Source organism: Pseudophryne corroboree, chromosome 7 (assembly GCF_028390025.1).
Source record: "Pseudophryne corroboree isolate aPseCor3 chromosome 7, aPseCor3.hap2, whole genome shotgun sequence".
Lineage (NCBI taxonomy): Eukaryota > Metazoa > Chordata > Amphibia > Anura > Myobatrachidae > Pseudophryne > Pseudophryne corroboree.
Genome location: NC_086450.1, coordinates 393,614,480 through 393,686,568, shown reverse-complemented (window position 1 = coordinate 393,686,568; position 72,089 = coordinate 393,614,480). Strand labels below are relative to the sequence as shown.

At 47.5% G+C, this 72,089-nt stretch overlaps 1 long non-coding RNA gene across 3 annotated transcripts; it reads left to right on the top strand.

Moving 5' to 3' along the window:
* Positions 1-41,583: 41,583 nt before the first annotated feature.
* On the top strand, positions 41,584-70,428 carry LOC134943767 (uncharacterized). Of its 3 annotated transcripts, none has more exons than XR_010181739.1 (3): positions 41,584-41,598; positions 69,386-69,599; positions 70,214-70,428. It is a non-coding gene; the product is annotated as an uncharacterized LOC134943767 (long non-coding RNA). The 3 variants fall into 3 exon arrangements; XR_010181738.1 differs by lacking the exon at positions 41,584-41,598 and adding an exon at positions 68,411-68,425; XR_010181737.1 differs by lacking the exon at positions 41,584-41,598 and adding an exon at positions 68,441-68,455.
* The last annotated feature ends 1,661 nt before the right edge of the window (positions 70,429-72,089 follow it).

Genomic DNA, 72,089 nt, shown 5'->3' with positions numbered 1-72,089 from the left:
AACCTTTGGCAGAAATTGTGGGCGGGTCCGCAATTCTGCTCTATCCGCATGGAAAACCAGATAAGGGCTTTGATGTGACAAAGCCGCCAATTCTGACACACGCTTAGCCGAAGCCAAGGCTAGTAGCATGACCACCTTCCAGGTGAGATATTTCAATTCCACCATCTTGAGTGGTTCAAACCAGTGTGATTTCAGGAAACTCAACACCACGTTAAGATCCCAAGGTGCCACTGGAGGCACAAAAGGGGTCTTAATATGCAGCACTCCCTTTACAAACGTCTGAAGTTCAGGCAGAGAAGCCAGTTCTTTTTGAAAGAAAATGGATAGGGCCGAAACCTGGACCTTAATGGAGCCTAATTTAAGGCCACTCCCGACTGTAGGAAGTGAAGGAAACGGCCCAGCTGGAATTCCTCCGTAGGGGCATTCCTGGCCTCACACCAAGCAACATATTTTCGCCATATACGGTGATAATGTTGAGCCGTCACGTCCTTCCTAGCCTTTATCAGCGTAGGAATGACCTCATCAGGAATGCCTTTTTCTGCTAGGATCCGGTGTTCAACCGCCATGCCGTCAAACGCAGCCGCGGTAAGTCTTGGAACAGACAGGGCCCCTGTTGCAACAAGTCCTGTCTTAGAGGCAGAGGCCACGGGTCTTCTGTGAGTATTTCTTGCAGATCTGGATACCAAGTCCTTCTTGGCCAGTCCGGAAAAATGAGTATTGTTCTCACTCCTCTTTTTCTTATGATTCTCAGCACCTTTGGTATGAGAGGAAGAGGAGGAAATACATAGACCGACTGGAACACCCACGGCGTCACCAGTAAGTCCACAGCTATCGCCTGAGGGTCTCTTGACCTGGCGCAATACTTCTGTAGCTTTTTGTTGAGGCGGGATGCCATCATGTCCACCTGTGGCAGCTCCCACCGACTTGCAACCTTCTTGATAAAGTCCCCATTCTCCCGGGTGGAGGTCGTGCCTGCTGAGTCTGCTTCCCAGTTGTCCACTCCCGGAATGAACACTGCTGACAGTGCGCTTATGTGATTCTCCGCCCAGCGAAGAATTCTGGTGGCTTCTGCCATCGCCACCCTGCTCCTTTTGCCGCTTTGGCGGTTTACATGAGCCACTGCGGTGATGTTGTCTGACTGAATCAGAACCGGGTGGTCGCGAAGTAGGGACTCCGCTTGGCGTAGGGCGTTGTAGATGGCCCTTAGTTCCAGGATGTTGATGTGGAGGCAAGTCTCCTGACTTGACCACAGACCCTGGAAATTTCTTCCCTGTGTGACTGCCCCCCACCCTCGGAGGCTTGCATCCGTGGTCACCAGGACCCAGTCCTGAATGCTGAATCTGCGGCCCTCGAGGAGGTGAGCACTCTGCAGCCACCACAGGAGAGACACCCTGGCCCTGGGGGATAGGGTGATTAACCGATGCATCTGAAGATGTGATCCGGACCATTTGTCCAGTAGATCCCATTGAAAGGTCCTCGCATGGAACCTGACGAAGGGAATGGCCTCGTATGATGCCACCATCTTTCCCAGGACTCGAGTGCAGTGATGCACCGACACCTGTTTTGGTTTCAATAGGTTTCTGACCAGTGTCATGAGCTCTTGAGCCTTCTCCATCGGGAGGTAAACCCTCTTCTGGTCTGTGTCTAGAATCATGCCCAGGAAGGGCAGACGAGTCGTAGGAATCAACTGCGACTTCGGGATATTGAGAATCCAGCCGTGTTGCTGTAACACTTTCAGTGACGCTGTTCAGCAACTGCTCTCTTGATCTCGCTTTTATGAGGAGATCGTCCAAGTACGGGATAATTGTGACACCCTGCTTGCGCAGGAGCACCATCATTTCCGCCATTACCTTGGTGAAAATTCTCGGGGCCGGGGAGAGACCAAACAGCAACGTCTGAAATTGGTAATGACAGTCCTGTACCGCAAATCTGAGATACGCTTGATGAGGTGGATAAATGGGGACATGAAGGTATGCATCCTTAATGTCCAGAGACACCATAAAATCTTCCCCTTCCAGGCTTGCGATGACCGCTCTGAGCGATTCCATCTTGAACTTGAACCTTTTCAGGTGTATGTTCAGGGATTTTAAATTCAATATGGGTCTGACCGAACCGTCCGGTTTCGGTACCACAAACATGGACGAATAATAACCCTTTCCTCGTTGAAGGAGGGGAACCTTGACCACCACCTGTTGAAGATACAATTTGTGAATTGCAGCTAACACTATTTCCCTCTCTAAGGGGGAAACTGGCAGGGCCGATTTGAGGTATCGGTGAGGGGGCATCTCTTCGAATTCCAGCTTGTATCCCTGAGACACAATATCTATTGCCCAGGGATCCACCTGTGAGTGAACCCACTTGTGGCTGAAATTTCGGAGACGCGCCCCCACCGGGCCTGGCTCCGCCTGTGGAGCCCCAGCGTCATGCGGTGGATTTTGTAGAGGCCGTGGAGGACTTCTGTTCCTGGGAACTAGCTGTGTTGTGCAGCTTCTTTCCCCTGCCTCTGGCAAGAAAGGACGCACCTCGGACTTTCTTGCCTTTTTGTGATCGAAAGGACTGCATTTGGTAATACGGTGCTTTCTTAGGCTGTGAGGAAACATATGGCAAAAAATTTGACTTTCCAGCAGTAGCTGTGGAGACCAGGTCTGAGAGACCCTCCCCAAACAATTCCTCACCCTTGTAAGGTACAACCTCCATGTGCCTTTTTGAGTCGGCATCACCTGTCCATTGCCGAGTCCACAGGACCCTTCTGGCAGAAATCGACATTGCATTTATTCTAGAGCCCAGTAGGCTAATGTCTCATTGAGCATCTCTCATATATAGGACAGCGTCTTTTATATGCCCCAGGGTCATTAATATAGTATCCTTGTCTAAGGTATCAAGTTCCTCAGATAAGGTATCCGTCCATGCTGCTACAGCACTACACACCCACGCCGACGTAATTGCCGGCCTTAGTAAGGTACCTGAATGTGTATAAATGGACTTCAGGGTACCCTCTTGCTTTCTATCCGCAGCATCTTTTAGGGTGGCCGTATCCTGTGACGGCAGGGCTACCCTCTTGGATAAGCGTGTTAAAGCTTTGTCCACCCTAGGGGAGGATTCCCAGCGTAACCTGTCCGTTGGCGGGAAGGGATACGCCATAAGCATCCGTTTGGAAATCTGCAGTTTTTTATCTGGAGATTCCCAAGCCTTTTCACATAACTCATTTAGCTCGTGTGAAGGGGGGAAGGTCACCACCTGCCTTTTTTCCCCATACATATGAACCCTCGTCAGGGACTGGGATTTCCTCTGTGATGTGCAACACATCCTTAATTGCTATAATCATATAACGGATGGATTTAGGCAATTTAGGCTGTAACTTTGCATCATCGTAATCGACACTGGAGTGAGAATCCAGGTCGGTATCTGTGTCAACAATCTGGGATAGTGGGCGCTTCTGAGACCCTGACGGCCTCTGCGACATAGGATCAGGCACGGGCTGAGACCCTGACTGTCCTAAGGTTTCAGCTTTATCCAACGTTTTATGCAAGGAATTAACATTATCATTTAAAACCTTCCACATATCCATCCAATCAGGTGTCGGCGCCGTCGGCGGAGACACCACATTCATTTGCTCCCGCTCTGTTTCCACATAGCCTTCCTCGTCAAACATGTCGACACAAGCGTACCGACACACCACACACACAGGGGATGCTCTTTTTGAAGACAGTTCCCCCACAAGGCCCTTTGGAGAGACAGAGAGAGAGTATGCCAGCACACACCCCAGCGCTATATAACCCAGGAATCACACAGTAACTTAGTGTTAACCCAGTAGCCGCTGTAATAATGATTTTTGCGCCTAATTATGTGGCCCCCCTCTCTTTTTTACCCTCTTCTACCGTGTATCTGCAGGGGAGAGCCTGGGGAGCTTCCTCTCAGCGGAGCTGTGGAGAAAAAATGGCGCTGGTGAGTGCTGAGGAAGAAGCCCCGCCCCCTCAGCGGCGGGCTTCTCTCCCGCGTTTATGTACAATATTATGGCGGGGGCTCATACATATATACAGTGCCCAACTGTATATATGTCAAACTTTTGCCAAGAGGTCCTAATTGCTGCCCAGAGCGCCCCCCCCCCTGCGTCCTGCACCCTACAGTGACCGGAGTATGTGGGTGTAGTGTGGGAGCAATGGCGCACAGCTGCATTGCTGTGCGCTACCTCAGTGAAGACTGGAGTCTTCTGCCGCCGATTTCGAAGTCTTCTTGCTTCTTTCACTCGGCTTCTGTCTTCCGGCTCTGCGAGGGGGACGGCGGCGCGGCTTCGGGATTGGACGACGAGGGTGAGATCCTGTGTACGATCCCTCTGGAGCTAATGGTGTCCAGTAGCCTAAGAAGCAGGACCTATCTGCAGAGAGTAGGGCTGCTTCTCTCCCCTCAGTCCCACGATGCAGGGAGTCTGTTGCCAGCAGAGCTCCCTGAAAATAAAAAAACCCAACAAAATACTTTCTTACAGCAAGCTCAGGAGAGCTCACTGAACAGCACCCAGCTCGTCCGGACACAGATTCAAACTGAGGTCTGGAGGAGGGACATAGAGGGAGGAGCCAGAGCACACTAGAATCTAAATTCTTTCTTAAAGTGCCCATGTCTCCTGCGGAGCCCGTCTATTCCCCATGGTCCTTACGGAGTCCCCAGCATCCACTAGGACGTTAGAGAAATGTAAGTTTTTCAACTGCTTTTGTATAAATTTAAGTGATGATGAATAGACCTCTTTGACTTAATAAATAAGCCTGAACATATTTACGAGGCTTTATGTTGAAAAGAAGAAAGAAAATATTGGCGCTAGTTTCCATACCTGGCGCAGCCTCAGCTGTAGCGTGTACTTAGAAGCTTTAGGTAGCAGCTGCAGCAGCTCAGACCTCAGGGTGGCACTGGAGTTACAACGTTTACAGGGTACCGCTGTGGGAGTGGGTACCAAACACTTCTGAATAGTTCCAACTTCCAAATCCTTTACTTCATATTAATGTGGGATGGAGGTTGCTGGGAATCGTTTCTCTAGGTTGTCTCCACGCACCACCTAAACGAAGGAACTATGGGGGAGAGGTATCAAACTTTCTAATAAGGACAGGTGGAGATGTTGCCCAATGGGGTATAGAATATTTAATAAGTCGCGAGTTTTGAAATCCACCAATTGTCAGTGGTTTTTCCCACAGGCTCATTTTACATTTAATATCATTGCAGTTTTATATCTCTTTTGGGCAAAACCACTGACAATGGGTGGATTTAAGATCCCACTGCTTAGTGGGGCGAGGGCAAAGAGTTTCCTTGCGGGCTCACTCATGGACACCCACGATGGGGGAATAGTCCTGTTGCATCGGGATTCCGTCTGGTGGCATTGTCGGCTGTCGGGATTCCGGCATTGGTTTTCTGACCGCTGGGATCCCAACAGCCGGCAAATTAAACACATCCCCGTGCAATGTTTTGCTTGCAAAATACAGTACTGGAAGCAAGACCACCTAATAGTGAGATAAATATACAGCAGTGTCTGTGCTGCTAAATCTGTTTTAAAAAAACAAATGATTTGCTATCCGCTATGCTACCTTTGCCCTGTACTGTGTTTCCTACCTCCAGGGTATAACAGCATCATTACTGAGTATAAATAGATGCCCAGGATGTGACCGGCAGTCAGAGGTCAAGCAACAGGAGATGTTCAGGGAGGATGTCATATTGATCTATATAACTATCCAATACATGCATACACTTAGGGGTAAATTTACTAAAGCTTCTAAAACAGAGAATTAGTGATGTTGCCCATAGCAACCAATCAGATGTTGTCTATCATAAGGGCCATATGTACTAAGACTTGGAGAGTGGTAAATTGCAGAGAGATATACTACCAGCCAATCAGCTTCTGTCCTTTTTCAAACACAGCCTGTAACATGACAGTTAGGAGCGGATTGGCTGGTACTTTATCTTTCTCCACTTTCTCACTCTCTAAAGCTTAGTACATCTACCCAGAGAAAGGAATTCACCTACAATAGATACAAAGGGGTAAATTTACTAAAGCTTCTAAAACAGAGATTTAGTGATGTTGCCCATAGCAACCAATCAAATGCTGTCTATCATTTCTCTATTGCCTTTTAGAAAATGATAGACAGAATCTCATTGGTTGCTATGGGCAACATCACTAATTCTCTGTTTTAGAGGCTTAAGTAAATTTACCCCTTTGTATCTATTGCAGCTGAATTACAGTATTATGTATTCCTTTCTCTGGGTAGATGTACTAAGCCAGGGGTGTCAAAGACAAGGCCCGCGGGCCAAATCCGGCCCGCCAGACCTCGTCTGATGGCCCGCGGTGCCGCCGCCATGAAACCCCCTTCTCCCGAGTGCCCAGCTCGGGGGGGGCGGGGTTTCGCGGAATGACGCGATTGCGTCGTGACGTCACGGCGCAAACGCGTCATTCAACGAAACCCCGTCGGAGGAGGGAGAAGGGAGCCGCGCAGACGAGGAGGGAGAGGCGGCTGAAGAGCGGCGAGAACCGCTTCAAATGTAAGTCAGCCCCTCTCCCTTCCTCTCTTTCTCTCTCTCTCCCTCCTTCCACCACCTGCCGCAATGTGTAAAATGGGGACCTGTACCTGCCGCTATGTGTAAAATGGGGACCTGTGCCTGCCACAATGTGTAAAATGGGGACCTGTGCCTGCCACAATGTGTAAAATGGGGACCTGTACCTGCCGCTATGTGTAAAATGGGGACCTGTGCCTGCCACAATGTGTAAAATGGGGACCTGTGCCTGCCACAATGTGTAAAATGGGGACCTGTACCTGCCGCTATGTGTAAAATGGGGACCTGTGCCTGCCACAATGTGTAAAATGGGGACCTGTGCCTGCCACAATGTGTAAAATGGGGACCTGTACCTGCCGCTATGTGTAAAATGGGGACCTGTGCCTGCCACAATGTGTAAAATGGGGACCTGTGCCTGCCACAATGTGTAAAATGGGGACCTGTACCTGCCGCTATGTGTAAAATGGGGACCTGTGCCTGCCACAATGTGTAAAATGGGGACCTGTGCCTGCCACAATGTGTAAAATGGGGACCTGTGCCTGCCACAATGTGTAAAATGGGGACCTGTGCCTGCCACAATGTGTAAAATGGGGACCTGTGCCTGCCACAATGTGTAAAATGGGGACCTGTGCACTATAAAAGGGGGCACATGGCTGGGCACTATAAAAGGGGGCACATGGCTGGGCACTTTAAAAGGGGGCAGATGGCTGGGCACATATAAGGCAGGTGGAGCGGTAAATTTTGGATAGACCTACAGATACAACCGGCCCTTTGATGGGGACCAAACTGCTGATGCGGCCCCCGATGAATTTGAGTTTGACACCCCTGTACTAAGCCTTAGAGTGTGATAAAGTGGTGAGAGATAAAGTACCAGCCAGTCAGCTCCTAACTGCCTTGGTACAGGCTGTGTTTGAAAAAGGACAGGAGCTGATTGGTTGGTACTTTATCTTTCTGCACTTTATCACTCTCCAAGGCTTAGTACATCTGCCCCTTATGCCCCAGTACAATCCTGGAACCAATATGAATAGACATCATACCCACAGCATAGTTTATGAGTAGCTGCTAGCACACACAGCTGGAGGATACATTAGATTACAGTAGAAATGACATAGTTGGATGTGAGTGCAGTTAGAGGACTGAGCCATGGTTAGACCAATCAGTTCAAATAGGTTTCCCTGACAATGCTTTATCTAAAAAAGAAACAACAAAAACAACACTTTTTTTTATTCTTTGTTGAATTATTTATTTTAAAATAGTATGTAACATAATTAGTATATCTCTGGCTATATCAAAACAAAAGTTATGACAAATAAAACATTAATGCGGAATCTTACTTACCTGAGAGGCAATAACCAAGCAACCTGCACTTCATCCTTATATCAATCACTTATTATTATTATTATTATTATTATTATTATTATTATTATATGTGTTCCTTACCAAAATTTTCATAATTATAGATACTCTTCCATCACAACCCCCCCTTACACACACACACACACACACACACACACACACACACACACACACACACACACACACACACACACACACACAGTCACTCACTCACCCCTCGCACTCTCCCCACTCCTCCACATCCCAACATAAAACCTTCCCTCCTACTGCCTAACCCGTCCATATTCCGTCCCCATCCTCCATCTCAACCTTAGGCAACCACTTACCTCTACTCATTCACTAAACTACAATCGCTTTTTGAAATTCGACATTTCTGCAATGGTACAAATGCGGCATTTCGACAAAAGTATATTCAATTGAAGATTGTAAATTCGACAACATGATTTTTTTTTATTTTTTTTTTGGTAATAGCATATCTATTTATATTAGAAGGGATTAGGTACTTGGCTTGTCTATTTAGGAGGCACAAGTATTATTTATATATTTTTAAAAATATTATTATTATTTTTTTTTTTTAATGGAATGGTGTAAAAATCAGAAAAAAAAATGTGTGGGGTCCCCCCTCCTAAGCATAACCAGCACCGGGCTCTGCGCCTGGTCCTGGTGCAAAAAATACGGGGGACAAAAAGAGTAGGGGTCCCCCGTATTTTTTGGACCAGCAGCGGGCTCCACTAGCTGGACAGATAATGCCACAGCCGGGGGTCACTTTTATACAGCGCCCTGCGGCCGTGGCATTAAATACCCAACTAGTCACCCCTGGCCGGGGTACCCTGGAGGAGTGGGGACCCCTTCAATCAAGGGGTCCCCCCCCAGCTACCCAAGGGCCAGGGGTGAAGCCCGAGGATGTCCCCCCCATCCAAGGGCTGCGGATGGGGGGCTGATAGCCTTGTTGAAAATGGAAGAATATTGGTTTTTGCAGAAGAACTACAAGTCCCAGCAAGCCTCCCCCCGCAAGCCGGTACTTGGAGAACCACAAGTACCAGCATGCGGGGGGAAACGGGCCCGCTGGTACCTGTAGTTCTACTGCAAAAAACAAATAAAAACAGGACACAGACACCGTGAAAGTATAACTTTATTACATACATTTCGACACACATACTTACCTATGTTGACACGCCGACTCTGGGCTCGTCTCCAATGTCGACGTCCGGGGTACCTGAAAATAAAATTATACTCACCTGATCCAGTGTCCGGTTCTTTTATTGTAATCCACGTACTTGGCAAAAAAAACAAAACGCATTAACCCGAACCAGACGGACTGCGCTGTCTGCCAGCTCAGACGCGCAAAGCCAATCAGGAGAGTGCCACGAAGTGGCGCTTCCTGATTGGCTGAAGGGACCTTTCTGTAACAGGAGTCACGGGGGGTCTCTGCATTCAGGAAAAGGGGTCCCATGTGTAAACATGGGACCCCTTTCAGTCCGTCTGGTTCGGGTTAATGGGGGTTTTTTTTTGGCCAAGTACGTGGATTACAATAAAAGAACCGGACACTGGATCAGGTGAGTATAATTTTATTTTCAGGTACCCCGGACGTCGACATTGGAGACGAGCCCAGAGTCGGCGTGTCAACATAGGTAAGTATGTATGTGTCGGCATGTGTGAAATAAAGTTGTATTTTCACGGTGTCTGTGTCCTGTTTTTATTTGGGTATTTTTTTTGCAGTAGAACTACAAGTAACAGCGGGCCCGTTTCCCCCCCCCCCCCGCATGCTGGTACTTGTTGTTCTCCAAGTACCGGCTTGCTGGGACTTGTAGTTCTTCTGCAAAAAACCAATATTCTTCCATTTTCAACAAGGCTATCAGCCCCCCATCCGCAGCCCTTGGATGGGGGGGACAGCCTCGGGCTTCACCCCTGGCCCTTGGGTGGCTGGGGGGGACCCCTTGATTGAAGGGGTCCCCACTCCTCCAGGGTACCCCGGCCAGGGGTGACTAGTTGGGTATTTAATGCCACGGCCGCAGGGCGCTGTATAAAAGTGACCCCCGGCTGTGGCATTATCTGTCCAGCTAGTGGAGCCCGGTGCTGGTCCAAAAAATACGGGGGACCCCTACTCTTTTTGTCCCCCGTATTTTTTGCACCAGGACCAGGCGCAGAGCCCGGTGCTGGTTGTTAAAATACGGGGGATCCCCTGTCATTTTTTCCCCCGTATTTTGGCAACCAGGACCGGCTCAAAGAGCCCGAGGCTGGTTATGCTTAGGAGGGGGGACCCCACGCAATTTTTTTCTGGGTTTTTTACTGTTTTTTCCCGTTTTTTAACATTTTTAAAAATCTAATCAAAATCCGTCAAATCGGCCGTTTTTCGACAGCGGGACTGTCAAATTCGTTTTTTATTGAATATGTCGAATTCCGGCACCCACCTGCCGGAATTCGACGGTCGAATTGTGTCGAATTTAAAAACGGGCAAAAAAGTGCCGCAATTCGCCCGGAATTGCATATACCCCTTAGTCAGACAGAACCCGAGATATCTGGCTGGGAAGAGCAATTAACAGGCTTGGATGGGGACCACTGCTTTCAAGTCAGATATCTCCGGTTCCCCAGGGCCGATTTTCAAAAATCTGGTACCCCTGGAAAGAGTGGACCCTCAGCTATCAGCATAGCGCCCTTATACTCCTGGGGCCCTTGGGCAAGAGCCCATACAAAAAGACGGCCCTGCCTACAGCAAAATGCGGAGAAGGACCCATCAATGCCACTTAAACCTTCAAAGCCCTTTTTCTGCTCTGAGAGCTGCAAACTAGAGGCCTAGTGAAGCTACGTTGGGTGGATAGTGGGACCCTTGATGTTGGAAATGCATTCTCAGGATTCTTCTCCCTCCCAGGCTCTGTAGTAGCCACAAAAGAAAACCGGGTAGCAGCGCTAATAAAGAATTTAAAATAGAAGGATTGAGTACCACTGGTGCTATTTAATAAACCATAAAACACTTGACATAAACATCCACATATACATAAAATCAAATGATGCTAAAAAGGGTCACAATAATAATAGCTGCCTTCTCTGTGTGGTCCGTTCCTATTTCATATAGACCGGATAGTAGATAATTCAAAAGATTGTCACTGGACCGACAGCGCAGTCCTAAAGTTAAAAGTTAATTACCACTTTTAGCCGCTGGAGGTAAAGTCCCTTGAGGTTATCTCATAAGAGAGTTCCTGATTACGGGTCCTCGCTGCATCGCGGTGTCCTCTTTAGAAACGGAGGAATAGTGGTGATCCTGTTGTATAGCAATAGCCACAGCAATTCTGCTAAAACTCCAGTCCTTGTCCGGGCACACTTGGGCAGTAGATTTCAGAAGAATGGTGACCACAATAGCTTCAAATACTGACGCGTTTCACTGCAGGTCCTGCAGCTTTATCAAAGGTGGTTTGTGCAAGTGAGATGTCTGGGTATTTATACCCTTCCTAATAGTCAGATGATTAACAGCTGTTTACTCAATCCTTCTGCACACCATAAATCATAAAAAAACACTTTTTTTTAATGATTTATGGTGTGTAGAAGGATTGAGTAAACAGCTGCTAATCATCTGACTATTAGGAAGTGTATAAATACCCAGACATCTCACTTGCACAAACCACCTTTGATAAAGCTGCAGGACCTGCAGTGAAACGCGTCAGGATTTGAAGCTATTGTGGTCACCATTCTTCTGAAATCTACTGCCCAAGTGTGCCCGGACCAGGACTGGACTTTTAGCAGAATTGCTGTGGCTATTGCTATACAACAGGATCACCACTATTCCTCCGTTTCTAAAGAGGACACCGTGATGCAGCGAGGACCCGTAATCAGGAACTCTCTTATGAGATAACCTCAAGGGACTTTACCTCCAGCGGCTAAAAGTGGTAATTAACTTTCAACTTTAGGACTGCTCTGTCGGTCCAGTGACAATCTTTTGAATTATCTACTATCCGGTCTATATGAAATAGGAACGGACCACAAAGAGAAGGCTGGAATTCTTCCGTAGGAGCATTCCTGACCTCACACCAAGAAACATACTTTCGCCATATACGGTGATAATGTTTAGCTGTCACGTCCTTCCTATACTTTATCAGAGTAGGGATGACCTCAACCGGAATGCCTTTTTCTGCTAGGATCCGGCCTTCAATCGCCATGCCATCAAACGCAGCCGCAGTAAGTCTTGGAACAGACAGGGCCCCTGCTGCAACAAGTCCTGTCTTAGAGGAAGAGGCCACGGATCTTCTGTGAGCATTTCCTGCAGATCCAGATACCAGGTCCTCCTTGGCCAATCTGGAACATTGAGGATTGTTCTCACTCCTCTTTGTCTTATTATCCTCAACACCTTGGGTATGAGAGGAAGAGGAGGAAATACATAGACCGACCGGAACACCCATGGTGTCACTAGGGCATCTCCAGCTACTGCCTGAGGGTCTCTTGACCTTGCGCAATACCTCTGTAGCTTTTTGTTGAGGCGGGACGCCATCATGTCTATTTGTGGCAGTTCCCACCGACTTGTAATCTGTGCGAAGACTTCCTGATGAAGTCCCCACTCTCCCGGATGTAGGTCGTGTCTGCTGAGGAAGTCTGCTTCCCAGTTGTCCACTCCCGGAATGAACACTGCTGACAGTGCGCTTACGTGATTCTCCGCCCAGCGAAGAATTCTGGTGGCTTCTGCCATCGCCACTCTGCTCCTTGTGCCGCCTTGGCAGTTTACATTAGCCACTGCGGTGACGTTGTCTGACTGGATAAGAACCGGTTGGTCGCGAAGTAAGGTCTCCGCTTGACGTAGGGCGTTGTATATGGCCCTTAGTTCCAGGATGTTGATGTGAAGACAAGCCTCATTACTTGACCAAAGACCTTGGAAATTTCTTCCCTGTGTGACTGCTCCCCAACCTCGGAGGCTCGCGTCCGTGGTCACCAGGATCCAGCCCTGAATGCCGAATCTGCGGCCCTCGAGAAGGTGAGCACTCTGCAGCCACCACAGGAGTGATACCCTGGCCCTGGGGGACAGGTTGATCAACCGATGCATCTGTAAATGTGACCCGGACCACTTGCCCAGTAGGTCCCATTGGAAAGTCCTCGCATGGAACCTGCCGAAGGAAATGGCCTCGTATGATGCCACCATTTTTCCCAGTACTCGAGTGCAGTGATGCACTGACACCTGTTTTGGTTTCAATAGGTTCCTGACAAGAGTCAGGAGTTCCTGGGCCTTTTCTATCAGGAGATAAACCCTCTTCTGGTCCGTGTCCAGGAACCAACTGCGACTTCGGGATATTGAGAATCCAGTCGTGTTGCTGTAACACTTTCAGTGAAAGTGAGACGCTGTTCAGCAACTGCTCTCTTGATCTCGCTTTTATGAGGAGATCGTCCAAGTATGGGATAATTGTGACACCCTGCTTGCGCAGGAGCACCATCATTTCCGCCATTACCTTGGTGAAAATTCTCGGGGCCGTGGAGAGACCAAACTGCAACGTCTGAAATTGGTAATGACAGTCCTGTACCGCAAATCTGAGATACGCTTGATGAGGTGGATAAATGGGGACATGAAGGTATGCATCCTTTATGTCCAGGGACACCATAAAATCCCCCCCCTTCCAGGCTTGCAATGACCGCTCTTAGCGATTCCATCTTGAACTTGAACCTTTTCAAGTATAGGTTCAGGGATTTCAAATTTAATATGGGTCTGACCGTACCGTCCGGTTTCGGGACTACAAACATGGTCGAGTAATATCCCTTTCCTTCTTGGAGGAGGGGAACCTTGACCACCACCTGTTGAAGATACAATTTTTGTATTGCATATAACACTATCTCCCTTTCTTGGGGAGAAGTTGGTAGGGCCGATTTGAAAAATCGGCGAGGAGGCATTTCTTTGAATTCCAGCTGCCCAATTTCCACTGCCCAGGGATCCACCTGTGAGTGAACCCAGATGTGGCTGAAACTCCGAAGACGTGCCCCCACTGGCCCGGACTCCGCCAGTGGAGCCCCAGCATCATGCAGTAGATTTTGTAGAAACCGGGGAGGACTTCTGTTCCTAGGAACTAGCTGTGTTGTGCAGCTTTTTTCCTCTGCCCCTACCTCTGGCAAGAAAGGACGCACCTTGCACTTTCTTGTTTTTTTGTGACCGAAAGGACTGCATTTGATAATGCGGAGCTTTCTTATGCTGTGAGGGAACATAAGGTAAAAAATTTGATTTTCCAGCTGTAGCTGTGGAGACTAGGTCCGAGAGACCTTCCCCAAACAATTCCTCACCCTTGTAAGGTAAAACCTCCATATGCCTTTTTGAGTCGGCATCACCTGTCCATTGCCGTGTCCATAGGACTCTTCTGGCAGAAAGCGACATAGCGTTTATTCTAGAACCCAGTAGACTAATGTCTCTTTAAGCATCTCTCATATATAGGACAGCATCTCTTATATGCCCCAGGGTCAATAAAATAGTATCCTTATCTAGGGTATCCATCCCCTCAGATAAGGTATCCGTCAATGCCGCTACAGCACTACACACCCAGGCCGACGCAATAGCCGGTCTGAGTAAGGTACCTGAATGTGTATAAATGGACTTCAGGGTAATCTCCTGTTTGCGGTCAGCAGAATCTTTGAGGGTAGCCGTATCCTGGGACGGGAGGGCTACCTTCTTGGATAAGAGTGTTAATGCTTTGTCCACCCTAGGGGAGGATTCCCATCGTAACCTATCTGTTGATGGGAAAGGATACGCCATAAGAATCCTTTTGGAAATCTGCAGTTTTTTATCTGGAGATTCCCAAGCTTTTTCACATAACTCGTTCAGCTCGTGTGAGGGGGGAAAAGTTACCTCAGGCTTCTTTCCCTTATACATATGTACCCTCTTGTCAGGGACAGGGGGTTCCTCTGTGATGTGCAAAACATCTTTTATTGCCATAATCATATATCGAATGGATTTTGCCAATTTTGGCTGTAACTTTGCATCATCGTAATCGACACTGGAGTCAGAATCCGTGTCGGTATCTGTGTCAACAATCTGGGATAGTGGGCGCTTATGAGACCCTGACGGTCCCTGCGACATAGGATCAGGCATGGGTTGAGACCCTGACTGTCCCAAAGCTTCAGCCTTGTCTAATCTTTTGTGCAATGAGTTTACACTAGCATTTAAAACATTCCAAATATCCATCCAGTCAGGTGTCGGCGCTGTCGGCGGAGACACCACATTCATTTGCTCCCGCTCCGCTCTAACATAGCCTTCCTCTCAGACATGTCGACACACGCGTACCGACACACCACACACACAGGGAATACTCTTTCTGAAGACAGTTCCCCCACAAGGCCCTTTGGAGAGACAGAGAGAGAGTATGCCAGCACACACCCCAGCGCTATATAACCCAGGAATAACACAGTAACTTAATGTTTGCCCAGTAGCACTGCTGTATGTAATTTGCGCCGAATTATGTGCCCCCCCTCTCTTTTCAACCCTCTTGTCTACCGTGGTATAAGCAGGGGAGAGCCGGGGAGCTTCCTCTCAGCGGTGCTGTGGAGAAAAAATGGCGCTGGTGAGTGCTGAGGGAGAAGCCCCGCCCCCTCGGCGGCGGGCTTCTGTTCCGCTTAAACTGTAAAATTGGCGGGGGCTCATACATATATACAGTGCCCAGCTGTATATATGTTATATTTTTGCCAAAAAGAGGTTTATATTGCTGCCCAGGGCGCTCCCCCCTGCGCCATGCACCCTTACAGTGACCGGAGTATGTGAGGTGTATGGGAGCAATGGCGCACAGCTGCAGTGCTGTGCATTACCTCAGTGAAGATCATGAAGTCTTCTGCCGCCTCTGAAGTCTTCTTTTCTTCTCAAACTCACCCGGCTTCTATCTTCCGGCTCTGCGAGGGGGACGGCGGCGCGGCTCTGGGATGGATGGCGAGGGTGAGATCCTGCGTACCAATCCCTCTGGAGCTAATGGTGTCCAGTAGCCTAAGAAGCAGGACCTTGCAACTCAGAGAGTAGGGCTGCTTCTCTCCCCTCAGTCCCTCGATGCAGGGAGTCTGTTGCCAGCAGTGCTCCCTGAAAATAAAAAACCTAACAAAATACTTTCTGTCAGAAAGGTCAGGAGAGCTCCTGAAAAGCACCCAGTCTTCACTGGGCACAGTATCAAACTGAGGTTTGGAGGAGGGGCATAGAGGGAGGAGCCAGTGCACACCCAGAACTAAAGTCTTTCTTAAAGTGCCCATGTCTCCTGCAGAGCCCGTCTATCCCCATGGTCCTTACGGAGTCCCCAGCATCCTCTAGGACGTTAGAGAAAAATATTTCCAGGATCAGATCCTTTCTGACCCAGGATGCTACTACGACTCTTATCCACTCACTGGTCATCTCCAGACTGGACTACTGTAATCTCCTCCTGACTGGCATCCCTGACAAATACATCTCTCCACTCCAATCTATCCTCAATGCTGCTGCCCGGCTCATTTTCCTCACCAAATGCACTACGTCTACCTCTCCTCTCTTACTAGACCTTCACTGGCTCCCCTTCCCTTTCAGAATCCATTTCAAGCTTCTCACACTCACTTACAAAGCCCTCACCCACTCCTCTCCCATCTACATCTCTGACATTATCTCCCTTTACACTCCCACCCGTCCTCTTCGCTCTGCTAATGCACGCCGACTCTCCTGCCTACGGATTACTTCCTCCCACTCCTACCTCCAAGATTTTTCACGTGCTGCACTACTTCTCTGGAATTCCCTACCTCTCCCCCTCAGACTCTCCACCTCTCTACAAAACTTCAAACGGGCTCTCAAGACCCACTTCTTCACCAAACCCAGCCAAATCTCATCCTAAACCTCTGTTCCACGCTCTCTATGTACCCCATCTGTCTCACCCCTGTCTGTCTCCCCCTCCCCTTTAGAATGTAAGCTCTCACGAGCAGGGCCCTCTTCCCTCATGTGCTTATCCTTTCTTACTTTAATAATCTTCAACTGCACCACATCCAGCAGTCTTCTGCCACGTGATACTTATTCCAGTGTCATCTGCTGATGTTGCTACGTTTATTTACCCTGTACTTGTCCTATATTGTCGTCAACTGTAAGTTGCTGTTTTCATGTTTGATTATTTGTTTATGTACTCTGTAATTGGGCGCTGCGGAACCCTTGTGGCGCCATATAAATAAAGGATAATAATATTAATATACTGTAGGCATCTTGAAGAATCTGATTCATATTACAAAGGTACAGAAACTGACCGCTTGCAATATAAAATACTGTATGTGTGGGATTTGTCTTCAAATGAGAGTTTCAGAAAAAAAAGCTATTAAATGCCTATGAGTGTTTTCAGCATTTTTTATTATTATTATTATTATTATTATTATTATTATTATTATTATTATTATTATTATAATTATTATTAATTTATTAATTAAGTATAAAATAAAAGGTACTGGTATGGAAAATGAGAAATGCCTCATTATTTATTGATGCTTTCTAGAAATAAGTACAACTGATTCTATACCGACCATTAAGGGTTACAGCTAAAGTTCATTTGTGCTTTGTCTGATAATTCTTGTAACATAATATAGAGTTCAGCCTCAGCCTCATATTGTCTAAATAAGGCTCATTTTTCTGACTCAGTAACTAAGCCTGTAGGTGTTTCTCATCCAGCACATGCTGACACTCTCTGAGAATGTTACAGTTTCCCGTGACATCTTTTAACGCCAAGTTAATTGGTGCCTGATCGGATGAACCGGACCGTAAAACGTTTAGGCTAAAGATTAGTGAACTGATTCTGTCGCTCTTCTCCACAAAGCAGCAGAGTGGACTAACCTGTCCAGTCAGGGCAGATCTATAACTAATGCTACTAACTGACAATATGTTTTCATTGCTGTTGACTGAAAAACAGTAATCTCCACTCAAGCTGAATGGCGCACCATAACAGTCCACAGAAGGAGGTGCAAAAATTCCAGTATACACACAAAGGAAAAGAAATCACAGGATATTTAGATGCTTTTAGCATGTCTGTGTCTATGCGGGGGAAGCCAGCGGTCATGTGACACCACTCGGGAGATGGGCGACGGAACACGGACAGCCAAAATCCCGAATGTAAGTATTGGGGTAACTATTAGGGTTAGGGAAGGGGGGGGGGGAAGGTTAGGGGTAGGCACGGTGGTTGGGGCTAGCCCTAGAGGGTTAGGGTAGGGTGGAGGGGGTCACATTTGGTCCGGCTCATTAGCCTGTTGCGCTGAGCGTCTTACGGATGCTCCAAGCAGCAGAGTAGCTCTCAAGGCACTGGTGGAGAAGACATAACGTCTCTCCTACCACACAGTGCGGCAGCCATGAGCATGATGCAGGCTGCAGCTGAGGGTAAATATGTCTGGTACCGCCCCCAGGGCATCCCTTCCTCTGTGATGGCACAAGTTGCCACCCCTTCTTATGGCCCTGGCTGTGGGCTCCCCTTGACATAAGGGGCCCATGTGCACAGCATACCTTAAACCCATTATAGAGACACCACTACTACCAAATACCCCTTTCACACCACTGCAAAAACTCGGGTTATCCCGGGTTTTGGCTCTGTCTGAAAGAGTTAACCCAGGTCCAGTGACCCAGGAATCAAACCAGGAAATATGGGTAAGTGTAAGGATCTGAGCAATTTTGACAAGGACCAAATTGTGATGGCTAGATGACCTGGTCAGAGCATCTCTAAAATGGCAGGTCTTCTGGGGTTAGTACTTATAAAGCAGTCCAAAAAAAGACAACCGGTGAACCAGCAACAGGGTCATAGGGGCGCAAGTTTCATTGATGCTCGTGGGAAGAGGATAGTCCACCTGGTCTTATCCCACAGAAGAGCTACTGTAGCACAAGTTGCTAAAAAAAAGTTAATGCTAGCCAAGATAGATAGCTTGCTCCATATGGGGCTGTGTAGCCGTAGAACGGTCAAAGTGCCCATGCTGACCCCTGTCCAACAACAAACGCACCTGCAATGAGTACATCAACATCAGAACTGTTCCACGGAGCAATGGAAGAAGGTGGCCTGGTCTTTTTTTTACATTGGGTGCATGTAAATCATTTATCTGGGAAAGAGATAGCACCAGGATGCAATATGTGTAGAAGACAAGCCGGCGGAGGCAGTATGATGCTGTGGGTAATGTTCTCCTGGGAAATCTTGGGCCTTGGCATTCATGTGGCTGTTATTTTGACACATAGGCCCTCATTCCGTGTTGTTTGCTCGCTAGCTACTTTTAGCAGAAATGCAAACACAAAGCCGCCGCCCTCTGGGAGTGTATTTTAGCATAGCAGAATTGCTAACGAAAGATTAGCAATTGCTAACGAAAGATTAGCAATTCTGCTAATATTAGCAGAATTGCTAACGAAAGCAATTTCCTTGCAGTTTCTGAGTAGCTCCAGACCTACTCCTAGATTGCGATCACCTCAGTCCGTTTAGCTCCTGGTTTGACGTCACAAACACGCCCAGCGTCCGAACACCTACTCCTCCGTTTCTCCAGACACTCCTGCGTTTTTACCTGGCACGCCTGCGTTTTTTAGCACACTCCCTGAAAATGGCCAGTTTCCGCCCAGAAACTCCCACTTTCTGTCAATCAGCAGAGCGATTGAAAAGCTTTGTTCGCCTGTGAGTAAAATAGCATAGTTTTGTGTAAATTTGCTTAGCGCGTGCGCCCTGAGATGCATACGCATGCGCAGAACTGCCGGATTTTAGCCTATTAGCAATTCTGCTAAAATTAGCAGCGAGCGAACAACTCGGAATGAGGGCCATAGCACCTACTTAAACATTTGTTGCAACCCAAGTACACCCAATCATGGCAACGGAATTTCCTCTTGTCAGTGACCTCCTTTTGCAGGATAATTGGGGTCATTCCGAGTTGTTCGCTTGCTAGCAGTTTTTAGCAGCCGTGCAAACGCATTGCCGTCATCCACTGGGGAGTGTATTTTAACTTTGCAGAAGTGCAAAACAAGACCAGCCCTGTAGTTACTCTTCGTGTGCGTTGATTCTAACGACGGTGGGACGGCTTTTGACATCACACACCCGCCCAGCATTCGCCCAGCCACGCCTGCGTTTTCACCGACACGCTTGCGTTTTTCTAAGCACTCCCTAAAAACAGTCGGTTGACACCCAGAAACGCCCACTTCATATCAATCTTCCTGCATTGTGCCGTGCGACTGATAGCTTCGCTAGAACCTGTGCAAAACCACAAAGGACTTTGTACCTGTACGTCACGCATGCGCAGAAATGCCTATTTTTAGCCTAGTCGCTGCGCTGCGAACAACGGCAGCTAGCGATCAACTCGGAATGACCCCCAATGTGCCCTGCTGCACACAAACATTGCTCAGGAATGGTTTGAGAAATATAACAATGAGATCAAGGTGTTGACTTGGCCTCCAAATTCCCCAGTTCTGAATCCGATCAAGTGTCTGTGGCATTTGCTACAAAAAGAAGTCCAAGCCATGGAGGCCCTTCATTGCAACTTACAGGACTTAAAGGATCTGCTGCTAATGTCTTGGGGCCAGATACCACAAATCCCCTTCTGAGATCTTGTGGAGTCCATCTCTCAATGGGTCAGAGCAGTTTTGGTGACACAAGGGGCACTTACACAATATTGGGCAGGTGGTTTTAATGTTATAACTGATCGTTGTATATTACCATGCGTCTAACACATACAAACGTGTAACCGTAAGTATGCATTTAAGTATATGCAAACAACTAATGTGATCCTTACTGCATTTCCCTGATGCTTGCATCCTGCACGTGTGCAGGACACTTTCAGCAAATGTGCAGAGTGGGCCCTGAGGTCGCGGCGCAGATATGCAAACGCCTCTGCCTGATTGACGGGCAGAGGCGTTCGCTAGGAGGGACCAGCCTGCAATCGCAGATGAACATAGTAACCGATAGTCGCAATGTTCATCTAATATGCGATTGCATCGCAAATGCAGGTGGGAGGTGGTTTGCACCAACTCCTGCATTTGAATTGCTAAGGACTGCAAATGCAGAGCTGCTGCAAGCAGCTTTTGCATTTGCAATCCTTAATGAATCAGGTTCTCAATCAGCTTATTGGAGTCAAGAAAACAGTTTTTTGTCTAAAGGCAATTATTCAAATATGTCAGAAACTCTACTTTTCTAAACAGAAAGGATTCAGACTTGTTTCCAAATGTAGAATTTCCCTTTGAGTCTAGGGAACAGAATTTCCAGATCGTTACAGACAATGCACGTCTGAATTCTACCCAAGTATGACTCAAAGCAAGTCCCCAGAAGAGTTTATGGCTCTTGAAATACTCTGAGGCATTCTGTTTCTTCCACACCCTCCTTTAGAGAACAGTTGAAGCCTTACGGGCCCACAGAACAGCTATATATGAATGTTTGAAACATTAGAGATCTGTAATACCCCTTTTTACACTGCCATAAATATCCTGGGTTATTGCACGTGAACCATACTTACCTACATTGTATTTCTCCTCTCTGGGAGAAGCCCGGAGAGGAGACGCTGCAGGTGTCTTCGGGGGGGCGGGGCCGGACTGTGACATCACTAAGCCCCCCCCCCCGCGTCGGGAAATGCCGCGATTCGTGGGTCCGTGGGAAGGGGGCGGGGCTAAAATGACGCGATTTGCATCATTTTAACCCCTTTTCCACCCGACGGACCCGCGAGAGGTTACCTCTCCATCCTGCTCGCATCACTAGGGTGCGAGCAGGATGCGGGAGACCTGCCCACTCTTCCGGGGGTGCGGGGGGCTACCCCAAAAAACGAGAGCCTCCCGCAGCTTCCGGGAGAGTAGGTAAGTATGACGTGAACCCGCAGCAACCTGGGATAGTGTGCAGTGTGAAAGCACCAGGTTGAAATAAGTCGGGTCGAGAGACCCGGCATTTCAACCCAGTTAGCGAGCAAGGTTGAACACGGGTTCAACCCGGCTCGCGGTGCAGTGTGAATGGGTAAGCCGGGTCGTGTTCACTGCTTAGGAAGAGGTGGCGCTTGGAGATTATCTCATCTCCAAGCGCCACCTTAGGATGCGGTGATGTCACCAACCCAAATCCAGGGGGTGACCCGGCCTTCTGCATGAAGATGGACAAAGCTGCAGACTGTTAAAGATCTCTTTGCAGCAAGATTGATAAATAGAGCTAGGAGCATACTGTCTGATTCCAGCCATCCGTCTGCATATCTTTTTACTAAATTGCCCTCTGGTAAGCATTTTAGATCCCTGAAGGCACGCACAAATCGTCTACGGAACAGTTTCTTTCCAACTGCCGTGCGCATGCAAAACACTCATTGCGAATAATGGCTGATAATGTCAATTATTATCTTCAAACATACAGCTATACACTATTTCCGTGGAGCCGCTATGGCCGCTAGACCACGTGCACGTGCTACGCACTTTGTACGCTATTTGCGTACAGAGTCCCGCACGTGGTACGCACTTGGCGTACACACGCTACGCTAAGTGTACGGAATACACACAGCGGGCGCACACACAGTTGATAACCTTTAAACCTTGTTAATAAAACACAGTAAGAATATGCTTATACTCTAAACCTTAGTAGTCAAATACTGTAATGATGTAACGCTTAAAAACCTTAACAACGTGTATGCTGTTTGAGCGATTGAGACGCTAAGAGAGCCCTTTGCAGGAAAGTGAAAACACAACACCGGGTTTGGTTACAACCACAGCAGCTCTAACACCGCCAGGGATTATTCAGAGAAAAAGGGGAAAACAGTACAAGTTATACACTACAAGCTAACACAGAAATCTAACATAATAACAGAGAATAAGACCAACAATGGCGAACAATGGCTACAGAGAATATACATACGTGGGGAATCTTTCGCAAGTGCGACCTGGAATCCAGTCCTCAGCTATTCAGGTAGAAAGCCTTCAGAGACATCAGGCTGGCCAGGCAACAGTGGTCTTTATATACACAACATACATTCACAATACAATGGTACATGTAATCTCATTGTTCATTGGACACAGGGATGTGTCTCTACATTACAGCAAAGGTCATAGGTGGATTTGAACAGGTGGGCTGTGTCTTTCCCCAACTGCTCTGGTGGGAGGTATCCTCAGGATTCCCGCCGCATGTGTAATTTACAGCAAATACAGTTAATGTTCATAATCTACTTCTGTACATAACTATACGCAGGAGCGAGCGATCCTTTCCTAACTAACATCGGAATGTTACCCTTAAAATACCCTACAGCTGGATACTAGACACCACCTTTCAACCTTTATCTGACCCTTCCTATCATGCAAAGAGGAATCTCTCTGTCCAGAAACAGTTTAAACTAATCACACTCGCTGACATGGTCTAGGGGAATATTAACTACGAATGCACTATTTGGGTTAAATATGCTACGATCGAGTCGCACGCTACATGCTCACAAACTCAGCCGTAAATACACATCTTATGCGCACGAGACGCTGGAGCGTCCCCTACGCAACTTGCGGGTATCTGTACGCACGGGGGAACAGGTGCACGAGCAGCGGGGTATGCATCATGATATTTTTCGACTTTGACATGGCCCTCATTCCGAGTTGTTCGCTCTGTATTTTCCTTCGCATCGGTGCGATTTTCCGCTAACTGCGCATGCGCAATGTTCGCACTGCGGCTGTGCCAAGTAAATTTGCTAAGAAGTTAGGTATTTTCCGCACGGCATTACGATGTTTTTTCATCGTTCTGGTGATCGTAGTGTGATTGACAGGAAGTGGGTGTTTCTGGGCGGAAACTGGACGTTTTATGGGAGTGTGTGAAAAAACGCTGCCGTTTCTGGGAAAAACGCGGGAGTGGCTGGAGAAACGGTGGAGTGTCTGGGCGAACGCTGGGTGTGTTTGTGACGTCAAACCAGGAACGACAAGCACTGAACTGATCGCACTGGAAGAGTAATTCTCGAGCTACTCAGAAACTGCAAAGAAAAATCATTTCGCAATATTGCGAATACTTCGTTCGCAATTCTGCTAAGCTAAGATTCACTCCCAGAGGGCGGCGGCTTAGCGTGTGCACTGCTGCGAAAAGCGGCTAGCGAGCGAACAACTCGGAATGAGGGCCAATGTGTCATCTCTAATGTGTGTTATTGTATGGTTTTTTTATAACTATGGGGGTCATTCCGAGTTGATCGCTAGCTGAAAATGTTCGCTGCGCTGCGATTAAGTTAAAACCGGCACTTCTGCACATGCGTATGTGGCGCAGTGTGCACGCACGACGTACTTTCACAACGGCCGATGTATTTTTACACAAGGTCTAGCAATGGCCGCCGCAGAGTGATTGACATGAAGTGGGCGTTTCTGGGTGTCAACTGACCGTTTTCAGGGAGTGCTCGAAAAAATGCAGGCGTACCAGGAAAAACGCAGGCGTGGCTGGCCGAACGCAGGGCGTGTTTGTGACGTAAAATCCGGAACTGTACAGTCTGAAGTGATCGCAATCGCTGAGTAAGTCTGGAGCTACTCTAAAACTGCACAATTTTTTTTGTAGCCGCTCTGCGATCCTTTTGTTTGCAGTTCTGCTAAGCTAAAATACACTCCCAGAGGGCGGCGGCTTAGCGTTTGCACGACTGCTAAAAACTGCTAGCGAGCGATCAACTAAGTCCTATATTTTCTTTTCTTTTTTTTTTGGGTGTGTTGTACAAATTGAACTTCGTTGTCAACTTTGTTTGATAATGACAGTAAATGTAGCAGCCAAATAATCGACATAGGTTAGCGGACACTCGAATCAGCACAATATAGCCAGTGACATAACTAAGGGGTGTGCAAGCAAAACCAGGGCACCTGGAAGTGGTTTGCAGGGTGCTTGGAATAGCCCCTGCGGTAAGTAGTACTGCTGTAAAGAGCCAGTTCCAACCAATAGCAATCAGTCTGCCATGGGCGGATGGGAAAGTCTGAGTTTAGAGCACTGTAATACAGTTTCAGTAACAATATAATGCACAAAAAAGTGTCTGATAATGGAAACTATTCTACTTACATGTTGTGTTACTAGAGTTCAGAAATGTTGACTGTTCCATTCGGTGTAAATGGAGTGACTTCAGATGACTGCCTAAATGCAAGTAAAACGCCCACAAGTCATGTTATATTTTTACAGGTATGTATTTAAAAAAACTTGATCTGCTGTATCAAAACTGTGCTTGGTATTGATCAGGATAGCTGGTAATCGTTCAATATTTCCACGCTTCTATGGAATTCTTTCTTTCTTTCTTCTTTCCTTTAAAGGAAGATCAGAACGCACAGCGGTTACAAAGTCCCTGCAACTGAGATAAGAGTTTATGGGGTATAATACTAATTTCAGATAACAACGCAATTCTGAAATAAATAATGGGAAAGATCCAACGCCGCAGCCGACTCCTTGTGTGTTTTACTGTTGTTTGCATATGCAATCTACTGGACACGTATAATCTGCTGATAATTTCATAACTAGCCCAGTGTGACTGTTTGCAGGCCATAAAGTCATAATTATGTTAATCTCTTTATAGATGTCTCTGGGGAGTCTAGCGGTGAGGTCAGATCTAGTGATTTATGAGAGGCGCAGTGAGTGATAAACCGGAGCATTCCTGCTAGCAGCATTTTTACTAATAGCTACAAAGATGCGGGGCACAGAGGTGGTGGCGGGGGCAAGTTAGAAGGGCAGAGCATTGTCCGCTTCTGAGAATGCGCCAGATTTCACTCTGCATGCCATTGGCTCCTGCATACGGAGAGGTGGGACGGGAGGGAGGTGACAAGCTGTGGTAGGCGGATTACAGTATTGGTGTGTTCACAGTAACACGGTTCATGCAGCATAAGTGCCTGTCAAGAGACGTCTCTTTTGCACCTGCTACGGGCGCCATGCTCCCAGAGATCTGCACATGTGCAGTAGACTCTGGCACTCTGCCGGCACTATCTTTTTGATCAGTGCAGCTGCGTGTGACGTCACGCAGCTGTCCAAATTACGCCCACGCCACGCCCCCTGTTCAGAAGCGGCGCCCCCGTTTCCCTGGAAACAGAGCATTGCTGCCCCGCGAACGCCGCTGCCTGTCAATCAGTCAGAGGCGTTTGCATTTACTGCAGGTCACCCGCAGTAAATGTAGGCGCATGCTAAGGACGGGCCCTGCGCCAGCCGGGCAAATGCAAAAATTTTAGTTGGATCGCGATTTGTGATCCAAGCTGAATTAGGTCCTAAGGACCTTATTCAGCATCAGTTGCAGTTTTCTTAAATTACCAAAACTGCAACTTCTGACAATCACATGCTGGGGGCACAGGAATAGGCCGCCCAGCATGCAATTCGCATCGCTGAATTAGGGATGCCCCTCTGCCTGCGGAGCCTGGCTTTGAAGGTAGGTGCAAAGCAGCCATGTTTCCTGTGACAGAGACAGTGTGTTATGTCACACAGCCACCCTGAAAACAGATCAGGACCACCCCCATTTCTCTGACGTCCTAAGTGGATGCTGGGGACTCCGTAAGGACCATGGGGAATAGCGGCTCCGCAGGAGACAGGGCACAAAAGTAAAAGCTTTAGGATCAGGTGGTGTGCACTGGCTCCTCCCCCTATGACCCTCCTCCAAGCCTCAGTTAGGTTTTTGTGCCCGGCCGAGAAGGGTGCAATCTAGGTGGCTCTCCTAAAGAGCTGCTTAGAGTAAAAGTTTTATTAGGTTTTTTATTTTCAGTGAGTCCTGCTGGCAACAGGCTCACTGCAACGAGGGACTTAGGGGAGAAGAAGTGAACTCACCTGCGTGCAGGATGGATTGGCTTCTTAGGCTACTGGACACTAGCTCCAGAGGGACGATCACAGGTACAGCCTGGATGGGTCACCGGAGCCGCGCCGCCGACCCCCTTGCAGATGCTGAAGAGAGAAGAGGTCCAGAAATCGGCGGCTGAAGACTTCCCAGTCTTCTTAAGGTAGCGCACAGCACTGCAGCTGTGCGCCATTGCTTTCAGCACACTTCACACCAACGGTCACTGAGGGTGCAGGGCGCTGGGGGGGGCGCCCTGGGCAGCAATGAAAGTACCTATGCTGGCTAAATATACATCACATATAGCCTCTGGGGCTATATGGATGTATTTAACCCCTGCCAGGTTGTCAGAAAAACGGGAGAAGAAGCCCGCCGAAAAGGGGGCGGGGCCTATTCTCCTCAGCACACAGCGCCATTTTCCCTCACAGAACTGCTGGTGGGAAGGCTCCCAGGCTCTCCCCTGCACTGCACTACAGAAACAGGGTTAAAACAGAGAGGGGGGGCATTTTTGTGGCGATATTATTACATATTAAGATGCTATAAGGGAAAACACTTATATAAGGTTGTCCCTGTAAAATTATAGCGTTTTGGTGTGTGCTGGCAAACTCTCCCTCTGTCTCCCCAAAGGGCTAGTGGGGTCCTGTCCTCTATCAGAGCATTCCCTGTGTGTGTGCTGTGTGTCGGTACGTGTGTGTCGACATGTATGAGGACGATGTTGGTGAGGAGGCGGAGCAATTGCCTGTAATGGTGATGTCACTCTCTAGGGAGTCGACACCGGAATGGATTGCTTATTTAGGGAATTACGTGATAATGTCAACACGCTGCAAGGTCGGTTGACGACATGAGACGGCCGGCAAACCAATTAGTACCTGTCCAGGCGTCTCAAACACCGTCAGGGGCTTTAAAACGCCCATTACCTCAGTCGATCGACACAGACACGGACACTGACTCCAGTGTCGACGGTGAAGAAACAAACGTATTTTCCATTAGGGCCACACGTTACATGTTAAGGGCAATGAAGGAGGTGTTACATATTTCTGATACTACAAGTACCACAAAAAAGGGTATTATGTGGGGTGTGAAAAAACTACCTGTAGTTTTTCCTGAATCAGATAAATTAAATGAAGTGTGTGATGATGCGTGGGTTTCCCCCGATAGAAAATTATTGGCGTTATACCCTTTTCCGCCAGAAGTTAGGGCAAGTTGGGAAACACCCCCTAGGGTGGATAAGGCGCTCACACGCTTATCAAAACAAGTGGCGTTACCGTCTCCAGATACGGCCGCCCTCAAGGAGCCAGCTAATAGGAGGCTGGAAAATATCCTAAAAAGTATATACACACATACTGGTGTTATACTGCGACCAGCGATCGCCTCAGCCTGGATGTGCAGCGCTGGGGTGGCTTGGTCGGATTCCCTGACTGAAAATATTGATACCCTTGACAGGGACAGTATTTTATTGACTATAGAGCATTTAAAGGATGCATTACTATATATGAGAGATGCACAGAGGGATATTTGCACTCTGGCATCAAGAGTAAGTGCGATGTCCATGTCTGCCAGAAGATGTTTATGGACACGACAGTGGTCAGGTGATGCAGATTCCAAACGGCACATGGAAGTATTGCCGTATAAAGAAAAAGACACCGTCTTTCAGCCTCAGTCCTTTCGTCCCCATAAGGGCAAGCGGGCAAAAGGCCAGTCATATCTGCCCAGGGGTAGAGGAAAGGGAAGAAGACTGCAGCAGGCAGCCCCTTCCCAGGAACAGAAGCCCTCCACCGCTTCTGCCAAGTCCTCAGCATGACGCTGGGGCCGTACAAGCGGACTCAGGTGCGGTGGGGGGTCGTCTCAAGAGTTTCAGCGCGCAGTGGGCTCACTCGCAAGTGGACCCCTGGATCCTACAAGTAGTATCCCAGGGGTACAGATTGGAAATTCGAGACGTCTCCCCCTCGCAGGTTCCTGAAGTCTGCTTTACCAACGTCTCCCTCCGACAGGGAGGCAGTATTGGAAACAATTCACAAGCTGTATTCCCAGCAGGTGATAATCAAAGTACCCCTCTTACAACAAGGAAAGGGGTATTATTCCACACTATTTGTGGTACTGAAGCCAGACGGCTCGGTGAGATCTATTCTAAATCTGAAATCTTTGAACACTTACATACAAAGGTTCAAATCAAGATGGAGTCACTCAGAGCAGTGATAGCGAACCAGGAAGAAGGGGACTATATGGTGTCCCTGGACATCAAGGATGCTTACCTCCATGTCCCAAATTGCCCTTCTCACCAAGGGTACCTCTGGTTCGTGGTACAGAACTGTCACTATCAGTTTCAGACGCTGCCGTTTGGATTGTCCACGGCACCCCGGGTCTTTACCAAGGTAATGGCCGAAATGATGATTCTTCTTCAAAGAAAAGGCGTCTTAATTATCCCTTACTTGGACGATCTCCTGATAAGGGCAAGGTCCAGAGAACAGTTGGAGGTCGGAGTAGCACTATCTCAAGTAGTTCTACGACAGCACGGATGGATTCTAAATATTCCAAACTCGCAGCTGATTCCGACGACACGTCTGCTGTTCCTAGGGATGATTCTGGACACAGTCCAGAAAAAGGTGTTTCTCCCGGAGGAGAAAGCCAGGGAGTTATCCGAGCTAGTTAGGAACCTCCTAGAACCAGGCCAAGTGTCAGTGCATCAATGCACAAGAGTCCTGGGAAAAATGGTGGCTTCTTACGAAGCGATTCCATTCGGCAGATTTCACGCAAGAATTTTTCAGTGGGATCTGATGGACGAATGGTCCGGATCGCATCTTCAGATGCATCAGCGGATAATCCTGTCTCCAAGGACAAGGGTGTCTCTTCTGTGGTGGCTGCAGAGTGCTCATCTACTAGAGGGCAGCAGATTCGGCATTCAGGACTGGGTCCTGGTGACCACGGATGCCAGCCTGAGAGGCTGGGGAGCAGTCACACAGGGAAGAAATTTCCAAGGAGTGTGGTCAAGTCTGGAGACTTCTCTCCACATAAATATACTGGAGCTAAGGGCAAGTTACAATGCTCTGAGCCTAGGAAGACCTCTGCTTCAAAGTCAACTGGTGCTGATCCAGTCGGACAACATCACGGCAGTCGCCCACGTAAACAGACAGGGCGGCACAAGAAGCAGGAGGGCAATGGCAGCAAGGATTCTTCGCTGGGCGAAAAATCATGTGATAACACTGTCAGCGGTGTTCATTCCGAGAGTGGACAACTGGGAAGCAGACTTCCTCAGCAGGCACGACCTCCACCCGGGAGAGTGGGGACTTCATCTGGAAGTCTTCCACATGATTGTGAACCGTTGGGAAAGACCAAAGGTGGACATGATGGCGTCCCGTCTGAACAAAAAACTGGACAGGTATTGCGCCAGGTCAAGAGACCCTCAGGCAATAGCTGGGACGCTCTGGTAACACCGTGGGTGTACCAGTCGGTGTATGTGTTCCCTCCTCTGCCTCTCATACCCAAGGTACTGAGAATTATAAGACGGAGAGGAGTAAGAACTATACTCGTGGCTCCGGATTGGCCAAGAAGGACTTGGTACCCGGAACTTCAAGAGATACTAAGAAGGGACTTGCTTCAGCAAGGATCATGTCTGTTCCAAGACTTACCGCGGCTGCGTTTGACGGCATGGCGGTTGAACGCCGGATCCTAAGGGAAAAAGGCATTCCGGAAGAGGTCATCCCTACCCTGGTCAGAGCCAGGAAGGAGGTGACCGCACAACATTATCACCGCATTTGGCGAAAATATGTTGCATGGTGTGAGGCCAGGAAGGCCCCCACGGAGGAATTTCAACTCGGTCGATTCCTGCATTTCCTGCAAACAGGACTGTCTATGGGCCTCAAATTAGGGGTCCATTAAGGTTCAAATTTCGGCCCTGTCGATTTTCTTCCAGAAAGAATTGGCTTCAGTTCCTGAAGTCCAGAAGTTTGTCAAGGGAGTACTGCATATTCAACCCCCTTTTGTGCCTCCAGTGGCACTGAGGGATCTCAACGTAGTTCTGGGATTCCTCAAATCACATTAGTTTAAACCGCTCAAATCTGTGGATTTGAAATATCTCACATGGAAAGTGACCATGCTGTTGGCCCTGGCCTCGGCCAGGCGAGTGTCAGAATTGGCGGCTTTGTCTCACTAAAGCCCATATCTGATTGTCCATTCGGACAGGGCAGAGCTGCGGACTCGTCCCCAGTTTCTCCCTAAGGTGGTGTCAGCGTTTCACCTGAACCAGCTTATTGTGGTACCTGCGGCTACTAGGGACTTGGAGGACTCCAAGTTGCTAGATGTTGTCAAGGCCCTGAAAATATATGTTTCCAGGACGGCTGGAGTCAGGAAAACTGACTTGCTGTTATCCTGTATGCACCCAACAAACGGGGTGCTCTTGCTTCTAAGCAGACGATTGCTAGTTGGATGTGTAGTACAATTCAGCTTGCACATTCTGTGGCAGGCCTGCCACAGCCAAAATATGTAAATGCCCATTCCACAAGGAAGGTGGGCTCATCTTGGGCGGCTGCCCGAGGGGTCTCGGCTTTACAACTTTGCCGAGCTGCTACTTGGTCAGGGGCAAACACGTTTGCAAAATTCTACAAATTTGATACCCTGGCTGAGGAGGACCTGGAGTTCTCTCATTCGGTGCTGCAGAGTCATCCGCACTCTCCCGCCCGTTTGGGAGCTTTGGTATAATCCCCATGGTCCTTACGGAGTCCCCAGCATCCACTTAGGACGTCAGAGAAAATAAGAATTTACTTACCGATAATTCTATTTCTCGTAGTCCGTAGTGGATGCTGGGCGCCCATCCCAAGTGCGGATTGTCTGCAATACTTGTACATAGTTATTGTTACAAAAATCGGGTTATTATTGTTGTGAGCCATCTTTTCAGAGGCTCCGCTGTTATCATGCTGTTAACTGGGTTCAGATCACAGGTTGTACAGTGTGATTGGTGTGGCTGGTATGAGTCTTACCCGGGATTCAAAATCCTTCCTTATTGTGTACGCTCGTCCGGGCACAGTATCCTAACTGAGGCTTGGAGGAGGGTCATAGGGGGAAGAGCCAGTGCACACCACCTGATCCTAAAGCTTTTACTTTTGTGCCCTGTCTCCTGCGGAGCTGCTATTCCCCATGGTCCTTACGGAGTCCCCAGCATCCACTACGGACTACGAGAAATAGAATTATCGGTAAGTAAATTCTTATTTTTTGCCGCACACCCCTTCCCCCCACGCAACACCGCAACATCGCCCCCAACCACCCCGCGAATGTCTCTGCCTGTACATCAGGCAGAGGCATTCACAACACTGAGATATGAATGTATCTCCTGGGACACACAGGACGAGTGCTGCACGTGCGCACTGGGCCGAAAATCGTCAGTATGCTATCGAATCTCAGATGCAATCCATACTGAATAGGGTCCTAAATTATCAAATCCCTGGGCTGAGTTAAGTTGACAGTTAGATGGACTACAGATCCCAGGAAAAGGCTTCCACGGTTTATTATCCAAGTTATGCTACAGCTGATAAGAATGCAGCCTGTCAGTTAGCTAGGAATTTTCCTGCCAATTCACCAACAACTGTATGCATCATTCCTTAGTGACATCACTCGCTCCTAGACCCAGAGCAATTGTACATTGCATTTTCATGACTACTGGCTCAGTCCACAAGGTTCAGTGTAATATGCATTCTGTAGTTTTTATAAGAGCTGTCGGTGCTGTCCATATTACTATAATGACGCTGATCACATATTTTTTAATAGCTTCTAACTTCTATTTATACGTTAAAACCAAAGAACAAAGGGGGTCATTCTGAGTTGTTCGCTCGCTAGCAGTTTTTAGCAGCCGTGCAAATGCATAGTCGACGCCCATGGGGGAGTGTATTTTCGCTTTGCAGGAGTGCGAACGCCTGTGCAGCAGAGCGCCTGCAAACACATTTTGTGCAAAACAAGACCAGCACTGTAGTTACTTATCCTGTGCAATGATTGCTGCGACGAGTGACGCGGTAATGACATCAGATACCCGCCCAGCAAACGCCCGGCCACGCCTGTGTGTTTCCAAACACTCCCAGAAAACGGTCAGTTGACACCCACAAACGCCCTCTTCCTGTCAATCTCCTTGTGTTCGGCTGTGCGATTGGAATCGTTGCTAGAACCAATGCAAAACCACAAAGGACTTCGTACCTGTACGATGCGCTTGCGCATTGCGGTGCATACGCATGCGCAGATCAGCCATTTTTTTCACTGATCGCTACGCAGCGAACAACGTCAGCTGGCGATCAACTCGGAATGGCCCCCAAGGTTCCAGGGTAAAAATTGTCAGTGATGTTCTGGAGCTGTGAGAGTCATGCTTGGGTCTGAATGACTTGTACTGCAGATATCAGCTTACTGTTTCAATTCTTCTTGCATGTGAAATTGACGCACTGCACCCTGCATTGCACAATATACTACCTTAGAATGCCATGATGCCTTTTGTATGTCAATGAAATTTCACATACTTTGCAAGTATCCTGAAGGCAATCTACCATCTTCCTTCAGACACCGTGTGGTGCTTTTTCACCCTTGTAGGGGGAATAGGGCCTGATATGCGGGGCAGACTAGCCCTGTGCTGGGCGTCCCCCCGCATGTTAGAGTACCTGGTCGTAGATGTGCTAAATTTAGCACATCTGCGATCAGATCTGAATTACCCCCTTTGTTGCTTACCACAACCACCGTTGGCAAACAGTGGTGGGTTACCCAAGGATTGATTACATATGCAAACTGCGCATAGCTGGAGAAGCACTGGAACCACTCCTTTTTCTATTTACACCATTTGTTAGAACTAGATTGGTTATTTCCAGAGATCTCCGCTGTATACTCCAGACCCCATGCAGACCTTTTTTGTTGGCACAGGATATTCCACTCTATAGCACATATAAGTAAGTTGTTTTCGCCTGCATAAATGAATTTGAAACCTTGAAAGTGGTAGGAAGCAATATATATCTTTTCAGCTAAATTCCCAGGTTCCCTCTGGGTACATGTAATGCACAATACATATATAATCATGCAGATGTCAATCAAATTATTTAAAGGGCTTGTCAACCTGTGGACCACACCCTGTTCCCTTAATGTGGCGTGCTACCTTAAAGCAAGAGTTGCATTGTGCCATTTACGACACAGCAGAAAACCCCAACATTCCAGTCCGATTCAATCAACCAAGACAGATTGGATGGCTGTGGCTAATGTTCCATTACATTTCTCAATAGGAAACCTTTGGCCTAGGGGTGCTGTGAAATGTTTTCTCTTACGTCCTAGAGGATGCTGGGGACTCCGTAAGGACCATGGGGCATAGACGGGCTCCGCAGGAGATATGGGCACTCTAAAGAACTTTTAGTATGGGTGTGCACTGGCTCCTCCCCCTATGCCCCTCCTCCAGACCTCAGTTAGATTCTGTGCCCAGAGGAGAATGGGTGCTCTACAGGGGAGCTCTCCTGAGTTTCTCTGATAAAAGAATTTTGTTAGGTTTTTTATTATTTTCAGGGAGCACTGCTGGCAACAGGCTCCCTGCATCGTGGGATTGAGGAGAGAGAAGCAGACCTACTTACATGATAGGCTCTGCTTCTTAGGCTACTGGACACCATTAGCTCCAGAGGGATCGGAACGCAGGCATCCCCCTGCCGTTCGTCTCAGAGCCGCGCCGCCGTCCTCCTCGCAGAGCCAGAAGATAGAAGCAGGGTGAGTATAAACAGAAAGAAGACGTCTAAGGCGGCAGAAGACTTCTGATCTTCACTGGCACTGATGGGTGCAGGGCGCAGGGGGGGCGCCCTGGGCAGCAATATATACTTCTTTTCTTGGCATGATAAACATATATGGGCTGCGGAGTCAGTGAATATGTTTACCCCCGCTATTATTTGTAAATTTGAGCGGGACCGAAGCCCGCCACTAGAGGGGGCGGAGCTTGGTCGCACAGCACTAACCAGTGCCATATTCTCCACAGTGTGCTGAAGGAAGCTGTCTCCCCGGACTCTCCCCTGCAGAACGGTGATACAGGGCTGAAAAAGAGGGGGGGGGGGGGCACATTTTGGCGCAGTGAGTGTATTACACGATTAACATATTATAAAAGCGCTATATCTGGGAATTGTTTCCAGTGTCAGTTGGCGCTGGGTGTGTGCTGGCATACTTTCTCTCTGTCTCTCCAAAGGGCCTTGTTGGGGACCTGTACCCTTACAGATAGATCCCTGTGTGTGTGAGGGTGTCGGTACGCGTGTGTCGACATGTCTGAAGTGGAAGGCTCATCCAAGGAGGAGGTGGAGCAGATGATTGTGGTGTCTCCGTCGGCAACGCCGACTCATGATTGGTATGATATGTGGAATATTTTAAATGCTAATGTGACCTTATTACATAAGAGAATGGACAAAGCTGAGTCCAAGGAAACAGCAGAGAGTCAATCCGCAGAATTGGCTGGGTCACAGGGCCCGTCAGGGTCTCAAAAGCGTCCCTTATCACAAATAGTAGACACTGATACCGACACGGATTCTGACTCCGGTGTCGACTATGATGAGGCAAGGTTGCACCCTAAGGTGATCAAAAGTATTCATTATATGATTGTGGCAATAAAAGATGTTTTGCATATTACAGATGACCCCTCTGTTACACGTGTTTAAGGGGAAGAAACCTGAGGTAACGTTTCCTCCATCTCATGAACTGAACGAATTGTTTGAAAAAGCTTGGGAAACTCCAGACAAAAAACTGCAGATTCCCAAGAGGATCCTTATGGCGTATCCTTTCCCTGCAAAGGACAGGGTACGTTGGGAATCCTCGCCCAGGGTGGACAAGGCATTAACGCGTCTGTCCAAGAAGGTGGCGCTACCGTCTCCAGACACCGCGGCCCTTAAGGATCCTGTGAATCGTAGACAGGAGACTACCTTAAAGTCTATTTATGCACATACAGGGGCTTTACTCAGGCCGGCAATAGCATCGGCATGGGTCTGTAGCGCTGTTGCAGCATGGACAGATATCTTGTTGGCTGACATGGATACCCTGGACAAGGATACCGTTGTCCTGACTTTAGGCCACATTAAGGATGCAGTCTTGTATATGAGAGACGCTCAAAGAGACGTGGGGCTGCTTGGTTCCAGAGCCAACGCCATGGCGGTTTCAGCAAATCGAGCTCTGTGGACCCGCCAATGGTCGGGTGATGCCGACTCAAAAAAGCATATGGAGGTTTTACCTTACAAGGGTGAAGTTTTATTTGGGGATGGTCTCGCGGACCTGGTTTCCACAGCTACCGCGGGTAAATCTACATTTTTGCCTTTTGTTCCCCCACAGCAAAAGAAAACCCCACAATATCAGATGCAGTCCTTTCGATCGCATAAGTCCAGAAGAGGTCGGGGCTCCTCTTTCCTCGCCAGAGGTAAGGGTAGAGGTAAGAGAACACCTGCTTCGGCTAGTTCCCAGGAGCAGAAGTCCTCCCCGGCTTCTGCTAAATCCACCGCATGACGCTGGGGCTCCACGGAGGGAGTCCGCACCGGTGGGGGCACGTCTTCGACTCTTCAGCCAGGTCTGGGTCCTATCGGGCGTGGATCCTTGGGCGTTGGAAATTGTGTCCCAAGGTTACAACCTGGAGATCGAAGAGGTGCCCCCTCGCCGATTTCTCAAGTCAGCTTTGCCAACTTCTTCCCCGGAGAGGGGAGTGGTATTAGATGCAATTCAAAAGCTGTGTCAACAGCGAGTGATTGTCAAGGTTCCCCTAGGCCAACAGGGAAAAGGGTACTATTCAACAATGTTTGTGGTCCCGAAGCCGGATGGTTCGGTCAGACCAATTTTGAATCTAAAATCACTAAACCTTTACTTGAAAAAGTTCAAATTCAAGATGGAATCACTCCAGACTGTGATATCCAGTCTGGAAGCAGGGGATTTTATGGTGTCACTGGACGTGAAGGATGCCTACCTTCATGTCCCCATATTTCCTCTTCATCAAAAATACCTACGTTTTGTGGTACAGGACTGTCATTACCAGTTTCAGACGTTGCCGTTTGGGCTTTCCACGGCCCCGAGGATTTTCACCAAGGTAATGGCAGAAATGATGGTGCACCTGCGCAAGCAGGGTGTCACAATTATCCCGTACTTGGACGATCTCCTGATAAAGGCGAGATCAAGGGATCAATTGCTGAAAGGCGTGTAACTCTCCCTGAGAGTGTTACATCAACACGGTTGGATTCTCAATCTGCCAAAGTTTTAGTTGCTTCCAGTTCCAACGACTCGACTATCTTTCCTAGGCATGATTCTGGACACGGAACAGAAGAGGGTTTTTCTACCAATAGAAAAAGCCCAGGACATCCAGAACATGGTCAGGGACCTGCTAAAACCAAAAAGAGTGTCGGTGCATCAATGCACTCGTGTTCTGGAAAAAATGGTGGCAGCCTACGAGGCCATTCCCTTCGGCAGGTTCCATGCGAGGACGTTTCAGTGGGACCTTCTCGACAAATGGTCGGGATCCCATCTACACCTTCATCAAAAGATAAGCCTGTCCCCCAGGGCCAGGGTGTCTCTCCTGTGGTGGCTGCAGAGTGCTCACCTTCTAGAGGGTCGCAGGTTCGGCGTTCAGGACTGGGTTCTGGTGACCACGGACGCGAGCCTCCGAGGATGGGGTGCAGTCACAAAAGGAAGAAATTTTCAGGGGATATGGTCAAGCCAGGAGGCTTGTCTACACATCAACGTGCTGGAATTGAGGGCCATATACAACGGCTTTCGACAAGTGGAGTATCTTCTTCGCCTCCTACCGGTTCTGATTCAATCAGACAACATCACAGCAGTGGCTCATGTAAACCGCCAAGGCGGGACAAGGAGCAGAGTGGCTATGGCGGAAGCCACAAGAATTCTGCGCTGGGCAGAAAATTACGTAAGTGTTCTGTCAGCAGTCTTCATACCGGGAATGGACAATCGGGAAGCAGACTTCCTCAGCAGACACGATCTCCATCCAGGAGAGTGGGGACTTCACCAAGAGGTCTTTGCAGAGATAGCAAGTCTTTGGGGACTTCCTCAATTATACATGATGGCGTCACGCCTCAACAAAAAGCTTCGGAGGTATTGTGCCAGGTCAAGGGACCCTCAGGCAGTAGCGGTAGACGCCCTAGTGACACCATGGGTGTTTCAGTCGGTCTATGTGTTCCCTCCTCTTCCTCTCATCTCAAAAGTGTTGAGAATCATAAGACGAAACAGAGTACAAGCAATACTCGTGGTTCCAGATTGGCCTCGAAGGGCCTGGTATTCGGATCTTCAGGAAATGCTCACAGAAGATCCGTGGCCTCTTCCTCTCAGGGAAGACCTGTTACAGCAGGGGCCTTGCATGTTCCAAGACTTACCGCGGTTGCGTTTGACGGCATGGCGGTTGAACACCGGATCCTAGCAGAGAGAGGTATTCCAGAGGAAGTTATCCCTACTCTGATAAAGGCTAGGAAGGAGGTAACGGCGAAGCATTATCACCGTATCTGGAGGAAATATGTATCTTGGTGTGAAACCAAGAATGCTCCTACGGAAGATTTCCATCTGGGCCGTTTTCTCCACTTCCTACAGACGGGAGTGGATATGGGCCTAAAATTAGACTCAATTAAGGGACAGATTTCGTCCCTATCTATATTTTTTCAAAAAGAATTGGCTTCCCTCCCAGAAGTCCAAACTTTCGTGAAGGGAGTGCTGCACATCCAGCCTCCTTTTGTGCCTCCAGTGGCGCCATGGGACCTTAACGTGGTGTTACAGTTCCTTAAGTCACACTGGTTTGAACCTCTTCAAACGGTGGAATTAAAATGTATCACCTGGAAGGTGGTTATGTTATTAGCCTTGGCATCTGCAAGGCGGGTGTCGGAGTTGGCGGCCTTGTCTCACAAGAGCCCCTACTTGATTTTTCATGTGGATAGAGCAGAGTTGAGGACTCATCCTCAATTTCTGCCTAAGGTGGTCTCTTCTTTTCATTTGAACCAACCTATTGTGGTGCCTGTGGCTACGGGTGACTTGGAGGACTCCAAGTCCCTGGATGTGGTCAGGGCCTTGAAAATTTACGTAGCCAGGACAGCTAGGGTTAGGAAAATAGAGGCTCTGTTTGTCCTATATGCAGCCAACAAGGTTGGCGCGCCTGCTTCTAAGCAGACTATTGCTCGCTGGATCTGTAACACGATTCAGCAGGCTCATTCTACGGCTGGATTGCCGGTACCAAATTCGGTAAAGGCCCATTCCACTAGGAAGGTGGGCTCTTCTTGGGCGGCTGCCCAAGGCGTCTCGGCATTACAGTTGTGCGAAGCAGCTATTTGGTCGGGTTCAAACACTTTTGCTAAATTCTACAAGTTTGATACCCTGGCTGATGAGGACCTCGCGTTTGCTCAATCGGTGTTGCAGAGTCATCCGCACTCTCCCGCCCGGTTTGGAACTTTGGTATAAACCCCATGGTCCTTACGGAGTCCCCAGCATCCTCTAGGACGTAAGAGAAAATAAGATTTTAAACCTACCGGTAAATCTTTTTCTCCTAGTCCGTAGAGGATGCTGGGCGCCCGTCCCAGTGCGGACTAAATCTGCAAGACTTGTATATAGTTGTTGCTTACATAAGAGTTATGTTACAGTTAAGATCGGTCTTTGACTGATACTGTTTTTTGTTCATACTGTTAACTGGTTGCGTATATTCCAGGTTATACGGTGTGGGCTGGTATGAATCTTGCCCTTAGATTTACAAAATCCTTTCCTCGTATTGTCCATCTCCTCTGGGCACAGTTCTCTAACTTAGGTCTGGAGGAGGGGCATAGAGGGAGGAGCCAGTGCACACCCATACTAAAAGTTCTTTAGAGTGCCCATATCTCCTGCGGAGCCCGTCTATACCCCATGGTCCTTACGGAGTCCCCAGCATTCTCTACGGACTAGGAGAAAAAGATTTACCGGTAGGTTTAAAATCTTATTTTTAATACCATGATTCAAAAAAGTTTGAGAACCACTGTTATAGTGTGAACCCCTTATACTTAGCGCATCGCACCCTCTCAAACTATGTAGGGGAATTAATTTAACCCCACAGCTAATTTATCGCGCTGCCTGGTTCAATTAGCTGTGGGAACGTCGCACACTAATCCCGGGAGGCAGTCTCAGGGTTATATGTTTAATTTGCAGGCTGTTGGGATCCCGGTGGTCAGGATACCGACCCCGGAATGCCGACAGCTGGCAATGCCGGTAGCCGGCATACCGGCGCAACAGGACTATTCCCACTCGTGGGTGTCCACAACATCCATAGAGTGGGAACAGAACTTGTGGCAAGCCACTGAGCCCACAAGGGGACTCTGTACTCACCCCGCTGTTGGCATACCAGTGGCCGGTATGCCGCTGTTGGTATATTGAGACGGGCAGCATCCCGGCTGGCGGTAAATCATACTGAACCCGCCTCAGGAGTTGTGATGAAAAATCAGCGTTAATGCAGCCCCTATGCATTTAACGCATGGGGAAGCCCATTATATGCCGCAATTTATGCGCAATCAGTGCATTATCACGTGCTAACCCATGGTTTACCGTGTGGGGAAAAGCTAATTAATTGAATATCTTTCCCCAGCGCTGCATTATCAGATAACTGTGGAGTAAACCCTGCGGCTAATCGTATTCCCCTCTCTGGGGGAGATAAAATAAAACTTGGAGAAAGATAAATTTAACAGACTGACAGAAGATGATTGGTTAGTGTTTTATCTCTCTAGACTTTATTACTCTCCAAGCTTTGATAAATCTCCCCCACAGAGAGCCTTGCAGATCTTGTGCTCCTCTTCAATCAAGATTCACTGTTTGTGTTTCCCTATGTGTCCTGCTACTGCAGTATTCTTGCTCCTTTAACCACTGATGGTAACAAAAGCCTTAGAAACGGTGGATTATGAGGGTGTTCACAGTTGTCCCTTTACTTATTTTTGACCAATAAGTGGTCCTGCCCCCATTGCATTTGTGACTTTCTACGTGCATGTTGTCAGCTATCTGAGAGCCCCCAACAAAATCCAACAAGGGTTTATGGCTGGCGTCTAAACTGCTTTGTTATATAGGGGTCTATTCATGCAGCAGTGAAAAGCCCTGTTTTGCGTTAAACAGGGCTTTTCTCTGCCTACTGCAATTCACAGAGCCGGTTACCGTGGAGAAGTGTCTGACTTCCCCAGCGGCACCCCCGCTCTGTGGCTGAATCGCATCACCATACCTTTGTATGGTGAGTGCGATTCATGAAGGTGCGGAAAGCTCTGCTTTCCGCTTCTCCATGGAGTTCAGGTTCGCCATCTCAGGACGGCGTAACCTGAACTGTAGTGCGGAGACGTAAGGGAAGCTCAATGCTTCCCTGATCGCTGCTCGGCACCTCGTGCTGGCTCCGCCCCCCCGACCTCCCAGCAACCACTGCGGCCTGCCGGGAGGTCAACACCCTGCGCATGCGCAAAGGGACCCGCCGCTGGACCCCGCGCATCGCTGGGAAGGATCGCTGAAGATGACCTCACCGCAAGAGCCCCAGACACCGCAGCGCATCGTCGGAAGGGTGAGTATACATGAATTGCTACTTATTACAGCTATACATCGCATTGAAGCGATGCGATGTATAGTGATAAGTAGCAATTATGTTTTCGTTGTCTGTATGAATAGACCCCTTAGAGGCAGATCATTGGCTAAAGACAGTGAAGGGATTTGCGAATGCTTAAGAGCACCCAAATCTTTGCCACTGTTGCATTGTGATTTATAATTAGGCTGAGTTCTCTGCCTGGGGAACTACAGGGCTGGCCTGGAAGTTTCACATCAAAGACTTACATTTCTCTCGCATTCAGAGGCGTCGGAACTGGGGGGGGGCAAGGCGGCAGCTCGCCCCCCAAAACATACAGAGGCGCCGGCTGATGTCTAGGAGGAGCGGAGGAGCGATGTGCGGTAGCAGCGCATTCCATCGTTTCAGTCTAGGAAGGCAGGGTTTGCCGACCCCGGCAGTGTGTCAGGCAATGCGCCGCCTCCTCACAGCCCTGCTCACTTGTCTCCCGCCAGCTCTCTCCCCACCCCCCGCCTCAGAGGCTCAGCTTGATGTTGGGACTCGGGAGCTGCTGCTGCTGTCAGGAGTTGCCTCTTCTATTGGTGAGGAGCGCCAGCGGTGGCTGTAGTGTGGCGTGCGCAGAGACTAACTGGCGGGTGCCGCTCCGGACTTCCCCCCCTCCACGGCATTATAGTGTTCTCTCACCTCCCCTGTCCTGGATATAAACTGCTCACCTGGGCGGACCAGGTGAGCAGTCTATATCCAGGACAGGGGAGGTGAGAGAACACTATAATGCCGTGGAGGGGGGGAAGTCCGGAGCGGCACCCGCCAGTCAGTCTCTGCGCACGCCTGTGCTTAGGACATGTGTGTGTATATACATAGGTTTGTGTGTGTGTCCTATATGGCGCTGTGTGTGTGTGTGTGTGTGTGTGTGTGTGTGTATATATATATACATGGACCTGTACAGTACGTGTGTCTATATGGGTGTGTGTGTATGTATACATGGGGTTGTGTGTGTTTCTATGTAGGGCTGTGTGTGTATATACATGAGGATGTGTATGTGTATATATATATATATATATATATATATATTCATTACACACAAATGTACCCAAATCTGCGCTACATGGGGGGCTGCACTTTTTTTTTTTTATGGTTGGTTGTATGTTAATTGACAATCAGTCATTTACATTTTAGTTCTGTTGTATATATATATATATATATATATATATATATACACACACACGTGGGGTTGTGTGTGTGTCTATATGGGGCCGTGTGTGTGTGTGTGTGTGTGTGTGTGTGTGTGTGTATATATATAGGGCTGTGTGTGTGTGTGTGTGTGTGTGTGTGCGTGTGTGTATATATATATATATATATATATATGGGGCTCTGTGTGTGTGTGTGTGTGTGTGTGTGTGTGTGTGTGTGTGTGTGTGTGTGTGTGTGTGTATATATATATATATATTTCTCTGACGTCCTAAGTGGATGCTGGGACTCCATAAGGACCATGGGGATTAGCGGCTCCGCAGGAGACTGGGCACAACTAAAGAAAGCTTTAGGACTACCTGGTGTGCACTGGCTCCTCCCACTAAGACCCTCCTCCAGACCTCAGTTAGATTCTTGTGCCCAGCTGAGCTGGATGCACACTAGGGGCTCTCCTGAGCTCCTAGAAAGAAAGTATATTTAGGTTTTTTATTTTACAGTGAGATGAGATCTGCTGGCAACAGACTCACTGCAGCGAGGGACTAAGGGGAGAAGAAGCGAACCTACCTAACTGGTGGTAGCTTGGGCTTCTTAGGCTACTGGACACCATTAGCTCCAGAGGGATCGGCCGCATGGAACCGGCCTTGATGTTCGGTCCCGGAGCCTCGCCGCCGGCCCCCTTACAGAGCCAGAAGAATGAAGAGTCCAGAAAATCGGCGGCAGAAGACTTCGGTCTTCACCAAGGTAGCGCACAGCACTGCAGCTGTGCGCCATTGCTGCTCATGTACACCTCACACTCCGGTCACTGATGGGTGCAGGGCGCTGGGGGGGCCGCCCTGAGGGCAATATAAGACACCTTGGCTGGCAAATCATCACAATATATAGTCCCAGGGCTATATATGTGATAAATTACCCCTGCCAGAATCCATAAAAAAGCGGGAGAAAAGTCAGCCGAAAAAGGGGCGGGGCTTCTCCCTCAGCACACTGGCGCCATTTTTTCTTCACAGTGCAGCTGGAAGACACTGTCGGGCCGACACCAGAGTGGATGGATAGGTGGAAGGTATTAACCGACAATGTCAACTCCTTACATAGAAGGCTGGATGACGTAAAACAGCTGTGGGACAGCCGGCTTCTCAGCCCGCGCCTGCCCAGGCGTCTCAAAGGCCATCAGGGGCTCAAAAAAGCACCCGTTACCTCAGATGGCAGACACAGATGTCGACACGGAGTCTGACTGCAGTGTCGACGAGGTTGAGACGTATACACAATCCACTAGGAACATCCGTTACATGATCTCGGCGATGAAAAATGTGTTACGCATTTCTGACATGAACCCAAGTACCACATAAAAGGGGTTTTATTTTTGGGGAGAAAAAGCAGCCAGTGTTTTGTTCCCCCATCAGATGAATGAATGAAGTGTGTAAAGTAGCGTGGGTTCCCCCGATAAGAAACTGGTAATTTCTAAAAAGTTACTGATGGCGTACCCTTTCCCGCCAGAGGATAGGTCACGTTGGGAGATATCCCTTAGGGTGGATAAGGCGCTCACACGTTTGTCAAAAAAGGTGGCACTGCCGTCTTAGGATACGGCCACCTTGAAGGAGCCTGCTGATAAAAAGCAGGAGGCTATCCTGAAGTCTGTATATACACACTCAGGTTATATACTGAGACCTGCAATTGCCTCAGCATAAATAGTGCTGCTGCAGCGTGGTCTGATACCCTGTCAGATAATATTAATACTCTAAGACAGGGATAATAGTTTGCTAACATAGAGCATATTAAAGACGTCGTCTTATATATAAAGGATGCACAGAGGGATATTTGCCGGCTGGCATCCAGAATTAATGCAATGTCCATTCTGCCAGGAGGGTATTAGAAACCCAGCAGTGGACAGGTGATGCTGCCTATAAAAGGCACATGGAGATTCTGCCTTATAAGGGTGAGGAATTGTTTGGGGATGGTCTCTGGGACCTCGTATCCACAGCAACAGCTGGGAAGAAAATATTTTACCTCAGGTTTCCTCAAAGCCTACGAAAGCACCGTATTTTCAGGTACAGTCCTTTCGGCTTCAGAAAAGCAAGTGGGTCAAAGGCGCTTCCTTTCTGCGCAGAGACAAGGGGAAGAAGGAAAAAGCTGCACCAGCAGCCAGTTCCCAGGATCAAAAATCTTCCCCCGCTTCCTCTGAGTCCACCGCATGACGCTGGGGCTCCACAGGTGGAGACAGGTGCGGTAGGGGCGCGTCTCGGGAACTTCAGGGACCAGTGGGCTTGCCCACAGGTGGATCCCTAGGTTCTGCAAATAGTATCACAGGGATACAGGCTGGAGTTCGAGGCGACTCCCCCTCGCCGTTACCTCACATCAGCCTTGCCTGCTGCCCTCGGAGAAAGGTAGTACTGGCGGCAATTCACAAGCTGTACTTCCAGCAGGTGAAATCAAGGTACCCCCTCCTTCAACAAGGCCGGGGTTACTATTCCAAAATGTTGTGGTACCGAAACCAGACGGTTCGGTGAGACCCATTCTAAAATTGAAAGCCCTTGAACACTTATATACGAAGTTTCAAGTTCAAAATGGAATCGCTCAGGGCGATTATTGCAAGCCTGGAGAATTTCATGGTATCACTGGACATCAAGGATGCTTACCTGCATGTCCCTATTTACCCTCTTCACCAGGAGTACCTCAAAATGGTGGTACAGGATTGTCATTACCAATTCCAGACGTTGCCGTTGGTCTGTCCCCGGCACCGAGGTATTTACCAAGGTAATGGCCGAAATAATTATCCCGTACTTGGACGATCTCCTTATAAAGGCGAGGTCCAGGGAGCAGTTGTTCGACGGAGTAGCACTATCTCGGGAAGTGCTACAACAGCACGGCTGTATTCTGAATATTCCAAAGTCGCAGCTGGTTCCTACGACGCGTCTACTGTTCCTGGGTATGGTTCTGGACACAGAACAGGATAAAAAGGGTTTCTCCCGGAGGAGAAGTCCAAGGAGTTGTCGTCTCTAGACAGAGACCTCCTAATACGTATACAGGTGTCGGTGCATCAATGCATGCGAGCCCTGGGAAGGATGGTAGCTTCTTACAAAGAAATTCCATTCGCCAGGTCCCATGCAAGGATTTTCCAGTGGGATCTGTCGGACATGTGGTCCGGGTCGCATCTTCAGATGCATCGGCGGATAACCCTGTCTCCAAGGGCCAGGGTGTCGCTGTTGTGGTGGCTGCAGAGTGCTCATCTTCTAGGGGGCCGCAGATTCGGCATACAGGACTGGGTCCTGGTGACCACGGATGCCAGCCTTCGAGGCTGGGGGGGCAGTCACACAGGGAAGAAACTTCCAAGGCTATGGAAAAGTCAGGAGACTTCCCTACACATAAATATTCTGGAACTAAGGGCCATTTACAATGCCCTAAGTCAGGCTAGACCCCTGCTTCAACACCGGCCGGTGCTGATCCAGTCAGACAACATCACGGCGGTCGCTCATGTAAACCGACAGGGCGGCACAAGAAGCAGGATGGTGATGGCAGAAGCCACAAGGATTCTCCGATGGGCGGAAAATCATGTGTTAGCACTGTCAGCAGTGTTCATTCCCGGAGTGGACAACTGAGAAGCAGACTTTCTCAGAAGACACGACCTCCACCCGGGAGAGTGGGGACTTCATCCAGAAGTCTTCCAAATGATTGTACACCGTTGGGAAAGGCCACAGGTGGACATGATGGCGTCCCGCCTCAACTAAAAGTTACAAAGATATTGCGCCAGGTCAAGGACCCTCAGGCGATAGCTGTGGACGCTCTGGTAACACCGTGGGTGTACCAGTCGGTGTATGTGTTCCCTTCTCTGCCTCTCTTACCCAGGGTAATGAGAATAATAAGAAGGAGAGGAGTAAGAACTATACTCATTGTTCCGGGTTGGCCAAGAAGAGCTTGGTAACCTGAACTCCAAGAAATGATCTCAGAGGACCCATGGCCTCTGCCGCTCAGACAGGACCTGCTGCAGCAGGGGGCCTGTCTGTTCCAAGACGTACCGCGGCTGCGTTGGACGGCATGGCGGTTGACCGCCGGATCCTGAAGGAAAAGGGAATTCCGGAGGAAGTTATCCCTACGCTATTTAAAGCTAGGAAAGAAGTGAACGCAAACCATTATCACCGCATATGGCGGAAATATGTTGCGTACTGTGAGGCCAGGAAGGCCCCAAAGGAGAAATTTCAGCTAGGTCGATTTCTGCACTTCCTACAGTCAGAGGTGACTATGGGCCTAAAATTGGATTCCATTAAGGTCCAGATTTCGGCTCTATCGATTTTCTTCCAAAATGGAACTGGCTTCACTGCCTGAAGTTCAGACTTTTGTTAAGGGAGTGCTGCATAGTCAGCCCCCGTTTGTGCCTCCAGTGGCACCGTGGGATCTCAACGTGGTGTTGGATTTCCTGAAGTCGCATTGGGTTGAGCCACTTAAATCCGTGGAGCTATAATACCTCACGTGGAAAGTGGTCATTCTGTGGGCCTTGGCGTCGGCCAGGCGTGTATCAGAATTGGCGGTTTTGTCATACAAAAGCCCTTATCTGTATTTTATATGGATAAGGCGGAATTGAGGACTCGTTCCCAATTCCTTCCTAAGGTGGTATCAGTTTTTCATGTGAACCAACCTATTGTGGTGCCTGCGGCTACTTGGGACTTGGAGGATTCCAAGTTACTGGACGTAGTCAGGGCCCTGAAAAGTATATGTTTCCAGGACGGCTGGAGTCAGGAAGACTGACTCGCTATTTATCCTGTATGCACCCAACAAGCTGGGTGCTCCTGCTTCTAAGCAGACGATTGCTCGCTGGATCTGTAGCACGATTCAACTTGCACATTCTGCAGCTGGACTGCCGCACCCTAAATCTGTAAAAGCCCATTCCACGAGGAAAGTGGGCTCTTCTTGGGCGGCTGCCCGAGGGGTCTCGGCTTTACAACTTTGCCGAGCTGTTACTTGGTCGGGTTAAAACATTTTTGCAAGAGTCTACAAGTTTGATACCCTGGCTGAGGAGGACCTAGAGTTGCTCATTCGGTGCTGCAGAGTCATCCGCACTCTCCCGCCCGTTTGGGAGCTTTGGTATAATCCCCATGGTCCTTACGGAGTCCCAGCATCCACTTAGGACGTCAGAGAAAATAAGATTTTACTCACCGGTAAATCTATTTCTCGTAGTCCGTAGTGGATGCTGGGCGCCCATCCCAAGTGCGGATTGTCTGCAATACTTGTTTATAGTTATTGCCTAACTAAAGGGTTATTGTTGAGCCATCTGTTGAGAGGCTCAGTTATATTTCATACTGTTAACTGGGTATAGTATCACGAGTTATACGGTGTGATTGATGTGGCTGGTATGAGTCTTACCCGGGATTCAAAATCCTTCCTTATTGTGTCAGCTCTTCCGGGCACAGTATCCTAACTGAGGTCTGGAGGAGGGTCTTAGTGGGAGGAGCCAGTGCACACCAGGTAGTCCTAAAGCTTTCTTTAGTTGTGCCCAGTCTCCTGCGGAGCCGCTAATCCCCATGGTCCTTACGGAGTCCCAGCATCCACTACGGACTACGAGAAATAGATTTACCGGTGAGTAAAATCTTATTATATATATATATATACAGCAATTTCAGACCGGCACTCCACGAAAACTCCAATAGCTGCGCCGGTGCCTCCACATATACCAATGTATATATATAGTCCCGCAATGGTGTGGCACTCGGCTGGATAAATGAACAATAAATCAGTCAGGTCTTACAACGTTTCAGTGCTTTATTGCACTATCGTCAGGATACAAACGATAGTGCAATAAAGCACTGAAACGTTGTAAGACCTGACTGGTTTATTGTTCATTTATCCAGCCGAGTGCCACACCATTGCGGGACTATATATATATATAAGTCAATGAAAGAGGCGGCACTCTGAGTCTTTTGAACAACCAAAAAGTGACTTTAGTGCATAAAGTGCTACATCAATGTTTCGGGGTACCAGACCCCTTCATCAGGTCTAGTACCCCGAAACGTTGATGTAGCACTTTATGCACTAGTCACTTTTTGGTTGTTCAAAAGACTCCAAGTGCCGCCTCTTTCATTGACTTTTGGATATGGGGGTAACACCCTAGCGGAGGGCACCGGAGCAAGCTAGCCCAAGGGGCAGTCCGAGTGCCGGCGCTGTGTGTATCTATATATATATATATATATATATATATACACACACACAAACAGCCCCATATGCGCACACAGCCCTATATATATATATATATATATATAAAAACAAACACATACATACATACGTATGGGGCTGTTTGTGTGTGTATATATATGGGGCTGTGTGGATATATCTGTCTATATAATATATATATATATATATATATATATATATATATACAGTGGTCGAAGTGGGGTGGTATACGGCGGTATGGTATACCGCCACTTCCACTGACCCGGAAATGCGGAACTGAAAGTGCAGCAGGAGGCAAGGGAAGTGGCCATCCTGCTGCACATGGTGCTCCCCGTCCCTGCGCGGCGGCCGGCGACTGTGTAGAACGCTGTATTAGCTCACCGCCGCCCACCTTCGCCCGCCGCCACCAGCAGCCCACCGCTCATTGCTGCCAGCAACAAATGAGGTAATGTTACCCTGCTGTCACCTCTCTCCCTGTCGTTACCGTCCCTGTCCCTCTCTCTCTCCCTGCTTCCACTGTCGTCACTCTCTCTCCCTGTCGTCACTCTCTCTCTCTCCCTGTCGTCACTCTCTCTCTCTCCCTGTCGTCACTCTCTCTCTCCCTGTCGTCACTATCTCTCTCTCCGTCGTCACTCACTCCCTCTCCCTGTCGTCACTCACTCTCTCCCTGTCATCACACTCTCTCTCCCTGTCGTCACTCTCTATCTCCCTGCTGTCACAATTTCAGCTAATTCAGTGTGCTACAATTGAATTTCGGCTCATTCAGTGTGTTACAATGTGAATTTCGGCTCATACAGTGTGCTACAATGTGAATTTCGGCTCATTCAGTTTGCTATAATGTGAATTTCGGCTCATTCAGTGTGCTACAATGTGAATTTCGGCTCATTTAGTTTGCTATAATGTGAATTTCGGCTCATTCAGTTTGCTATAATGTGAATTTCGGCTCATTCAGTGTGCTACAATGTGAATTTCGGCTTATTCAGTGTGCTACAATGTGAATTTCGGCTCATTCAGTGTGCTACAATGTGAATTTCGGCTCATTCAGTGTGCTACAATGTGAATTTCGGCTCATTCAGTGTGCTACAATGTGAATTTCGGCTCATTCAGTGTGCTACAATGTGAATTTCGGCTCATTCAGTGTGCTACAATGTGAATTTCGGCTCATTCAGTGTGCTACAATGTGAATTTCGACTCATTCAGTTTGCTATAATGTGAATTTTCGGCTCATTCAGTGTGCTACAATATGAGTTTTGGCTCATTCAGTGTGCTATAATGTGAATTTCGGCTTATTCAGTGTGCTACAATGTGAATTTCGGCTCATTCAGTGTGCTACAATGTGAATTTGGCTCATTCAGTGTGCTACAATGTGAATTTCGGCTCATTCAGTGTGCTACAATGTGAATTTCGGCTCATTCAGTGTGCTACAATTTGAATTTCGGCTCATTCAGTGTGTTACAATGTGAATTTCGGCTCATTCAGTGTGCTACAATGTGAGTTTCGGCTCATTCAGTGTGCTACAATGTGAATTTCGGCTCATTCAGTGTGCTACAATGTAAATTTCGGCTCATTCAGTGTGCTACAATGTGAATTTGGCTCATTCAGTGTGCTACAATGTGAGTTTCGGCTCATTCAGTGTGCTACAATGTGAATTTCGGCTCATTCAGTGTGCTACAATGTGAATTTCGGCTCGAACCATGTGCTACAATGTGAGTTTCGGATCATTGAGTGTGCTATAATGGGAATTTCAGCTCATTCAGTGTGCTACAATGTGAATTTCGGCTCATTCAGTGTGCTACAATGTGAATTTCGGCTCATTCAGTGTGCTACAATTTGAATTTCGGCTCATTCAGTGTGTTACAATGTGAATTTCGGCTCATTCAGTGTGCTACAATGTGAGTTTCGGCTCATTCAGTGTGCTACAATGTGAATTTCGGCTCATTCAGTGTGCTACAATGTGAATTTCGGCTCATTCAGTGTGCTACAATGTGAATTTGGCTCATTCAGTGTGCTACAATGTGAGTTTCGGCTCATTCAGTGTGCTACAATGTGAATTTCGGCTCATTCAGTGTGCTACAATGTGAATTTCGGCTCGAACCATGTGCTACAATGTGAGTTTCGGATCATTCAGTGTGCTATAATGGGAATTTCAGCTCATTCAGTGTTCTACAATGTGAATTTCGGCTCATTCAGTGTGCTACAATGTGAATTTCGGCTCATTCAGTGTGCTACAATGTGAGTTTCGGCTCATTCAGTGTGCTACAATGTGAATTTCGGCTCATTCAGTGTGTTACAATGTGAATTTCGGCTCATTCAGTGTGCTACAATGTGAGTTTAGGCTCATTCAGTGTGCTACAATGTGAGTTTCGGCTCATTCAGTGTGCTACAATGTGAATTTCGGCTCATTCAGTGTGCTACAATGTGAATTTCGTCTCGAACCATGTGCTACAATGTGAGTTTCGGATCATTCAGTGTGCTATAATGGGAATTTCAGCTCATTCAGTGTGCTACAATGTGAATTTCGGCTCATTCAGTGTGCTACAATGTGAATTTCGGCTCATTCAGTGTGCTACAATTTGAATTTCGGCTCATTCAGTGTGTTACAATGTGAATTTCGGCTCATTCAGTGTGCTACAATGTGAGTTTCGGCTCATTCAGTGTGCTACAATGTGAATTTCGGCTCATTCAGTGTGCTACAATGTGAATTTCGGCTCATTCAGTGTGCTACAATGTGAATTTGGCTCATTCAGTGTGCTACAATGTGAGTTTCGGCTCATTCAGTGTGCTACAATGTGAATTTCGGCTCATTCAGTGTGCTACAATGTGAATTTCGGCTCGAACCATGTGCTACAATGTGAGTTTCGGATCATTCAGTGTGCTATAATGGGAATTTCAGCTCATTCAGTGTTCTACAATGTGAATTTCGGCTCATTCAGTGTGCTACAATGTGAATTTCGGCTCATTCAGTGTGCTACAATGTGAGTTTCGGCTCATTCAGTGTGCTACAATGTGAATTTCGGCTCATTCAGTGTGTTACAATGTGAATTTCGGCTCATTCAGTGTGCTACAATGTGAGTTTAGGCTCATTCAGTGTGCTACAATGTGAATTTCGGCTCGTACAGTGTGCTATAATGTGAATTTCAGCTCATTCAGTGTGCTATAAGGTGAAAGAGGCACCAGTACTAGATAGTATAAGGGGTTCTACTACACATGACACGGCCCCTTTTGGGTGACCACACCCCCTTTTTGGGTGACCACGCCCCTTTTCTGGAGAGCGCGCCTCAGGCGCGCGCATAATTACGTCCTTGACTTTTGCATACCCCCACTTCAAAATTTTCACTTCGACCACTGTGTGTGTGTGTATATAATTTATTTATTTAGGGCTGTATGTTTATAATATGGGGCAGTGTGTGTGTGTATGTATGTATATGGGGTTCAGAGTTGTAACCAGGGTTTTTGGAGCCCAGGGCAAGATCAATAATGGCGCCAGCCCCCCCCCCCCCCCCCACACACACACAAAAAAAAAAAAGGAAAGTATGTGCACACGCCACCGATGTCACTGTATATAAAGATGTCTGGATGTGTATGTATAGATGTAGGTGCAGTGGTGGAAGTGGAATTTTTGAAGGGAGAATGAAAAAGTGAAGGTAGCAATTATGCGCGCGCCAAAGGCACGCACGCTCCGTAAAAGGGGGCATGGTCACTCAAAAGGGGCGTGACCTTCAGTGTAGTAGGACCCCTTATACTATCTAGTACTGGTGCCCCTTTCACATTATAGCACACGGTATGAGCCGAAATTCACATTATAGCACACAGTATGAGCCGAAATTCACATGGCATGAGCCGAAATTCACATTATAGCACACAGTATGAGCCGAAACTCACATTACCCCACATGGTATGAGCCGAAATTCACATTATAGCACACAGTATGAGCCGAAACTCACATTACCCCACATGGTATGAGCCGAAATTCACATTATAGCACACAGTATGAGCCGAAACTCACATTACCCCACATGGTATGAGCCGAAATTCACATTATAGCATACAGTATGAGCCGAAACTCACATTACCCCACATGGTATGAGCCGAAATTCACATTATAGCACACAGTATGAGCCGAAATTCACATTATAGAGTGAGGAGATCCTACCCCCTGAATTAACTAATCCTGAGGGGCACTGTGGTGAGGGGAGCCCATTGACTAATTGCAGAGTTTAGCAGCGGAAGGGTTGCAGCAGTTTCTCACCCCAAGCTGCGGCGCTTCTGCCACCTCCGACACTCCACGTCTTCGGCGCCACCCGGGATGCAGAGCACCGCACCGGGGATGCACCCTTTTCAGTGTGGTCTGCTGCGCTCCGAAGGGGGATCTCTCCTGCTGCAGGATCCCGATGTGCGCCGTCCTCCCCGCTGTTACTGCCACGGTAAGCATTAGTATCGTTTACCCGTCACTCCTGCATCATGCCCCGTCACTCCTGCCTCCTGCCCCCTCACTCCTGCATCATGCCCCGTCACTCCTGCCCCCTCACTCCTGCATCCTGCCCCCTCACTCCTGCCTCCTGCCCCCTCACTCCTGCATCATGCCCCGTCACTCCTGCATCCTGCCCCGTCACTCCTGCCTCCTCACTCCTGCATCATGCCCCGTCACTCCTGCCCCCTTACTCCTGCCTCCTGTCTTGTGTCTCAAAGCATCCCCGTGTCCCTCAGATGGCAGATCCCTGGGTACAGGAGGGTGATTCTGGTGGGGGTTAGGGTAGATCTCTGGGTGCGGGGGGCGATACTGGCAGCATATGAGGTCAGATATAGGTGCAGGGGTGAAGGCAGATCAGTGTACAGGAGGTGACCCTATCAGGGGGTGAGGGTAGACATCTGGGTACAGGGGGTGAGGGCAGATCTAGGTACAGGGGTGACACTGGCATGGGGAAAGGACAGATTTAGGAGCAGGGGGTGAGAGAAGACCTGGGAATAGGGGGTGATGGCAGATCTAGGTACAGGGTGAGGGAAGATCTAGGGGCATGGGGTGAGGGCAGATCTGGGGGCTGTGGGTGACACTGGCAGGGCGTGAGGACAACAGGTGACACTGGCAGGGGGTGAGGGCAGCAGGTGACACTGGCAGGGGGTGAGGGCAGCGGGTGACACTGGCAGGGGGTGAGGGCAGTGGGTGACACTGGCAGGGGGTGAGGGTAGATCTGGGGGCTGTGGGTGACACTGGCAGGGCGTGAGGGCAACAGGTGACACTGGCAGGGGGTGAGGGCAGTGGGTGACACTGGCATGGGGTGATGGTAGATCTGGGGGCTGTGGGTGACACTGGCAGGGCGTGTGGGCAACAGGTGACACTGGCAGGGGGTGAGGGCAACGGGTGACACTGGCTGGGGGTGAGGGCAGTGGGTGACACTGGCAGGGGGTGAGGGCAGCGGGTGACACTGGCAGGGAATGAGGGAAGATCTGGGGGCAGCAGGTGACATTGGCAGGGGGAGATGGCAGATATAGAGACATGCACCTCTATTGACTGCAGAAGACTTTAATAAGCAGGAGCTTTCCCCATTGCCGAGAAACAGGCATTCCTTCCCCCCTTACCTGCCGGGTCAAGCTTGCTCCTGGCTCCCAGATATTTATTTATTTATTAGCAGTTTCTTATATAGTGCAGCATATTCCGTTGCGCTTTACAATTAGAACAACAATTATAGAACAAAACTGGGCAAAGACAGACAGACAGAGGTAGGAAGGCCCTGCTCGCAAGCTTACAATCTATAGGGAAATAGGCATTGATACACAAGGATAGATGCTACCTGTTACATAATGGTTCCCCAGGTTGCTAGGTTCTTAATGGGTTGTATAGGATATGATCACCTAGCAATGTTGGAAGACAAAATGTGAGTTTATGTGGACTGTACAGAGGGGATGTAACTTGATAGGGAAGCTGTTAAGGTTATGTGTGTGGGTCTGAAATTTGGTAGGCTTGTCTGAAGAGATGAGTTTTCAGAGAACATTTAAAGGTTTGGAGACTAGAGGAGAGTCTTATTGTGCGTGGGAGTGCATTCCACAGAGTGGGTGAAGCCCGGGTAAAGTCCTGTAATTTTGAGTGGGAACAGGTAATACATGTGGATGAGAGACGCAGATCTTGTGCAGAGCGGAGAGGTCTGGTAGGGAGATATTTTGAGATGAGTGAGGAGATGTATGATGGTGCAGTTTGGTTAATAGCCTTGTATGTAAGTAAAAGTATTTTATATTTGACACGGTAGAAAACCGGTAACCAATGGAGGGACTGACAGAGCGGATCAGCAGATGAAGAACGTCTGGCGAGGAAGATTAGCCTCGCAGCTGCATTTAAAATGGATTGAAGTGGTGATAGCCTATGTTTGGGAAGTCCAGTAAGGAGACTATTACAATAATCAATGCGGGAGATGATGAGTGCATGGATTAGAGTTTTTGCAGTGTCTTGTGTAAGATAAGGGCGTATTTTGGATATGTTTTTAAGGTGCATGTAACATGATTTAGAGACAGATTGAATGTGTGGAATAAAGGACAGTTCAGAGTCAAGGGTGACACCTAGGCAACGAGCTTGTGGGGTGGGTGGGGTGGGGTGGATAGTTGCATTGTCAACAGTTATAGAGATATCAGGTTGGTAACTACTCTTAGCTGGTGGGAAAATAATTAATTCGGTTTTGGAAATGTTGAGTTTTAGTTGGCGAGATGACATCCAAGATGAAATGGCAGACAGGCATCCAGTAACACGAGCCAAGAAGAGAGTGGTCAACAGTGTCAAAAGCAGCAGAGAGATCTAGAAGAATAAGTAGTGTGTAATGGCCTTTTGATCTAGCAGTGACTAGATCATTCACTACTTTGGTCAGTGCCGTCTCTGTGGAGTGTTGGGCACGAAAGCCTGACTGAAGTGGGTCCAATAAGTTGTGCGAGTTAAGAAAGTGTGTGAGGCGAGTGTAGGCAAGCCTCTCAAGTAGCTTGGAGGGACTGGGTAGCTGAGAAATGGGACGGTAGTTAGAGAGTGTGTTTGGGTGAGAGTTGTGTTTTTTTAGAATGGGAGTAATGACTGCAAGTTTAAACAGAGAGGGAAAGATACCAGTAGAGAGAGAGAGATTACAGATTTTAGTTAAGGTTGGGATAAGCACAGGAGACAAAGTTTTACTGACCTGTGAGGGTATAGTATCAAGAGGAGAGGTAGTGGAGTAGGAGGATGAAAAGAGTGTTGATACTTCATCTTCACTTGTGGGATCAAATGAAGAGAAAGTGCCAGAGGGTTCAGGTAGGGAATTGAGCAGGTCACTGGCTGAGTTAGAGCATACCATTTCATCTCGGATGTTATCAATCTTATCCTTGAAGTAGAAAGCAAGTTCTTGTGCACGGATAGTAGCTAGTGGGGGAGGTGAGGGAGGGTAAAGAAGTGATTTAAATGTATTAAAAAGTCGCTTGGGGTTGTTGGCATGATAAGAGATGAGAGATTGGAAATATATTTGTTTGGCAGTGTCCAGGGCCTGACGATAGGAGTGGTAGGTAGTTTTATATGTGAGAAAGTCACTTGGATTCTGAGATTTCCGCCACTGGCGTTCTACTTTACGTGACAGTTTTTGTAGGTGTCTTGTTGATTTAGAGTGCCATGGTTGGCATCTAAGCCTACGTGGAGTGTGATGGGTAGATGGAGCCACTTCATCAAGGGCACGCTCTAGGGTCTGGTGCAGTGTAATACAGCAGTGTCAGGTGTAGTAAATGTAGAGATTGGTGAGAGCAGTTGTTGCAGAGAAGTGGAAAGTTGTTGAAAATGTATATTGTTAGTATTTCTGCGGGTTAGAGGAGGCTTGCTTGGTTTTAGTGTCCTAGAATTTAAAGTAATAGAAGAGATTGTGAAGGTGATCAGGTTGTGATCAGAGAGAGGGAAAGGAGTGTTAGTGAATTTGGAAACTGAGCAGAGCCTGGTAAACACAAGATCAAGGCATTGGCCCTCCTGGTGAGGAGAGGAGTCGGACCATTGGGTTAGGCCAAGAGAGGAGGTTAGAGAGAGGAGTTTGGATGCATGAACAGATTGTGGACTGTCAAGAGCTATATTGAAATCTCCCATAATGATGGTGGAGATGTCAGAGGATAAGAAGTGTGGGAGCCAGGCAGAAAAATCTTCTAGAAATTGTTGTTTAGGTTGCCCAGGAGGGCGATAGATAGCTGCAACACGCAGAGAGAAGGGGGTGAAAATCCTGATAGAGTGAACTTCAAATGAGGTGAATGCGAGTGATGGAACCTGAGGTAGAACAGTGTATGTGAAAAACTGTGACAGTAAGATTCCGACCCCTCCACCTTTACTGTTATTAGGCCTAGGTGTGTGTGAGAAATGGAAACCACCGTGTGACAGTGCTGCAGGGGAGGCCGTGTCTGATTGTGTGAGCAATGTTTCTGTTATAGCCAGCAGATTAAAGTTGTGAGATATGAAGAGGTCATGGATGGATGTTAATTTGTTACAAACAGAGCGTGCATTCAATAAGGCACATTTTAGTGTTTTGGAGGGGGATGGGAGACACGTGATATTTATGAGGTTAGATGGATTTCTATGTTGTTTTGAGACAGCAGAGTGTGAGAGGGAAAGGTGGTTGGGGCCTGGATTTGGTGATATGTCACCAGCTAATAAAAGCAGAAGAGTGAGATAAATATTGGTGGATGTTTGCGAGTGTTTGTTCTGGTGGCCAATTGTGGTTGTCAAAGTACTTGCAGAGAGGAAAGTATAAATCTCATGAGTGTTTAGTTGAGGGGAGTGGAGAATAGAAGCTGTAATGTATCCAGAGGGGTGAGTTTCAGGGTGAGTGTAGAATGTGTTAAATTTGGTCAGAATTCCATGAATTGAAATTAAAAACAGTAGTTTGATGAACATGCTGAGGTTGTTTGTGTTTTATGGGTTAAGTGGAGTTAGAGTAATTTGTTAAAGTAAGTTACCTTTTCGTGATGTTGGTCAATGTTTGTTCAACTGTTTTTTTTTAACTGTTTGGATAACACACTTATTAATTCCACACTTAACAAATTCCAGCAAGCTACCCCCAGCAAGCTGACCCCTTAACTGACTCTAAAGAAATACTGTCTCTGATTAGGAACAGGCCTACCTCTGATAGAAGTGAAGCTGCAGTGTTCGTGTTTGCGGGAGGCGTGAAGCCGCGGTGCGGACGGTAGTGGGAGCTGCAGCCAGTGTGTGCGAAGCGGGAGCTGCTGCCGGCAGGGGGAGCGGGACTTTCACCCCCCTCCCCTTCCGGCGGGCTGAGGCGGCAGGTAACAGCAGGCTGTTCACACAGGGGAGCGTGACACATCGCGGTCACGCTCCCAGCAGGAAGAGGCCAGCAGCAGCGCAACGGTGGTGGAGTGCAGAGCTCTGGCGGCATGGGGCGAGCGGGCCATGCAGGTGCTGGGGCGCCCCCCTCTGCTGGGGTTGCCACGGCGCCCAGGGCACGCACCCTGCTCACCCCATGCTAGTTATGCCTCTGATGGGGCTGTGTGCGTATGTATGTATATGGGGCTGTGTGTGTGCGTGTGTGTGTATATGTGGCTCTTTGTGTGGCTGTGTGTGCCTCCGGCCGTCTGGTTTAAACTTACCTATCTGACCTTTAGCGATTCAGCAATTTAGGGGCGCTGAAATTAGATTATATTTTGCCCCCCCCAACCTAAAAACGTTCTGACGCCCCTGCTCGCATTGGCCCTCATTCCGAGTTGTTCGCTCGCTAGCTGCTTTTAGCAGCATTGCACACGCTTAGCTGCCGCCCTCTGGGAGTGTATCTTAGCTTAGCAGAATTGCAAACGAAAGAATAGCAGAATTGCGAATAGAAATTTCTTAGCAGTTTCTGAGTAGCTCCAGACTTACTCCTACACTGCGATCAGTTCAGTCAGTTTCGTTCCTGGTTTGACGTCACAAACACACCCAGCGTTCGCCCAGACACTCCCCCGTTTCTTCAGACACTCCCGCGTTTTTCCCAGAAACGCCAACGTTTTTCTGCACACTCATATAAAACGGCCAGTTTCCGCCCAGAAACACCCACTTCCTGGCAATCACACTCCGATCACCAGAACGATGAAAAATCTTCATTAGGCCGTGAGTAAAATACCAAACTTTTGTGCTAATTTACTTGGCACAGGCGCACTGTGAACATTGCGCATGCACAGTTTGCGACTAATCGCTCCGTAGCAAAAAAAAACTAACGAGCGAACAACTCGGAATGACCCCCATTGTTAGTTACACGGTATTAATAAAACAGTTGGGGCCAGATCTTAGACCAATATGTCATTTTGCTAAATACAAATAAAGGTACAGTATAGTAGTATATGGTAAAGTAATAACTTTTATATTAACTAATAGTTCTTTTTATGTTTTATGTTTTATTATGTTTCAATATGTAAAGGTTCTAACAGCTAAGATACACACCACATTAGAGGCCACTGTTATCTTTTGAGTTTTGTCTTTGCCCCGTTAGAAAACTGAAGTTGGCATTAGCCACTGTAGCCTATAAGGGGGGTACACTCGGAGAGATCCGTTCTTAAACTCTTAAAATCTAAGCAATCTGACTAGATCTCTCGTGTGTATGCCCCACAGCGATAGCAATGCCATCGCTGTCGCCAGTGCTAGATTGGCCCGCTGGGTGAAATGAGCGCCCCCTCACTCAGCACACATCACGCTGTGCTGAGCGGGTGGAGACATGTGTGCTGTGCGGTCTGTGACAGATCGCTCAGCACACATCTCTCCCCCGTGTGTACTGTCCTTTAGGCTACATACTGTATCACATCTTTTACCTGGAGACGGATCCTCTGAATGCCTCCCTGATAACAGCCCCTCTGAGGACCGCTCATGCGCAGTAGGTCCTGTAGCATAAAGTAAAGTGATGGCTAATCGGTGCCCCTGTCCCTGGATGTGATTCCTGATACATCCGGGCAGTACAGAGTTTCATATTGCCGAGTATACCAGTAGTAATAAACTTTAATTATTGGGTCAGAAAAACACATAAATAATAAGTGGGCTTCTAAATGTTACCCATAGTAACCAATTATTCTCTGGCTATCATTTATCTAGTACATTCTAGAACATGATAGCTAGAAGCTGCTAGAAAATTTTCCTTTTTAGAAGTTTTAGTGAGGATGACAAATATCCAGGGTCCCCCAGGTGGGCCACACTGACTGGGGCTCCACCTCCTCCTTTAAGTTGAATTATACATTATACTGTACATCAGAGGCATCACCGGGTGTGGTGACACCCGATGCGGACCCCTGATCTCTCAACGCACTTGCGGGGGGGAAAGGGGTTGTGGCCTTATATGCAGGGGGCGTGGCCTCACGGGATCCCAGAATCGTCACTCTGGGGGGCGTGCCCAGCATCTCCGGAGATGCTGGGCTGTCCCCGGAGACAGTCACCGTGCGCTGTCGCATGACAGGAGCCGGTTGCTGTAGGAAACTTTCACACTGTGGCTCCTGTCACTGTGGGGGAGCTGATATTTGGTGTCACACCCGGGTGCGGGCCGCACCCCCCGCACCCACCTTGTGACGCCACTGCTGTACATATGTTACAGTACATTATACTGCACAGGACTATGGTAGATTTTTACAGTGGATTAATCTGGCAAATTATCATGCATGGAATTTATTTATAAAGGGGCCCAGACCATATGCTCTCTAATGGTTAGCAAAGCCTCCTTGTTGGCTGACACCCCCCCTCTGGAAGCTAACCACATCCCTATGTATGAGCACCTACCACTGCATTCCCCTGGTGGGACCTTCATGCCCCAGTCTGACACTGCAAATATCCTTGTGTCTTGTATGTAGGTCTTCATCATCATTAGATGACCTTCCGGTATCATTTGATGAGAATGATAGTTAAAAACCAAAGTTACGGATAGTGGAGGTCCGTTGGTGGAGAGGTGTAGCACGATGCATGCATAAGTGCGGGTTTAGTGCCGCCTATTCAGTATCAGTAGCAGAATCTGCTACTGCTGAAGGTAGCATGCTGTGGGCCACCCAGCACAAGGCAAGACTGCCCAGCATGTCAAGTCCTGCCCAGCTTTGCGATCGCAATCTAATCACGATCACATTATTGACCTGGAAATTGAGGATATCTCCAGCAAACGCAGCATGGCCGCACTGCCGCCATTTACTTAATCGGAGAGGCTGTGTGTGATCTCACACAACTTCCCCGAAAACAGTCCGGGCACGCCTACGTTGACCGGACTACTCCCCCTCTATGGTCTGTCACCGCCCACCCCATGGCTGCTGCCGTGTATACATCAGGGATGCGATCTCACTGTGAGGGTCCTTGCATGCGCAAATGTCCGAAAATTGCCCGTTTGTGATTTTCAGACATTAGCCATCCAACTCTGTTTGCGCAGTGCTGGAGCAATTACACCCAAACTGCATTCAATTCTACATCCCAATAGGGAACTTGGAGAGTGATAGAGTGGAGAGAGATAAACTACCAACCAATTAGCTCCTAACTGTCACTTTTCAAACACAGCCTATAACATGAGAGTTGGGCTGATTGGCTGGTACTTTATCTCTTTCTCTTTCCAGGGCTAAAGCTGGACACACATTGAGAGGATGTGAACCGGGACAATACGGCGGCCGGCGTGCCAACATATCATTACCACGGTACACATCAGAATGATCTGATGAAGAACGGAACGACCACTGTTCCGTCCTTCATTACCATACGCCATGTCGCTAGCGTTATCGCCTGGTTGACCATGCAACAAGGCTGACCAGGCAAAGTCACTAGCGACCGCGGGCACCTGTATATCGGGTATACACACTGAACGGTATGCCCAATATGTCGTTTCAATTTATCAAAAAACAACATATCGGCCCGATACCATCTCAGTGTGTACCCAGCTTTAGTACATCTCCCATTTATTCCTCTGCATATCCAACATACAGGTAGGAAGACCATAATCTGCCAAGCTCCTCCCATATTCACCTTTCCGACATCGCTGCCATGAAGTGCTAACTCACATGCTTTAGAACCATGGACACACACGTTATTGCTTGAGAAATGATCCTTAGTGCATGCTTGTTTATTTGCCTTGTATTCATTATTCTTCATTACACTATCCCAGGGCCACATTTCTAGGGTGTGGTATGGCTGACCGATGGTCTCCTGACCGCCGGTCAGCATACCGACGCCGGGATCCCGGCAGCATACCGACGCCGGGATCCTGGCTGGGAGGGGCGAGTGCACTGCAGGTTCGGTGGCGACCTGCTGTCGCCACGGGTTCTATTCCCACTCTGTGTCGTGGACACCCACGAGTGGAAATAGTCCCTTTTGGTCGGCATGCTGACCGTTGGGATAGTGAGGGGGCGGGATTTTGGGGGAGGTCATGTGACTGTCGGTCTGCTGACCGCCGGTCACATGAATACCACCCCATTGCAACACTATCATTATCATTCTACCAATAATATCCTAATATGATTGGAATACTGGAACTGAATAGAAATATGTAATAATTCAGTCGGCTGTATTCCAAATATTAAACATCACATTCCAAAATATTCACGTGCTGTCAAAACACGGCCAAGGTTGATGGATAGACATTTAAGAATGAACAAATCAAATGAAAAGATGAGCACTTTACCTCTGACGCAATGCCTGTTTCATTACAGTTTGGCAGTGCTTTCTTTGTGTTTTGGCCGCAACCCCTGACATTCTCATAGGATATCTCACAGGGGGGATGATAAGGATGAAGTTCTATTACAGAGCATCCCCTGGAAAATACAGAGTGATGGAGAGTTGGCTGCAGATGTGATCGCCAGTTAATGCAGGCCAGACGTGAGCTACATAGGGACTTGGTTATATTGCAGAGGCGCTCGCAGCTGTTTCATTGTGAATCACTTTAGGATGTGATGTAGTTTTGCTGGCCACGGAACAGCCGCATATTCTCATGTCACAAAGGAGAGGTGGATACAGAAAATCCCATCCAGGATTACAAGAGTTCCTCATAACATTAATTTCTCCCTTTCCTGTTTTTCACTTTTCATTACTGATGTATCATTTTACTCCAGAAACAAGACGACACTCCCACGCAATGTCCTTTAAAAATACGGTATAAACCTCCTAACAGCAGATGTGTGTCTTGTGTGTGCATCATTTAAATGACAATAACAACAACAACAATAATAATAATAACTTAGCCTGAAATAAAAAGGGTTAACCTATTAGCCCAGATGCGGCACGCTCTTCCACTCGATGCTGGCATTTATTGGGGATTATGCTACGGTTGCCTAAGGCACCCTAAGCATATTCCACGATAGGTGGCCTACCGGAGCAGCGACAACACATGGGATCAGGGACTTATCCCCGTTTCCATGTGTGTTCCTGCAATTGCAGGTTCAATTTCGGACGATCAAAATGGCCTGTAGTTGGATACCGCAATAATGACCATCAGTCATTAATCGCGATATCCAGCCATTTTTCATCCTCATGCACGGTGACCGGCCTGGATGCCTTTCTAACCACACAAAATTAGGTTTCCAACTAGACCTTCCATCATAAAATAAAAACACACCATGAAAGAGGATGTGTTGTGCCCGTTTGGGTGATACGGGTGATAATGAAGGTGAGTGCACCCAAACAACGCAACTATACCTGAGGCCGCTGATCTGCCTTTCGTTCCTGCCACAAAAAGTTACCCGACTGTTAAACAACAATCAGAATAAGGAAGGGATGGAGGGAAGACTTATATAACCTTTTCATAACCACACCCCCAACTATCCTATAGGACAAAGCACAACTGCTGACATAACACACAATAAAGCCACAATGGGTTTATGATAGCCTTTCTTATTGCAGAAATTCTCAGTTAAAAAAGTGTTTTTAAACCTAGCATGTAAGCTGTCATGTACTTTGGGGGTAATTCAGACCTGATCTCTAGGCAGCGATTGTAGCTGCCCTGCGATCAGATAGTTGCCGCCTACAGTGGGAGGGAGAATTCGCTGTGCAAGTGTGCGATCGCATGTGTTGCAGAGCTGCACAAACTGATTTTGTGCAGTGTCTGCACAGCCCAGGACTTACTCTGCCGCTGCGAGTGTTTGCTGCTGATTGGGGCCAGAGCTGACGTCAGACACCCTCCCTGAAAACGGCTGATCCCATCTGCGTTTTTCCAGACACTCCTGTAAAACGGTCAGTTACCACCTACAAACGGCCTCTTCCTGTCAATCACTGTGCGATCGCTTTTTTTTGCACCATCCCATCACTAGGCACCGATGCCCGGTGCTGCGGTCCGTCGTGCCTGCGCACTGTGGTGCATACGCATGCGCAGTTCAGATCTGATCGCCCCCCTGTGCGAAAATGCACAGCAGCGATCAGGTCTGAATTACCCCCTTTGTAAGGTACTGTGGACCCTTTGTGGTGTCTTATAAAAAATAATAATAATAATGACAATAATAACATGGAATTTGGAATTAGATCTCAATAACCCTGAATCTAAGTATTCCAAGGTGCAGTTATTTTTTTAGGCTGTTGTAAGCCGATACTTGTTCATAAATGTATAAAAATTCCATGTTGCCCTGAAGAAGTTCCCTAAATAACTAAATAAAAACTGTATACCAGATAAGGTTCGGACTGGCCCACAGGGGTACCAGGGAAACCACCGGTAGGCCCCACTGCCTGAGGGCCCACTCCTTCCTCTATGGATCAGGTTCCAGACTGTGCACTTGTATTATACATGGTAGATATGTTGTATTACACTGCACAAGACTATTATGCATTTCAAGCCTCTGTGAAGGCTGGCCACTCCCCCTTTGTAGGCTGGTCACACCCCTAAGTAAGTATATATGGGCCCCTATCACTTCATTCCCCCAGTGGGCCCTTCATACCCCAGTCCGACACTGTACCAGATAGACATTCGGCAGAACCAGTTTAAATATTTCCAGGTTTATAATTCTCTAACATTTCTGTGATGGTGTGTCTTTTCTAGTTAGTTACATTATCACTGATTTATGCCATCCAGTTTAATCTGTGATTTCAATGTATGTTTCCATAAATCAAAAAAAGCAAAACCATAATAACAATAATAATAATAATAATAATAATAATATATTTGGAAATGTTCATAGAATGTGGCCCAGTGTGTCTGCATAGGTCCCAAAAAGTCACATAGAGTCTCAAAGTATAACGCAGATTTATGAATAGAAATATTTTGCCATTGTCTCTTTTGTGTCAATCCTCATTCACGGTAACACAACTATTAAACAGTCACCCTTTTATTTTCCTTTAATGTCCTATGTGTGGGAAGAATCAGGATAGAAGTGGTTTTACTGGTAAAGGGTCTATAAATCTTTGGGGTTCTAAGAACCTGCTCTGTTTCCTCTCCCCTACTCTTTTCTCACAAAGCCAAGCCGAAAACTAACATTAGGAACCAGGAAGATAGGGCTTGTCCCTTTGGCCCTTCCATTATGCTCAGATCAATGCTTGCTGTGGATTCATGTGTCCTGTAAGGCTACGCTCCGCACAACAATGATCCACCATAATCCAACTCTGAAGAGTCCGCAAATGCCTAAAGCCAGAGATCGCTGCCAAGGCGTCTTTAGTCACCCGTCATTCGCCTTAGTGCTTAGACCTGGAACGCCATTGAACTGGAAAGAATGAAAATGAAAGGGATGCTTGTTTCTTTAAGCATCACACATTCTTTTCTGTGTCTGTCTTTTCTCTCTCCCCGGCATCATATTGAGCACTGCGCTACTCAGGCGACTTATTAACCCAACTGCCCAGAGATATATTATAACTAACTGAAAAGATATTTCATTTTTATTTTATTTTTTTTAATGTAACTTGTTATCTGTTTCAACTTATGGTGGGCCCTACACATAGGCCAATTACACTTAAAGATATGAACGATTTTCGTTCATTAATGAACGAGATACCGTTCATATCTTTCAGTGTGTATGCATCAATATGAACGATGCACGGCCCCGCGCTCGTTAATCGTTGGTGCCGGCTTGTTTATGCCTGCAAGCCAATGTGGACAATCAGTGGCGTAAGTTCATCACAGTTGCCCGGAGGCAAGTTCATACCAGTTGCCCCACCCCCCCTTATATTTAGATAAATATATGTATGTATGTATGTGTGTGTGCATATATGTATGTGTGCGTGTGTGTGTGTTCTGATTTTTTTTTATATACTGTATATATACATTTCATTGTCTTTTATTTTAAATCACACATTTCTTAGCAGTCATACCCAGGATTAGAACCCACTGACAGCAGACACTTTACTGATGGAGCTATTTGCTCCAGTACAGGAAGCATAAGAATTGTAACTATATGAAGTTATGTGTAATTGTCAGAGAAGTAACTTCATATAGTGAAAGTATAGCGGCAGCCATCAATTAACTTACTTCAATGGTGTCACAGAATGGGAGGAGAAGAGCCCCCCTTCAGAGCAGGAGCCCGGCGGCAGATGACTCCGTTGCCTCCCAGAGTTCTGCCTCTGTGGACAATATAGTCCATATTGGCATGCAGTGGTATGGTACCGGTTGACGGGAGGGTGGGGAGGGGTGGGGGGTGGTAGTGAAGAAACTTCACTCCCCCCGTCACCCTCCCCCCCGCCACCAGGTCATCCGTATCGGCCATCGGGCACCTTGAGGGCCAATCGTGCAGTGTGTAGGACCCATTATAGTTTATAAAGTTAAATTACATTGCTGAATTTTATTGTTGATACTTTTGCAGAGGCCAGGTATAAAAAGTAGAGCTGAGTGTGGTTCAATGACTCCATTGGTGTCATCAAATGGACTGGGCAAGGACTACAAGAATGGTTTAATCATGCCCCTTCATGACGCCATTCATCTAGTAGGCAGCACATGGTGTATGATACCAGTTTAAGGTCCATACGAACCAGAAAGTGAAATTAATGAAGAGCCTATTGTGTTCTGATACAAGTTTGAGACTAGCGCCGGGGAGTGGGGCTGTTGGGGGTGTGACGTCGGTGGGTAAGGGACTTTGTATTATGATTTTGCCATGGAGAAATTCAAGTGCGAGGGGGTTGGTGTGGTAGCGGCCTAGCAGGATTTGAATGGGCGGAGTCTTGGTGGCTGCTGGCAGTCTATTAGAAGGATTTTTTTTTATCTGTCAACACTGTCAGTCTCCATCTGATCCTGTGGGGATACTGTCATTGTTGGGGAGACTGAAGCTTCAGCTCCATCTGCTTCCACTGTTAATCTGGCCCTGGACCCTAAGACTGGCATGTATGTGCAATTTAGTCCAGGCAAAGTGGTATAAATTATAGTGTGCACAGTTCCATAGAGCAATGAAGTAATCTCTCTCTTCATAAGCAGTACACAGACAAGTAAGAAAATGAAAGAAAAGTTCTGACTGGTTGCTTTGGGAAACAACACAGTTTACAATCCTGCTGTGTATGGACTTGTACAGGATGATGGATTGCATTTGCTTAATACTTACATTTAGTGATAGAGCACTAGTATACTATTTATAATAAAATTATTCATATGTTGCTAACTGCACGCTGCCATATTTTGGTGAAAGTCCCCTTCCCCAACAGAGTATGCAGCATACTATATTTGTGTAAAATCGGTGTTGAGTGTTTTGTATTTTCATTTTGCTAAGTGTTGCAGCAGTTTAATGTATTTGCATAAATTAGTGTGTTTGAGATGTTTAAGTCTAATCAGACACAGGCTGTAATCATCATACTCATCATCATCATCACCACCACCACCACCATCATCATCATCATCATCATCATCATTATCAATGTGCAACTTACACCAAAGTGTTAGCACATAAAAGTAAGGCCCCTACAGGCAAATGAGATTGCATATGTTTGGTAGCAATTCGCAGCCACCCCTGCCCACACCACACCTTTACTGTATTTCAGCCGTATCTGCGTGCCCACTGCCCACCTCTGCATGCCCATTCCAGCACTCATCCCGGCCACCTGGCATACACAGTCCTCAATCATGTTTACATCTTTAAAAATAAGGGAAGTGCAAGAAGACGTAGATGCACATGGAAAAAGTGCAAGTTGCAGGCTATGGGCGGCTGTAATGGAATGTGAGACGGCTGGAGTTCTGAGTTTTCGGCTGAACTCGCACAATTCGTTAAAGCAGAAAATATTTACAAGGCAAAACCAACCTGGGTCTTTTCATAATCGCGTCCATTAGTTTATTCGGGTTTAGGTGCTTTGCGTGCCTAAACCTGATTGTACTGGGCGCGATAGGGGAGATAACAGGGGACATTTGAATATCGTCTGATAACGGGACATTTGAATATCGTCCCTCTATCTCCCATCACTTTAGACGGGAGATAGGGGGCGCGTTAAGATTTGAATCCGGCCCCTATGTGTTTTAAAGTGACATAACTAATACTTACTCAAAGCAATGAATAACTATTTTATGAGGCAAAATTATTTTATGGATTTATGATTGAGGCAAATTAATTCTAAATCAAAAATAATATTTCAATTAAATAGCCAGTATCATATTTAACATATTTAAATATTATTTATAACTTAACTAATATGGCAAATATTATGTATAATGTTAATTGGAGCCATCCTAATAAATTAATGATGAAGGCACATACATGCTGGCACTTGTAGTGCTACATGTGTGCAATATAATTGGTGCCTCAATAATGAAAGAAGGTGGCCCCAAATAACATAAAATGAAATATTGACCCTGTTATTTAATTTATAAATAATATTGATCCTTTAATATATCATAAGCATTATTTTAACTGCATAATTAAAATATTATGTTTTATTAATTATTAATTTCCCTGCTCATAAATTCATTAATTGAAAAATGGTTCAGATGTCTCACACAGTTATCACTTAAGCTAGATACACACTATAAGATTTTGCCCAACAATACGCAACGTTTGTCCTTCATTACACTGCACGGTGCTGTATTGGATATTGTCCAGTCGGTTATACATTATGGCCAACCAGACGATATTACATGCGACCGCGGGAGTATGCAAATCTCCAGTACACACTAGACGATCTTAACGATGTTATTCTGATCCGACCGGAAATTACATATCGGCTCGATATCATCTCAGTGTGTACCCAGCTTATCTCTCTCTCCAATCTTCCCTCAGGTGAAGAGACCATACTTCATGACTCAATAGGTGGTATTCAATTCTGTTCACCCATTTCCACACCCATTATGTTCCTGCTGACGGGCGTGGCATAATTATTTCATCTCGCTATCCCCGGGGTAGCGAGGGTGCCCAATTCTTTACGCAGCTAAGCATGATTACTATGGGCGCAATATGCGCGATAACGGGATCAGTTTAGATAGGAGATTGGGCGTGATATATCATTTGAATACCGCCCAATAAATGGGGTGTACCAATTTCACAAGAAAAAGAGGCCAGGCCCACATGATTGGACAATGCATCAGCAACCTATGACCATATACGTTCATAACACTCTGAGGGGTCTGTATACTAAGGGAGCTATTTGCTAAGCCTTGGAGGGAGATAAAATGGATGGCAATAAAGTATCAACCAACCAGCTCCTAACTGTCATTCTCCAAACACAGCTTGTAACATGGCAGTTAGAAGCTGCTTGGATGGTACTTTATTTCTCTTTAGGGCTCAGTACATAGACCTCTTACTCACTGTCTCTCCACTGCGCTTTAGATTGAAAACCCTCACAGGCAGGGCCCTCTTCCCTTACATGCTTTTCTTTCCCTCACTTACACCATCAATTCCTCAGTGCCAACAAAAGCACCAAACCTTTGGGTTCAGCGTCTCTGTTTATTGGGTATTATGACTAATGGCACAGTCATATTATATTTATAAACCCTGTAGTCTTTGTTCTGTAATGTTTTGTACTGTAATTCTCCATTTCTTGTTTTGTTCAATACTGTTTGTGTTTATGTTAATTGTAACGCTTCTGGGTCCTTTGTGGCACCATATAAATAAAGAATTATAAGGATGCTAATAACAATAATAATAATAATAATAATAATAATAATAACAACAACATAACACCCCAGGACAAGTCCTGACACGCCCTGATACATTGCATGTGACATCACCATAATTCCACAGCGGTGTTCTAACAGCAGCAGGGTATAAAGCAGGGAGCCCAGAGCCCATTCATCAGTCTGACCCTGACCAGAGCTAACAACAACCATGGCTCAGCTAAGAAGAGTTCATGCCGGCAGAAGACATGCCAAGAGAAGACGACATGTCCACAGACCTAGCCACGTACACAGAAGACAAAGACGCAGAAGGGCACCGAAACCAAAAAGCCACCATAGAGGTAAGTCCTCATATTATCCAGGTTACTGTACTGCTATTGTAGGTTAAATATGGAGGGGATAGAAATATCTTTATAGTCCTGGGGGGGATACTTATAATGATGACGGGCAATATAGGTAATTCTGTCTATGGTTCAAGCAATGTCACCTGTCACAACCATTGATTTTTTCTGTTGTTTTTTTTCTGCAGTTTGTTAAATGAGAACTCATAATAACCAATATTTTTAACATGTAAAAAATTGGGATGGCAATTTGGAAATATATTATGAGTAAGTAGAATTAAAATGGAAAAATAATAATAAATTCAAAACCAGACGCAATTTGTATTTAATATTATTGCTGTTTTAATCCGAGTGCCCATAACTGCTTAGTAAATATACCCCTTGGAGCATGTCAGGAATAGGAAACAAGGCTTTTGTAGCTATTTTCCGGTGGATTTGCCTTTAACAAATCCACCAAAATGTAGAGAACTAGCGATGTGGCGACATGGCTACTTGATAAATCCCTTTTCTAGGCTGCAAAAGAAGCGCTAAAGACTTTAGGAACCATTAATTTCTTCATATGTGAGCTAGCATAAAACAAGTCATCTCTAATAAACGCTCATTTTACATTATAGCAGGCTACAGACGCAGACGCCGCCACCATGTTGAATGATGAACGCCGTCCTGCGCCTTCGCTCTGCTCACTGACTCTTCTGCAACAAAATACCAAAAACCTGAATGTACATGAAACACAACCGGACAATGAAGTCTTCCTTTTCGGCATACGCTTTTGCGTAATCTTTCCAGTCTCTTCAGCATCAAAAAAATAAATAAAAAATAATAAAAAAGCTCTCACTGTCTGCCTTCATTCTTGGGAAGGAGGGGGTTTAGTGGTAAATACAGCTCTCACTGGCTGCCTTCTAACATATATGGATATCAGGGCATAAAGAAATACTTTTGGGTATCATGTAAAGGAACAAATGTAATAGAAGGTTGGTAATTTGGTTTATTAGGTGTGTAAATTTGTGAAGCAGGTGGGTAAATGGGTAAATAAAAAAGTAAAACGAAATAGGCAAAAACAAGATGTGTTATGAAAATAAAAACTTGGAAACAACATACAGCAACAACAATACAAGTAAGTTGCATAAATGCTATGCAGAATATATTACAGCTGGTGCTAGTTGAATCTAATAACACATACATTCTATAAGAAGCTAAAGAAAAATACAGTAGCAGCTTTAAAATGAGTAAATGCAAATTGTAAACATAATCAAGAAATATAATACAGACAAGATAGTAGTCACATAGTTATATTAAGCCTAATTCAGAGTTGATCGCAGCAACAAATTTGTTAGCAGTTAGGCATAACCATGTGCACTGCAGGGGGGGGGGGGGGGAGATATAACATGTGCAGAGAGAGATTTGGGTGGGGTGTGTTCCTTCAAACTGAAATCGAAATTGCAGTGTAAAAATAAAGCAGCCAGTATTTACCCTGCACAGAAACAAAATAATCCACCCACATCCAGTGGCGGATCCAGGGGAGGGGGAGACACTCGGGCCCGTGCCCCCCCCTGTCATTTGTGGCCTCCGTCCCCCGTCCCCTCCCGGCGCCGCACAGGGAGATAATGGGTGCCCGCTGAGATTGTGTTACCAGCGGGCGCCCGTCTCCCTGCGCAGCGGCAGCCGGAGGCAGGAGCTCAGTACTGAGCTCCGGCTTCCGGCGCTGTCACTGTGCGGCGTGCGCTATGGGAGAGACGTCAATCATGACATCTCTCGCATAGTGCTGAGGAGCGGACGCCAAGAGGAGGACTGCAGCGGTCTGGAAGCGGGAACGGGGCTCGGTAAGTATGATGTTTTTTTCTTCCTTAATGCAGCGGGGGCATCTACTGGGGGCAAACTACAGGGGGACATTACTACTGGGGGGGGCATCAACAAGGGGCATTACTACTGGGGGGCCATTACTACTGGGGGCATTATTACTGGGGGGCATCTCCTGGGGGCATTACTACTGGGGGGTCATCTATTGGGGTCATTACTACTGGGGGCAGCTACTGGGGGCCATCTACTGGGGGCATTATTACTGGGGGTATCTACTGGGGGCATTACTACTGGGGGGTCATCTATTGGGGGCAAACTCCTAGGGGACATTACTACTGGGGGCAAACTACTGGAGGACATTATTACTGAGGGACAAACTACTGGGGGGCATCTACTGGGGGACATAATTATTGGGGGTCAACTACAAAGGGGTAACTACTGGGGCCATACTACAGGAGGGCATTACTACTGGCGACGTAACTACAGGGGCATTACTACTGGCGGCTTAACTACGGGGGCATTACTACTTGGGGGCTAAACTACAGGGGGGCCAAACTACTGGGGGCATAACTACTGGGGGATAACTACAGGGGCCAAACTACTGGGGGCATTACTACTGGGGGCTAAACTACAAGGGGGGCATAACTACAGGGGCTAAACTACAATGGGGCAAACTACAGGGGGGCATTACTA